Raw genomic sequence first — 72089 nt, forward strand, 5'->3', positions numbered from 1 at the left:
AATGTGTCAACATTTTTTAAACCCATTTTCCTGTTACACACTACCCAAAATAAAAACTTCCTTCCCAGAACAAGTACATGCAAAATCTGTTTTAAATTTTATTAATATATTATACCACCCAGCAGTCAGAAAGGATACATTCATTCATTAAAACAGTATTTTTCATCAAAGATTACTGGAAATTTTTCAATTTTATATTCTCATTAACAATGATTTAAAACCAACAGTTTCATCATAGGGCCATTTTGCAGCAGAGTCCCTAAGTGCTTTTTCAAAACTATTTTTTTTTTCAGTATTTAGTGCTCATGTAAGTTATATAAAGTGTAATAATAAAGAAAAACCTAACCAAACAGACATGAATGCAATTATCCCTAGGAGACAATTCTGAGTCTAATGAAAAGGCACAAGAGTTAAAGAAGAAAGAGCTCTCTACCATTTCACCTAAAAATCTGATCTGACAAACAATGCAGTAATGGTAACCCACATAAAAGGCAGTACTGTGAGTCACAGGATGAATTTGAAATCCAGTCAAAGCTCCATTTTAAATAACATCTGCGGCTCTTTGTAATCAATAATAGTAAAATGATTCTCTTTAGTTTGTGTTCTTATGTAGACGTTTAGGGGAAAACAGTCCTCAGAGTAACAGGATGGCAGGGACACCCTCACCCTTCATGTTATTCCCCCAAATACCAGCCAATCATTACAGAATCAAACAGCCAAATGAAAACTGGACAGAATAAGAGACCAAGGGCAAGAGAAAAACAGATGCTTTGGCGAGAAGGCAGACTATAAATGTTGGTTTCCCAGGATTCTGATAGCAGGAGTGTTTATCTTATTGAAAGCAGAGTCTAATTGAATAAAAGAGTTTTTAAAATACTGAGCCATTAATTAGGCGGCATGGGGTAAAGCACAGATTCAGTAATGTATGAGGCTTCTGGGAGGCTTCAGGCTGCACTCATCGATTCTGTCAGGGTGCCAGAGAAACAAGAGAGCCGAATGTTTTGCCTCCTCTGGAAACCTACCTGATCCATTTGGAAGTGGCTTCCCCATGCATTGCCTCTGCTCAAATCATCCCATAATTACTCTGGCACTGTACACTGCGAACTTGGCGGGCTCTGAGAGATATCAGATGTTTTTCTCATGCTTGCTGAACCTCTCTTAGACAAATTTTGCATTGTTTTTTGTGTCAGTTTTATCGTGAAACATTGTGTTGCCATCTGGGAAGAAAAACAACATGGTAGAGGAGCAGCTGGTGAATGGCAATGGCCAAATAAACATTGGCAGGCACCCGCCATTAGGTGAGATAAGAGGGATGGGCGGCTGCCAACACCGACAATCCCTCACCGCTGGAGCATCTTTCACACTCCCCTTCTCTCTTATCTTCACTCAAATTCATGGCAGTTTTTCATTCAGAGACTCCAGCTCTCCAAGTGTCAGGTGTTGGGCTTTCCCTGCTCTGTCCTGGAGGAACTAGATAGATCTATAAGGTGCCCCACCAATTGAATTTCTCTCCTGGGCAGGACAACAGACTTCTTGAAGCAATGGGTAAGTTTCTGATACCTTAATAGGAAGCCTCCCCTGAGAGGATACCAAGACCCTTACCAAGCTTTTCAACCAGTTTGATGGCCCTTATTTTGGCCATCACTCAAACAACGTCAGAATTTGTGGCTCTCAAACCCTTAAATAATTTAAAGGCTGTATGTATGATAGTTCAGTTCAGTGGCTCAGTCGTGTCCAACTCTTTGCGATAGACTGCAGCATGCCAGGCTTCCCTGTCTGTCACCAACTCTCGGAGCTTACTCAAATTCATGTCCATTGAGTTGGTGACGCCATCCAACCATTTCATCCTCTGTTGTCCCCTTCTCCTTCCACCTTCAATCTTTCCCAGCATCAGGGTCTTTTCCAATGAGTCAGTTCTTTGCATCAGGTTGCCAAAGTATTGGAGTTTCAGCTTTATGTATGATAAACCATCTAAATAATACCATCATGCCTTTGGAAGCAGGGAAGTGAGGGGAAGTAAGTTACACCTGATTTAAAAGGTTATACCCTACACTTTCTTGTTTATAAGATAAAAAATTTTCTATTACAACACTTCTAAAACTGAGATTCATAGAATAGATTCTAAAAAAGTATCTGACAATCTCCAGGCAACAGAATAAATTGTGAAGTGCCAATAGTCATCATTGCCTGCACATGTGCAAACTGGTGAATATTTGAAAGTAAACATTTATCCAATAACCTCAACATGGCTGAATTTTTAACTTAAATTTGGACTCTGAGTTTTGGCTTAAAATATCCTCAAACTATTACATTGTAGTGTAGCACTTTTTTATTGGTTCAGTTTGCAAAAATTTGTTTCACAGAGACAGTGTGATCAGAGGCAATAGATATTGCTGAACCACTCAAAATAACTCAAAAAAATTAAAGCTAATAGAGGTTGGAATGATTAGCACATGTGTCATGGAGATTGACATTCAAGCTGGTACATCTACCTGGCAAAACCCTCCAACTTTCAATATATAGTTCAATTATATATAGTCATTAAATATTATACTCACTAAATTATATATTCAATATATTAAATTCAATATACATTATAATCAATATATGTTCAATACATGTTACAGTAAATATATATTCAATATATTTTACACTCAACATACAATTCAATGTATGTATTGAAATGTATGTATTGAAATATAATTGACATACATATAAAATTTCCCTTAATTGAATTATACATTTAATATAATATAGACTCTTGAGAGTCCCTTGGACTGCAAGGAGATCCAACCAGTCCATTCTGAAGGAGATCAGCCCTGGGATTTCTTTGGAAGGAATGATGCTAAAGCTGAAACTCCAGTACTTTGGCCACCTCATGCGAAGAGTTGACTCATTGGAAAAGACTCTGATGCGGGGAGGGATTGGGGGCAGGAGGAAAAGGGGACGACAGAGGATGAGATGGCTGGATGGCATCACTGACTCGATGGACGTGAGTCTGAGCGAACTCCGGGAGTTGGTGATGGACAGGGAGGCCTGGAGTGCTGCAATTCATGGGGTCGCAAAGAGTCGGACACGACTGAGCGACTGAACTGAACTGAACTGATATTGAATATATATTACATATAATTTTTAATATGTATGAATTTAATCAAAAATGAAATGGAAATACAAACTAAACCCTGGAACTCTTGACAAGATTTTGCTCTAGTCTCTAAATGGATGAGGTTACAAGAAAAAAGCAGTGCACCATGCCATGCTATTTACAAAGGCCGATGGCTAACTCCAAACTTTGAATGCTGGAGTATAAGAGGCTTAAATACAGATTTCACTTGTGAAAGTTATGAAAATGGCCTGAAATTGTATGCATCATTGATTATTAAAAAATCCAACACAAAACTTATGCACAGTTAATATATTGATAAATTTAATTTAAAAAAAAATTAACATGATATAGGAAATATGCTAACTTTCAGAATCACCTAATTCATCCCTTTGTTTTAAAAAATAAAATCCTAAGGTCCCACAGCTCACTTGCAACAGAATTCAAAATAAAATTGTGAACTAAGCAGGCAGATGTGAAAGGGAGAATGGAAGAGCATGAAACAACAGGCTTTGACCTAAAGGACAGGTCAAATTAGGACCTGCCAGGAATTCTCCTTAAACAACATTAGAACAAGTTCTCTGGAAAAATTCCTGCTCTTAGATCAATGGTCACTTATACAACTATGACTGAACAGAATCAACAAGATTGCAGGGAAAATCTAAGAGAAACTAAAGCATAAGGAAAACTTCCTAAATGTCTATTTAGATTCATTTCAATATTATTCATGAAAAAAGTCAGTCACTCTGAATGTTTCAATAAATAATTTATGTGTAGCCATATTCTTTTGTCAATGTGCTATTCATTCTTTTGATACCTGTCAGGTAAGTATGTAACAAATGCTATTACCCTCATTTGAGCTCCAGTGAAATTAACTGAATGAGTCTCTCATTATACTGTTAATTCAGAAGTTTTGAAGCTGTAATTCATTAGTCCACAATCCTTAATCCATAAACTCAATAAAATTTTGCCTACAGACCACTCAATCAACATTTATAAGAAACTTGATCCTAAAACAGCAAGGAAATACTTTTTAAAATAAACCCATCATTGGAAAAAAAGAAACTGCAAATACTTTCTCCTCCTTTCTCAAGCATCTACTTTGAAACACTAGATGGACCCTGTAGCGATGTCAAGAAAGGTCATTCTTGGCCCCATTTTACAGATGAAGAAACTGAAGGCGACAAATGGTAAATAACTTAAACAACTTGCCCAAGTTAAAACAGCTTGAAAATCCAGAAAATCTGTCTCTAAGACCTATAACCTTGACTGCTATGCTATGATGCAAGGTGTTCAATAATTAAATACTAAACTAGTAGTGTGTAACTCATAGTGTGACTTTGAAGTAAGTTAAAGTAGTTCAGATGGCTGCAAAATAAATAGGGTCTTGAAGGATAAATAAGCTTGATAAAAGTAGGTTTTGTCAGAATCAGCAAATAAACAAAACTACTGGACAACAAGAAAGGGAAACTCCGAAGGGAACAGTTGGAATCTTGTAGAAGGCCTGCAGGGGAAGAAGTTGAAATTAGAATTACACGTTGGCCAAGGCAGTGCACATCAATTTGTAAACGATGGATGTCCCTTTGGAAGGCTTCCAGGGAGACACGGCAGTATGGACAGGAAGTAGCCCCCTCTTGATGAGTAAGTCAGTGCCTTCCTGAGAAGGGTAATAGCCTCACCTTTCAGAGGGGCCCAGATGACAGAATGCAAGAAGACGACAGAGCTAATATGATCATTGCATTATAAATTAAAGCATTTAACCACATGGGTATTTTTCACCCCAGAAGACAGGATCTTGTCACTTAACAGGATCAATGAAGAAAGAAGCATATTCCTGGCCACAGAGACGCACCCACAGCTGCTGCATCTCTGTCTTGTTGAGAGTAAGATGGTTTGGCACAGCTACAAGCTCATCTTCTGACCTACCAGAAGATCTTTGTTAACAAGAAAATTTCTTCTAGAAATAGAAAAAAATGTAATCATTAAGTAAACCAACCTCTGAAAACGCAACAATAGGGGGATGTAAGTTAAAGCTCAGGGTTTGAAGAGCACAAATTTGTGACATCCAGGGTAGAAAAATCTTGTAACACCAACATTAGCAAAAGGGGCACACAGAGTTTTAAAAACTAAATAAAGTATACTGTCACAAACAGAAAGCAAAAAATAAAACTCTCTAACATTGCACACTTTGCAATATTAGACAAAACAAAGCCAGGCATGGGGTGAGGGATGAGGTAAGTATTGGGAGGAGAGGTGGAAGTCCTTTCCACAAGTGGGCATAGGTAATCCTAAAACCTACAGAATCTGTTTAAATATGGAAGGCAATTTATTCTGACCTCTAAATGGACCACTTGGAACAATGTCAAGTACTTCAGGTTCTCAGAGTGGGAGCCTGAACTTTGGGGAAGTGAATGCCAAGAACTCAGAACTATTGGACCTGACACTGAACTCCTTAAAGAAGGGGATATTATTTTATTTACATTAGAATTTCCAGTACAAAGCCCAATGCCTAGAAACTACTAAGAGTCTAACAAACATTTGATGGCTAAACAGAGGTGTGATGTCCCTTCTAAGAGTCTGTGAACTGTAGATGATACAGAATAAGCCTCACCCTGGGATAAAATGGACATCACTTAGATGATGTTATCTGAGAAGAGCAGAGGGCCCCTTCTTTCACTGCACATCTCCAACAGCCTTCATGGCAGGCTCAAATGTGACCATTAGAGGGGCAATTCTCAGTGTTAGGCATTGCCCTCTCCCCTAGAAGAATGACCCTGGGAGCAGCAAGCTCATGAAGAACAGTACTAACATCTAACTGATCTTGCTCTCTGATGAACAGGCAGTATCAATAGCCTTACTGGGAGATACCAAAAGCATGTCAAAAAACAGCTTTAGAATGTGTGGGAAAGAGAATTTTCCTTCACTGGGGTGACTGAAAGGGCTGAAGCTCTGCATGGTCACTTTATCACCAAGAGAAAACCAATCTGAATTAAGTCAACCCAGAGGAAATCTGAGCTGAGAGATGCAGAGGTTCTGAGTCTGGATGATGCTATTAAGTCCCTGGACTCAGCTCTACCCAAAGGAAGTTCTCTGGAGCCTTCAGTGAGCCAGTACATTCCCATTTTTGCTAGGCTAATTTGAAGTGGCTTTCTGTCTCTGGATTAAAGCAGTATATCAAGTGGAAATTTTCAATTTCCCCAGTATTACACTAAGATCAAAGCTGAAAACTAAGGTATGCTAAGATCCTCATACTCTAATATATAGGAATTTACTAACGGTCTTCCTTGGTGGCTCAGATGATAAAGAATCTGCCTGTAATTCAGGAGATGGTTCGGTTCAATCCCTGGGTCAGGAAGATCCCCTGGAGGAGGCCATGGCAACCCACTCCAGTATTCTTGCCTGGAGAATTCCATGGACAGAGGAGCCTGATGAGCTACAGTCCATGGGGTCACAGAGTTGGACATGACTGAGAGAATTTCAGGCATCAGTTTAGAACAAGCCTTACTACCAATCATTACCATCTCTCCCTGGGCAATATAATAACTTAGAGGGCAGTGAGGAAGGGAGCTGTTTTAAGTGACATTATTCCATGAAGGAGAAAGAAAATGGGTTATCTTGTTACCAAGGGAAGAGGGTTCAAAGGGAATTCATGTTGAGAACATGGAGTGATTACATGAAAGGAATATGGGCAGTTCATTTTCCAATTTTGGCAATCTGGCCAACACACCTCAGTTACCTAAGCCAAGGAACAGAGAATTAAAGAACAAGATGAGGCTGGGCAAAGAGGTAGCCAAGAAGCTATCTACCCCATTATTTGACATGTCATGGGTGGATGAATTGCCTGAGGGTTAATAAATGAGGAGACAATTTTCTGAATTCTGTCTTCCCAGACTTCACCAAGAGGACTGATCACTAGGAAAAGAGATCTCAATTTTGGGGTGGGCACCTTTTGGAGGGACTAAGCAAGTGGAAAATGTAAAGTCAGGAAATATGTATTAGGAAGGGAAGGACTTTGGGGATACTCAACAGAACTCACAGGTGAGAGGACCAGCAACTACATCCCTGCAACACAGAAGATATTAATGATTACCTTGAGCCAAACCAATGAGAACAGCTAGCCAAACAGATTGGAGAAGGAAATGGCAACCCACTCCAGTGTCCTTGCCTGGAGAATCCCAGGGACGGCAAAGCCTGGTCGGCTGCCGTCTATGGGGTCGCACAGAGTCGGACATTACTGAAGCAACTTAGCAGCAGCAGCCAAACAGAGAACTCAACCTCCCCACGGGCAGTTAAATAAGGTGTTTGCTCCATCCCTCTTCTTCCATGTTGCATGAACATGATAAAAGATAGAGGACGGAGGAGGGAGTCAGTTTTTTGTAGAATGAAGAGAGGAAAAGAACTTGAGTTTAATTTAAAACTTAACAACACAAGACTATTCTAATAATTAAAAGTGACTGGAACATTCTGAAATCTAGCCAACACATTATTAAGGTACCTGTTATTAACTGACTGCCTACAATGAGGTAGTGTGGTACTTAACTGTACCATCAGTTCAGTTCAGTTCAGTCACTCAGTCGTGTCCGACTCTTTGTGACCCCATGAACTGCAGCACGCCAGGCCTCCCTGTCCATCACCAACTCCCGGAGTTCACTCAAACTCATGTCCATCGAGTCAGTGATGCCATCCAGCCATCTCATCCTCTGTCATCCCCTTCTCCTGCCCCCAATCCCTCCCAGCATCAGGGTCTTTTGCAATGAGTCAACTCTTCACATGAGGCGGCATAGTCCAAAAAAAAAAAAAAAAGCAGTAATTGGGAGTGTAAACTCAAGGGAAATGAAACTCTTCAAAAAATGTATTTAGTTATATCGTCCCATGCTTTCATCCTCCTTTAGAAAGAGGACAGCAGACTGCCATTTGCCGTTCTCTCCGTTTTGCTCTCTTGTCAGGATTACATTCTGGTTGGACATTTAGGATACTCATGCCTTTTGGTATCTCTTGTGTGTGTGCTCAATTGTGCCCATGTCTCTGCGACCCCATGGACTGTAGCCCACCAGGCTTCTCTGTCTATGGTTTTCCCAGGCAAGAATACCAGAGTGGGTTGCCATTTCCTTCTCCATTTGATATCTCTTACAAAGCGCAACAACAATGACTCAAAAAAAAATCTAAAATGAGAGTTCTCAAAGGGTCTCTATTCTACTGGTTCAATGCAAAAGTTCAAATATGCCAGTGGGCTTATTTGTGGACTATGCCGGATGATTACAGAGCCTTTGTCGATGAGAAATGACCACATGGGGTGAAGATGGTCACATAAACCTTCTCCAAAAGGGCCTTGGCATTCCATGGCTGTGTGAAATATGGAGGGAATTCATGTCAATAGGAGATTCAAGATGCCTATTTCTATAGAAGACCAGTGGTTAGTTTTCCAGGTCACCACAAGCAACATTATTTGTACTATCTCCCAACCCCGTTCCCATAATAACTCACACCAAATTCCACTAGAAGAGGTGATGAAGTCAAAGGGGTGGAGAGGGGAATTAGTAAAGTAAAATGAGTTATAATCAACAAGCACACAAAGGAAATTAAACGCAAAATCAGATCATTGTATAAAAATTACATAGTTGGCATCATCAGAGTACCACAGTCCAATAGGGTAACATTAATTTCAAGAGTTGTGCCACCATAAGGCCATGACAAATCCTGTGACCTGCATGAAAGTTCACTCACCTCACCAGGAATGCCAGCCTAAAGAAGAGAGCTAGAAGGAAAGAGAGCACAGATTGGCATCAAAAACATTTTTAATAAATAGTTACTAAAAGGAGAATAAATGATGAAATACAAGGACTTTTAGGAAGCCTAGAGAATATGAACTACTTTGAAGATTCTGCCAATAAAAGGGATTTCACAGATTATACTGATAAGGATTTGAAAAAAAAAAAAAAGAGTACTTTCATAATACTTCCCTTTAATCCCTATTAATCTTAATATTTTGCTTATATTGAATCCCCAGGCTAATTGTGATCTGGAAAATTTAATAACCTAAAATGAAGATAAGTATCAATGGTTAAAAACTTAGCATTTGTATTTTAAGTGGGCTTTTCAATATCTTAGACCAAACTCATATATAACATGGAAATGTCAGGTACCACTACAGGGAGAAGAGGAGCCTTTTGAGAATAGACTTCGAATTTATAAAATTCCTAACAATATTGGCAGCCTGTAACTATACCTTGATGTGCCATTCTACAAAGCTGATGTTTCTGACCAATGTTATCAGGGAAATGTTTTGGCATTTTTCCTGCTTTTTATAGTAACTGGTGATGAACTTGAGCTGATCTAATACATGGATCAAACTTCCTTGTGACCACTGAGTCAAGGAAACTGTATCCTCATGATGCTGATATTGTTCTGCTTTTGTGTGTGTGTGTATTACATGAAATTTCCTACAGCCAATGAATAAAACAAATTGGCAAGTGCTGTTTCTGACTAGAGCAGCTGAATATTTCATATCCAACTATTTGTTATGAAGCCCTGAAGTGATCATGGAAACCTAAAGTGATTACTTCTCCACTCTGAATGCTTTGCTTGGGAAAAAAATGAAAGTGAATCTGCTGCTACAGGAGTAATATGAAGTTGAAACTTGCAGCATTCAAAACTCAGCATTACTTATTAGTTAAGAATTCAAAATATCTCTGAGTCATGGTATTTTTGGAAATTGAAGAAGCAATTGGACAAGGATGCCATATCTAGCTTGACTAGAAACAGCACAACTGCAAAGCAAATAATGTGCACTTTCACCCCCAGTGACCTGGAAATAAGCACAAACAAAATATCCAAGAGCTTAAATTTTAGCTGTGGGAAATTTACTGCAGCTAAATAGAGAAGAAAATAGCTGATCCCAGGGGAAGCAAGTAGATGGCAATGTAGGAGGCGATTAAAAGCAGTGGCAAAGTCATTCACCATTACTATGTGCTTAATCCAGTCACTCTGGTAAAGGGAGCTGCAATGAGGAGCTGTACTCTCTACTCAGTATCTGGGGACTCTAGAGGTTTCCAGCACAAAGACCCATCAGTTGAAGGGCGATGTGACAGAGGATTCAGGGAGATTGGTTGGCTAATGGACAGGGGAATAAATTTTCCCAGAACGCTCCCTGTTCAAACCATTGGAAATGGAGTCACCCTTCAGATCATCTGTATGCCTGTTTCTTTTTTCCATTTTCAATTTATAATAACAATAACGACCTAGACATAGGACATTTCCTGGGCTTTAATGACTGTCTGAGGTTAATGGCCCTCAACTACACCTCAGGCCATCAACCCCTCCCAGCTGGTCATTAATCTCCAGGAAATATCCTGTTCCAGGGTCATTATTGTTTCAATATCAACTATACCTTAAAAGCTTTATGGATTCTGCAAATATACATCACTTGCCAATAGAGGTTATAAAACCTGTTTAGAATTCTGAAATTATCTGGAGTTTGACCTCTCAGAGATGTTTTGTTCAAAACTAAAATTGGCTTAAGAAAACATTCAACTTCAGACTGTGTTTCTAGTCTAAGACAGAAAGAACACAAAGTTAGAAGAATTAAGAAGGGATTATAAAACTACTCTTGCCTGAAAAATTCCATGGACAGAGGAGCCTGGCGGGCTGTCCATGGGGCCTCAAAGAGTCAGACATGACTGAGCAACTGAACATATGCACACACGTAAAACTACATCAGGGAATTCTCCAGCGGTCCAATGGTTCCCTGGACTCTGTGCTCCCGCTTCAAGGAGCACGCGTTTGATCCCTGTTTGGGGAACTAAATCTGCCAAGATGTGTAGCATGACCAAAAAAACAAAACAAAAAAACTACACCAAATTTCAGTGTAAATTTTTTATGAAAGTTTGAGTGCTAGTTACCCTTTTTAGGAATCCTCCACTTAATGATCACTTTCTAATTGTAAACTTTTAATTAAAGTTAGAGAAGCAAATTTAAAATAAAATGCAGGGTGATCAGAGACCAAGCATTGGTTACCTTAAAAGAAACGACTTCACTGAAAACAAAAATGATGCCACTAAGATGTGGGTTACACTGCATCAATACTCCATAATACCAGTTCCATATTATAGCTGAGGAAATATTCTCTTCCTACTGTCCTTTCCCAGGCTCACTGCGGAATGAACCAGAAAATGTTGAGGGATATGGGCTCAGATATAGGAGTTTTTTTTAATCTTTTAATCCCAGCAAGATGTTTAATCCCTCTTGTCCTTGTCTTCTTATCTGTAGAACATAAAGCAGTTGACTCATATGCTAACAAATAGGAATTCAAAAATGGTGAAAAATAGAAGTATATATTCTTAATATTTTGCTTAGACCTGAAAAATATAATAACTACACAAGTGTTCTTTGAATTGCTTTTTTATTGAAGGTGAGAAACAATAAATGTTTCATAAATTTGGTCACAGGTAAACATTTATTGAGTATCTTATACAAATTGTGTTCCCCCAAAACTCATATGTGGAAACCCTAATTCCTAGTATCTGAGAATGTAGCTTTGTTTATAGATAGGACCTTTAAAGAAGTAATTCATTTAAAATGAGGTCATTAGGGTGGGCTGCAGTCCTCTATGAATTCTGTCCTTATAAGAGGCAGTTGGGACACCAGCACACAGAAGAATGACCATGTGAGGACACAGACAACACAGCCTTCTGTAGGCCTCAGGAGGAATCAACTCCACCAACCCTGATCAGGACACAGCCTCCAGAATTGTGAGAAAATAAATTTATCTTGTTTAAGCCACCCAATCTGTACTACTTTGTTATATGGAAACCCTAGAAAATACAGAGGAAATACAGGCATTCTCCTGGCCCTCCAGAGGAGACAAATAAATAAACAGTTTGGTGAAAAGGGTATGGTGAAGTAAATTTTGCATATTATCAACTCAGCAGAATTTTACGCAGTGATTAAAATGACAATTATAGAGAGTATGTAACAACCTAGGAAAACGTCTATAAAAAATATTAACTGAAAAGGCAAAACACTGCAATACAGCTACTCTGATTACTATAAGAGATGGTTTAATAGACCAAAAAATAGAAGAAAACTTGGAAAACCAGAGTTTTTGCTGATGTGAATCCTTGATGAACTTTTCATTTTTTATTTCTTTATAGCTGTTATAATAGCAATGATGCAATAGATTTTTAAACATTTAATTTTAATGGTACATTCTCCCTCTTTTTTTTTTTCTTTGCCTTCATATTTGAGTTCAAGTTTCCACTTTTGAGAAAGTTACTCTGAAAGAAAATTCAAAAATATTTTAGGAACCTAAAGATTATACAGAACACAGAGATGTATATATCTTTTTGAATTCGTATTTTTGTTTCCTTCAGATAAATATCCAGAAGTGGAATTACTAGATCATATGATAGTTCTATTAAGTTTCTGAGGAACCTCCATGCCATTTTCCATAGTGGCTGCACCAATTTACATTCTCACCAACAGTGCACTGCTGCTGCTAAGTCACTCCAGTCATGTACGACTCTGTGCAACCCCATAGATGGCAGCCCACCAGGCTCCCCCATCCCTGGGATTCTCCAAGCAAGAACACTGGAGTGAGTTGCCATTTCCTTCTCCAGTGCATGAAAGTGAAAAGTGAAAGTGAAGACGCTCAGTCATGTCCGACTCCTAGCGACCCCATAGACTGTAACTCCCCAGGCTCCTCCATCCATGGGATTTTCCAGGCAAGAGTACTGGAGTCGGGTGCCATTGCCTTCTCCAAACAGTACACTAGGGTTCCCTTTTCTCCACATCCTCACCGACACTTGTTACTTCTTGTCTTTTTGTTAATAGCCATCCTGACAGGTGTGAGATGGTATCTCATTATGGTTTTGACTTGCATTTCCCTGATGATTAATGATGTTGAGCATCTTTTCACGAGACTGCTGGGCATCTTTGTGCCTCCTTCTTCTGCCTATTTTTCAATTGGATTGTTTGGGAAGGGGGTTGATACCGAGTTGTATAAGTTCTTTGTATATTTCGGATATTAGCACTGTTAGTGGAAATAGCCATTAAAAGTAAGTAAGGACTTAAGGAAAATAGCATACTTGATTCTGTATTAAAAAAATAATGAATGATCTAAAATGGGATTCTAGAGCCTTGCCTGGATATGAGCTTCAAAACCAAGCTCATTTATAAGACATATCCAAATATTTTGCCATAGTAAAAGTGAGGACAAGTGAGGTGAACAGAAGGAAAAGCTATCCATCCCTGTGAAGCAGCAGGAAGGGCCAGGGAGAGTCCGGGCAGCTCCATTCAGGACTTTCAGGCAGCTGGTCAGACTCCCTGTGGCAGAAGGGTGAGACCCAGCACACAGAGCCTGAGTGCCCAGAATGGAAAAGAGCACGTGTTTTCACAACAGACTTCCACACAAAGGCCACTGCATTTCTAACAGCAATGCAGCAAACCTCACATGTCTCTCAGCAGCTCTTCTGCATGGGGCAGGGCACAGCACAGAAACGTTAGCAAGGTGATAACTGCTGCCCTAAAGCTGCACGAGGCGTTAATCAAGCCACCTCCTAAAGAGCAAGAATTATACCAAGGACCTTAATTTGCCCCCAAGGCTCTGTTTTTACCTTAATTTAGCAGTTCTCCCTATAGCAATCTGTTGTCCTCATCCCACACGGGCCCCAAGCTTGGGGTTCTGTTGCTTCTACAGGCTTGCCTTTGGTAACCCCTCAAGGAGAAAAGCTCCCCAGGAAGGAGATAGAGCTTTATTTTTATCTCAGTCAAAGTCCCTATCCAATCCATTAATAGTTACAATAACCTTGGTCCAGGGCATTTCCTGGAGAAGCCATAACTAGCTGGGGTTAATGAACTCTCTCTACCATTAATCCCTGGGAGAGGCCATTGGCCTGAATTGTTACTTAATTACTCTTCTGTGTACAGCTTCATAAAGCAACGAAATGCCTTCTTTCAGGAAGAAGGGAGATGGTAATGGGGGTCATCAGAGGCCATTAATTTTACAAATAGTTTATTAGAAACTACAGTATGTTAAGAAGTCACTCTGGCCCACAAATCAACTCAATGTGGTCCTTATTAAGTCGAGATCCAAAACTTCCTATGTTTCCATGATTCACACACACACAGTTACAAATGGTGCAGAATCTGGTCAAAATGTACATACCCAGGTGTGCAGAGTTATATTCTTTATATTCTGCAAATGATCTTATCTTCCCCTTTAGCTCTGACTCCTTAAGTTGGCAGAAAAGACTCAATGGGACCAATTCAAGATACCATAGACTTTTCCTGGTTAAAAATCTCTTTCAGGTAATTTCTCAGTCTAGGGAGATTCTTCTGTAGAGCTCTCTTCTTTCCCTGGAGACTGGCAGGTGCAGGGGAAAGCTGTGTATCCTTGAGGTGGATTGAAGGGGGAGCTTTGGGTCTTCATACCTCTGCTTGTTGCTCTTGGGTCTGCTGGTCTTTCAGGATGCATGCTGGCCCATGCTCCTAATGACCATGACCTTTGCTATTGCCCATGTCGGGTCTCTGGGTTCTGTGTCCACTCCAGCACAACCTAAGGTCTCCCATTCACTAGCCCTCTTAATGCAGCTGCATCCACACTTCCAGGTCTAGGGGTGCTCAGCTGCTCCACCCTATTTACAACTGCAACCGCTTTCCTCCCACACACATAAACACACTACAATCCTTCATCCCCTTCACCCAGTTATGTTTCCTTCCAGCACTCTTCTCTTTTGTCATACCAAATAAAATTCCTTGACTCATTTATTTTGTTTGTGTTATTTGTTGTTTGTGTGTGTTATTACCCCCCCAACACCTGTCCTAGAACAGCAGTCCCCAAAACTTCTGATACCAGGAACCAGTTCATAGAAGACAATTTTTCTACGGACAAGGGTGGGGCAAATGGTTTCAGGATGATTCAAGGCATTACATTTATTGTGCACTTTATTCCTATTATTATTACATCAGCTCTACCTCAGATCGTCAGGCATTACATCCCAGAGGTTGGGGACCCCTGCCCTAGAATGTAAACTCCATGAGGGCAAGTGTCTTGACTGTTTAGTGTACTCTGTCTCTCTAATGCTTAGAACAGTGCCTGGAATACAAAGGGGCTCCTTCAACAGCTTCAGTGTTTGTCAAATGAATGAGTAGTTAGCTGGCTACATGATGGGATTAGACCGCTGGCCTTAGGACTCAGACTTTCTATATTAGTTACACTTGGGCAGTGAGAGAGCACAATCTACCAGAGAAGTAAAAAACAGGGGCTACCCCATTCATATGGCCGAGAAATCAGATCCATTCAACTATTGCTGCCAAAGGGAAGACATGGCCATGAAACACACACACCCAGCTAGGTTCTTAAGTCTCCATAGATGGTGAGAAACCGTTGCCACCCAAACCACTGTGACATGCTGCTCCGCCCTCCCCGTGTCAACAGCAGAGTCATGAAGGTTCTGAGAATCTATTGCACAGTTCCACTGGGGAAAGATTTGACGCTTCAGCAGCTAACTGCCTAGGGCAGAAGCAGGAAGACCATACACATCAGAAGGGAGGTGGAGTTTACGGAAGAAATGGAGATAAAGGGGAAACCAAGGAGGCACAGCAAGCCAAATTATTTACTTCTGCTTGGTTTTACTGAGACCTATTTAATACTAAGATCTTAATATCTGGAGACTCTTACAGACACCAGGCTAGAGAGCGCAGAGATTACTTTTCAGAGAAGTTATACACCTACACCCATGTCCATGAGCTCTTTAAGAAAGCTACTGGGCCTGGAGCAGAAAGGGACTTAAGAACAATTGATAACTATTGATTCTTATTGCAGCATATAAATTCCAAAGGATTTTGTGTAGGTGAACTATCTCTGAATATATCTGTAGCAGGATATATGCTGAAATATCAAGTACATACTGTATCCTCACTGCCTCCTTACTGAGGCATAATCAGATCATGAGCAGAAAACTAAAAGGCTGAATTTTGTCACGGCCAAAACATGAAGTTGGTGGGAAGAAACCAGTTAATTTTGTTTCTGTATTTGGGGGCTCTAAGCTAGTTACTCTATTTCATAAATGGACCCATTTCCCCAGTTCATTAGATACATCTCTGTGATATTTCAGAAAAATCTACAATGGAAGAACAAAAGGAAGATCAACTAGATTATGAGTAAGTAATCATAATTATACAAAGCCACATGCAAGGACCAAGGTATGAAGAAGGCCCGCTGTTGATGTCTTCCTTCATGTCCTAGTCTTCTCTCTCTCCATCTACTATCTAATCATCCCCCACTGCATTCCACCCCAAGCACTTTGTGCCCTCCTGAAGGGTAGCGTTTATAAATGTTCCCTTCTAAGCGATAGTTATTGTAAAGTCCTTCCAAGGTAGGACTATCTTTTCCAAAATCATCCCTCATTCTTACTCAAAAATCTCTCTGCCTCACTAACTTGTTTGTGGCTAATTATTTAAAAAGCAAACTACTTAACTGATATAAGAAAAAGAAAAGTTTACTGAGAGCTTCCCATGTGCCAGGTACCCTTTCTAGACCACTCTAGTGTTAACCTTTATTTTATTCAAATTTACTTCAAAAAGATGTTTGCATTCTTGAAAGCGTATGCATGGATCACATCTGTTAACTTAATGGAGTGATTGTCATGGTACATTTTCAAGCTTTGTAGCAGGCACTGGGGCAGAAGTTTTGAGATAAGGAGGAAGGGAAAGACTAAAGCCCTCCCTGCCAGTGGAAATCACTTGTGCCTCTGCATGAGGCCGGGCCCAATCATTAGGAATGTGCCAGCTACCTGGATAAAAGTACTCAATAAAAGTGGATTGCATGAGCAGATTCTGTGAACAATTTGTCTGAGAAACCAGTGCAGAGGGCTGTTTAAGGAAGCAAGACTTCTCCTGGAACCAAAGTAGAGGTGCACTAGTATATCAAACACTTTGGCTGAGAAAGCCAAGAAAAACCTCCCTAACCGAATTGAGACTTACTGAAACAAATTGTAGAGCATGATTAAGAAATATAATTTCCTAAGAATGAAAATGGAAAACTATGTTCCCAGAAACAGCCAGGTTAATGAATTTAATGCCTTTTAGATATGCCCTTTAGTCCAAAGATTACTGACCTTAAAATAACTGGCCCTTGTTCATTTTGGGGACTGAGTCTATAGGTCAGAGAAAGTGGAAATCTTAAGATTGGCCCAGTCAAAGAAGAACATTAACAGTTTGAATATGGACCTTGAAAGGGATATGCAGAGAATAGATGAAGCAAATCAGGACCTTCTTGTCAAAATCCACAAGAAAGAAGATGAGATTCAGAGGTGAGTGTTGGGGTTCCATGTGGAAAGTACTCAGTCCAGAGGATGGGATGGGAAAAAAGAGACAAAATTGAATTTTCCAGTTTGTTCTAGATATCTAAATCTTGTACAGCAAAGTTTCTCCTTCATTCTTCGGCATTTCTCTACAGCTCAAACCTGAACTACGGCAAGTTTCAAGGAGATTCCTAAAAAATTGGGTGATATTTACCTGAGTTGAAAGAACATTGAGGTATTTGACTTGGGAATTAGAGGAATCTTACTTTTCCTGCTTTGAAAGTAATTCTGAGTCTAAGAATCCAGGAAAGAAGGGCTTCCAACTTGAGATTCATATTTATGGTCACTGAGGTACCCTTGAAACTGATATACGTGTTTTATCAGTTTTGAAACTGAGTTCCTTACTGTGTGCTTGTGTCATCCAGGTTGGAAAATGAGATCACTCAGACCAGAGACCTGGCAGAGGATGAGGAGTTGGAGAAGGAGAACAGCACCACGATGGAAAGGGAAAGAGCCTTGCAGGAGATGGAAGAAGAAACTGCCAGACTGGTGAGCAAGAAACTGGGAAGTGCTATTCAACAGGTTATATTCATCATCCTGTCTCTCATCAACCGTCAGATAAGTTGCTGTTGTTGTCGAGTTGCTCAGTCATGTCTGATTCTTTTTGACTCCATGAACTGCAGCACTCCAGGCTTCCCTGTCCTTCACTATCTCCAGGAGTTTGCCCAGACTCATGTCCATTGAGTTGGTGATTCCATGCAACCATCCCATCCTCTGTTGCCCCCTACTCCCCTTGCCCTTAATCTTTCCCAGCATCAACGTCTTTTCCAATGAGTCATCTCTTAACATCAGGGGGCCACAGTATTGGAGCTTCAGTTTTACTGTCAGTCCTTCCAAAGAATGAGACAGTCTCTCCTTTTTACATACACTGTGTAGTCAACTCAAAAGTCGTGGCAGGATGTGACCATGCTTGGAAAGGAATGTGTGGAGGTTAGGGTTTCTTAGGTAATATTTAGTACAAGAAAGCCATGTGTGTGGGCATCTCTGTCCCTGGTAAGTTGGCACGTATATATTGAGATCAAACCACAGATTCCTAACCTGACATTATGCAGTAAGATAGAGTTCTTGCAGGAAAAATCACTGGAGTGAAATGGAGAACAATCAACTGGAAAAAAAAGAAAACAGATGATGATGTGCACATGCCCACTTACACTCTGCTTCTTTCTCTCAACAGGAAAGGAAGAATGAGACCCTGGTCCACAGCATAGCAGAACTTGAAAGACAGGTGGGATAGGGCTCTTGTGTTCCCCAGTGTTCCCGCTGCACGCACAGTCATCAGAGAGGCAAGGGAGCAAAAGTGATCATAGGGGATTCCACATGTCAGACCAGCCTGTGCTGGGGTGGGAACGACTCTCCTGAGACTTAGCCCGATAACATAAATAAATTCCACAGATCTTCCCTACAAGTATCAGATGAAAGAAATGGGTGGGGTATTCAGGATATTCAGCGATATGATGGGTTCTTCATTGCATTATAAGGAAAAGGATTCCAGTAGACATTTTGGAAGTGATTGGCTGGCAACTTTGTAGTGAGAATTAATTTTACTTTCAACAGAGACTTTTAAAAATATTTAATTCTTAAGGATTCCCTTTTTTTCATCTAGACATTCCCTTTATCTTAACTCCTGCTCAGAATACAGTGGGCTTCCTATGTTTATTGTGCTTTCTGACCCAGGTCTGCAGCCCTGAGTAACCCAGCATGGATTAGGAGTTTGGAAAAGTACCCCTGTCTTGAGCAGATCTAGCTTTGATGACCAAGACTAGTGGGAAGAAATTGGAAGCAGAATAAAAATGTTTTCAAGGGTACCGAGTATCCACCAAAGGACCATCTCCTGACAGCTTTTATCAAGGCCAAATTACCAGCCCACACACACCAGAGAATATCTTTGTCTTTTTGGGGGGGAGGATGTATTTTTTGTTTGTAATTGAATTTTTTAATTTGAAACTGTAGCTTACAAGGAAATCTCAAAAAGCAACAAAGTGTGAACAAGACAATCTAAAGGGAACCCCAGAAGAGTCAAAGGTAAATGGAAAAGCAATCTTGAATGGGTTTGGACTATGTGAACAGGAAACAAGCCTTCAAGTTGAAACAACTGTCAAAGTTGAGATAAATTCTTTGTAGTTTTACCCATGTCAGGCATAAGCCTGGGCCATTGAGTGCTGAATTTTCCTCTGCTCTTAGTCAGGAATTTTGCTCTGAAGCCATATATTTTGTTCTTTCTTCCATGAGGAAGAGCATAAACACAAATACATATTTAACACTGGAGGCAGCTGAAGTCCCTAATTTAAATCCTGGCCCCAGTACTTCGTGTGGTATATGAAGGGCAATTTAATCAGTCCCTCCCAACCTCAGTTTGAAAATTGAGTGAAATTGTGTATATAAACTATTCTTTCCCTTTTCTGGACTGCTAAAACCTGAAATCACATAATTTTAAAGTGACTATTTGAGTCTGGCTAAGCAATGGCACCCCACTCCAGTACTCTTGCCTGGAAAATCCATGGATGGAAGGGCCTGATAGGCTGCAGTCCATGGGGTCACTAAGAGTCGGACACAACTGAGCGACTTCACTTTCACTTTTCACTTTCATGCATTGGAGAAGGAAATGGCAACCCACTCCAGTGTTCTTGCCTGGAGAATCCCAGGGACGGGGGTGGGCTGCCATCTACGGGGTCGCACAGAATCGGACACGACTGAAGCGACGCAGCAGCAGCAGCAGCAAGATATGTGTATGAATTCATAGAGACAGAGCTGCTGATACTGCTGCTGCTAAGTCACTTCAGTCATGTCCAACTCTGTGCAACCCCAGAGACAGCAGCCACTAGGCTCTTCTGTCCCTGGGATTCTCCAGGCAAGAATACTGGAGTGGGTTTCCATTTCCTTCTCCAATGCGTGAAAGTGAAGTCATTCAGTTGTGCCCGACTCTTAGTGACCCCATGGACTGCAGCCCACCAGGCTCCTCTGTCCATGGGATTTTCCAGGAAGAGTACTGGAGTGGGTTGTCATTGCCTTCTCCGAGAGACAGAGCTAGGATCTGTAAATCTACTGTATGCTGGGAAATTTACATATCCTGTCATGGGATCCAGTCTAGGAAAAGAATAGTGAGTTTTACCTGCTAAGTAAGGTGATTACATGCGTGCTAAGTCGCTTCAGTTGTGTCTGACTCTTTGCGACCGTATGGACAGCCACATAACTTCCTCATCCACACCAAAGTTCACAGTCTTGGCCCTTGTTGTAACCTCTGCATGGAACATATTTCCTCCAGATCTCCATTTGGCTAATATTTATCATTTAGACTTCAACTCAAGTATCATCAAAGAGGCCTTCACAAACCACCTATAATAGCTCTTACTCCATCACTCACTCTCAGCACATTTCTGTGCTTTTATTTCTTTCACAGCACTTATCATTATCAGGTTGACTTATTTGTTATGTCCCCCACCTAGAATGTCAACTCTGTGAGGCAGAGAGCCTATCAATCCTGCTCATCACTGTATCCTCAGTACTCCCCTTGCCCTTTCCCTGTCATTCCAGTAGAGTGGCCGATACAAAATGGCTTTCATCAAATATTCAAGGAAGGAAAAGAGGAATACAGGGAGGAAAAAAGGAGTAATGAATATATAAATGCAAAGGGAATAGTGACGTTTTCAAGAGTGATTTTTTCTAAGAGAAATAGCTAAGGAAGAAGGAAGCTAAGAATTGAAGTTTAAGGGCAAAGGGAGCACTGATGAATGCTCAGTGGATTCACCAGGCAGCTGACAGGATGGTTTGACTGCTCTCCAACAAAGAGATATCTGAAATGTGCCTGACGCACTTCAACCACCTGTGAGATAAACTTTGTGATAGCATTTCAGAATGAAATTCTGTTTTTGCCTTGCTGAGTTACCAGCCTCCTTTCCTGTCTATAGGTTAAGTTACAACAACTGGAATCCTCCTGTGCAGACCAAGAGAAGGAGCTGGCCAAGGTAACCACAAACTTCAATGTTTCTTCTCCCAAAGGAAGGGAAATGTGATTCTTGGTCCAACAATCTAACACATTCTTCAGATGATTGAGTTTTAATAATGTTCTACTTCTAAAACTACATGGGATCAGGAGGAGAAGAAGGAAAGGAGGATGAATACAGTATTCTAGGTTACCTACTATTTAACATTTCTACAGGATACATTCCATAATGTCTATTTCCCACAAATTAGTATCTATTCTTCTCCCAACTGTCCCCAAATAATCCCCATGGGACTATAAAACATATCCTCAGAAAATGAGTTTATATGTACAAAAAACATATTTAGAAAAACTAGAAGCCTACATTTAGGGTCTTGTACACAGGAGGAAACAAGTATACTATTGTTCTTGTAGAAATTCCCTGAGAAAATTTAAGACTAATAAATTTTGCTTCCCAGGTAATAGAAGACTATGCATTCGTGGCCCAGCTCTGTGAAGATCAAGCTCTCTGCATAAAGGTACAGCCTCTCAGTAAATAGCTAGCAAAGGGTTTGTTCAGGTACACAGTGAAATGGAAATAGGTTTTTCAGCAAAGACCACCTGGAATAATTTTAACTCTTCAAGGTGTCACTCCAAAGGGACTTTAAAGTCTTTGACACTCCACCACCAATATCATTCTTTTACTTGCCTCGTCTCCCAGCCCCTAGTGCCTTTAACTTAATGATGAGCACTTGTACTATTTATAACCCCAATTATTCCCAGGGGCCTGTCCAATGGTGAAACGTAGTGAGAGATCAGTACTGATGGAGTGAAGGCTAGGAAGGAGGAAAAGTGGCAGTGGGAACATCAAACATTTATGTTATGATGTAATAATGTGTGTTTATTATGATTAGGAAAAGCACAGGGCTTTAATTAGTAACTGTGCTTTCCTTTATTTCTCTTTGAAGAAGTACCAGGAAACTTTGAAGAAAATACAAGAAGAACTAGAAACTCGGTTCCTTGAGAGAGAAGTGTGAGCTTTAGCAAACAAAGGAACATCCTGGTTTTAGTGGTAACTCCATCTCAGCCTGGGTCAGAGCAAACATCTCTCTGACTAATTCCAATTTGGAATTGCATAAGCCCTGACACCACATATCTTTCCCCTCCATAGTGATCAGGTCAACTCCCCCTACACTACACCAACTTTATTTTTTTTTAAGGCAAGATAAATGAATTCTTATACTGTTATTATATAAATACACAATTTTTTTTAACAGCACCATTTTCAAGTGTATACACAATATGATTATAATAAACCAAATCTAAAATGCAGGTCCTTTTCCCAGCTTTCTTAAAAGACTCTAGAAATGCATTTCCCTTCCTAACTTTATCATATTACCAATTATTTGGGTTTATATTAAGGCCAGAAACATGTGCCTTAAAAAGGACTAGAGGTCAGGCACCTTGATAAGCAGAGCATGCCTTATATTTCACAGAAAAGGCCTTATAATAATACCATCTTCACTTACCCCAAATATAAAGAAATTAAACCATATGGGATAGGCATGACATTAACCTCCAAACACCTGCAAAGACTATCATATTATGAAACTCAAACTGTATACTATTCTACTATATTAAACATAAATAAAAGAAAAGCCTCCCCCACCCCAAAAAAAAGATGCCTTGAGTTTGTCAGAAGAGTTCAACTCTTTTGCAGTGGTCGTTTAGTCGCTAAGTTGTGTCCGACTCTTCTGAGATTCTATAGACTGTAGCCCTCCAGGTCCCTCTGTTCATGGGATTTCCCAGGCAAGAATACTGAAGTGGATTTCCATTTCCTCCTCCAGGGTATCTTCCCAGCCCAGGGATCAAACCTATGTCTCCTGCATTGGCAGGTAGATTCTTAACCACTGAGCTACCTGGGAGACACTTAAATTCTTTAGTTTAAATCAAAAACTTCAATTTTTTGACCCTCTTTAGAAGTTAAATCTTAATTCAATCAAGAAGTATCTCTATTTATTAAATATTTTGGAATCTTAGGATGAAGAGAAAGAGACCCAAACTGCATAAAGCCTCTAACTAAGCAGGCACACATGGTGGCCTGGTGTCCAAGGCACCGGGACCTGGAGGCTCTCACCCTTAAAGGACACCTTCAAGTCTCCCAAAATCCTTCCTGAGTACTAGGTATGGCTTGACTGCTAAGCTAAGTTTCTAAACCAAGACTATTCAACAAAAATTTTTATGCTATCTGTTAAGTATCCACTAAGCCATTTACTGAGTACTTGAAAAACAAGTAATATGACTGAGGAAATTATTTTTTAATTAATTTAAATAGCTGCATGTAGCAAATGGCTACAATAGTGGACAACATAGCGTTAGACCATAAAACTATTTTAAAATAACCACCATATAGTATGAATCTCCGTGTGTAATTTATCCAACCTCTGTCTTGGTTCTTTTATCCCTAGGTCAAAAGTTATGTGCATGAACTCCACAAGCAGAGAGTATAACAGCCAAAATAACAAGGTAAGTACCCACTCCATCTTTAGCTTCTTCAGCATCATTGCTTTTCAAAGGAGTTTCCAAAATCGCTATAAGCCACCAAACATCTAACAATCTTCCCAGGTGCATTTTCCAAGAACAGTACTAGATGTAATTTCAAAGCATTTCAACCTTAAACCAAGAGGACACTAGGAACAACTGTTTTCCCTCCTACAGTCATGCAAATGATGTGCTCTCAAAGAAACCAGTCCAAGAGCAGAGAGAGTTTAGAATGGAAGCAAGAAGGAACAGTAGCTGAGGATGCACTCTATGGACAAAAGGCCAATATATATACCACTGCTCTGCACCAATCACAGCACTCTTTCCTGATGATCCCAGCATGGTCCTGAATCTTTCACTGCACAGAATGCCAAGGGCATCTATCACCGTCTAGCTAGAGTTGGCCTATGAGTGAAAACATAGGAAGCAATTGTTTCTTTATGACACAGCTTCCATGTTTGTATGTCTTTAACATCATGATGTTACCAGCACATATGCAAAGGTCTGAAGGAAACCGATGTGGACATAGAGCACCAAACCTCTGGGCCTGTTTGGTGTCTTATGGCAGCAAGTACATAGATAAATCTTACTGGACTTGAGTTGTAATTTATATTTCCTTTAGAACCAAGGCTGACATTAATCCAGAATTTTATATTGTTGAGATATACAGTCTTTATAATCATAGAAAGGAGAAGTCATCTCTTCTTTAAAAGCACATATCAACAATTGACTATTATCCCTAAAGTCCTCCAGATGTTTGAATATTTATTAGACTGTATGACTGTAGTTCTCACTGTTCTGAACAGGTTATTCTGGTCCCAAGTTTATATATTCCATTCAGCAAGCAAAACTCCTGAAATAAATGAAATCCACCTCTCTAGAACCAAGCTTGGCATGCTCCCCAATGTGTCCCATCATCTAATCCCAGTGGCTCATTAAATTATTCCTTGTGGCCACCTATCAGAGAAACAACAGGGTGTATTCATCAAGATTATGAGAGTACCATGAGATGGTTCAATTACCTATGAGGTTTGAGCAATCCCTGTGGAGAGGCTACCTGAGCAGGTGACCAGCTAGCATGCCACTTCATCTCACTCAAGCTATAGAATCAAATGTGTAACCCAGAAAGCTACTTTCTAATTCCAGTTCTGCAAGCCTCATTTCCACAGTTTTAAAATGTGATCATAATTTCTCTTCCTTTTTATCTCACAAGGAAGTTAAAAGGAAAATAACTGAGAAAACATTTGGAAGAGAAATGTCATAGAAATCCAGAGTATATCCTCATCTTTACATTTTTATATCTTTCAAGTTTTATCTCTAGAATATGTCTGTGTGGTTTGTATAGCCTACAAACTTCTCAAAGAGTCACTGGCTAATCTCAACTATACCCTTATAGTTGAGAGAGCCCAGAAAGTAGACTCAGAGGATCTGGGATCCAGGCCTGGTCCTGCCACTTACTAGCTGTATGACCTTCCCTTTCTATGTCTTCTTTCTTATCAGAATATTAAAAGGTGATGCAGTTACATATATATGTGTACCGTGTATATATTTATATGGGTTTCCCAGGTGGCTCAGTGGTAAAGAATCCACCTGCCAATGCAGGAGACACAAATTCAATCCCTGGGTCAGGAAGATCCCCTGGAGGAGGAAATGGCAACCCACTCCTGTATCCTTGCCTGAAAAATCCCATGCACAGAGAGACTGGCGGGCTGCAGTCCACGGGGTCACAAAGAGTCAGACATGACTGAAGGACTGGGTGCATATACACACATCCATAGATACACATATATATCTGGCTTTGAAAATTTCATCTCCTTATGCATATGAAAAAAATCTGTAAAATTTTATCTAAAATAACATTTAATTAACAGCTCAATGAATATTATTTGGCAGTGATAATAGCCTCCAGATATTGTTTATTTATCACTGTCCTTTCTTCTCCTAGGATAACTCTCTCCAAAAGAAGAAAGCAGGGTTCTGTAAAAGGTAAGTAAATATCGTTGAGTAAACTTCCCAGAAAATTAGGAGTTCTACTTAGCTACTCTGGCAGAGAGCAAAGTCTAGCCACACAACCACACACACACACAGAGTCAAGTCAACAATGACTGCGTTTCTCAGTCAATGTTATGACTTCCTTCTCTGAAGGTGATTACCAATCTCAACTTTCCAGTATTAGAAGTCAGTGGCCTAGCAGTAATTAGAAACAGGAATCTTATTACCTAGAAGAGATGTGGTAAGTCTCTTCTTACTCCTTTTTCCCTTTAACACTTTCAACTAGTTTGATGTGTCTGGCTTTCCAGTAACATCAGTAGATTAGAAATGGCGAGATCCTTCTGTGGTTCATAAGCATGATAATTGGGTTTTTATACTATTGCGTGAGATATGCCTCCCTCAAACTTTGCTACATCAGCATACTACCTCTTAATGTGAAAAATAAAAATAGGGAGAGAATTTATAAATGCAAGGATACCACTGCCTAACAACAGATAAAAGGGAGAGAAAATGATTGTGAAAAAGAGATAGCACCTAACAGTATCCAGCACACAATAGCTGCTCAAAAATCTTAATACAAATAAGAAATCAAAATTCAAACAACTGAGTCAATATTAGCCCTTAGGGAATCAATGTCATTGCAAAGTAAAATTAGTATCGAAGCCCTTTCATTTTTAAGAAAAGGTCAAATTACGTTCAATATGTTTAAGAAGGCATCAGTTCGGTTCAGTTCAGTCACTCAGTCGTGTCTGACTCTTTGCGACCCCATGAATCGCAGCACGCCAGGCCTCCCTGTCCATCACAAACTCCCGGAGTTCACTCAGACTCACGTCCATCGAGTCAGTGATGCCATCCAGCCATCTCATCCTCTGTTGTCCCCTTCTCCTCCTGCCCCCAATCCCTCCCAGCATCAGAGTCTTTTCCAATGAGTCAACTCTTCGCATGAGGTGGCCAAAATACTGGAGTCTCAGCTTTAGCATCATTCCTTCCAAAGAAATCCCAGGGCTGATCTCCTTCAGAATGGACTGGTTGGATCTCCTTGCAGTCCAAGGGACTCTCAAGAGTCTTCTCCAACACCACAGTTCAAAAGCATCAATTCTTTGGTGCTCAGCCTTCTTCACAGTCCAACTCTCACATCCATACATGACCACATAGAGAAAGATAAAGTTAAAGTGGTATGACATGTGATTTAGAAAGAGTCCCATCAAAATGGTTAACATAAAATTATTGGTGCTTAAAGTCCAGCTCCAATTGTCTGGAAAATTTGCTTAAGAGGGATACTCCTTCATACCAGATAAGTGAAGTATTACATATTCCAATATCCCTAAATGCATGTTCCCAGAACAACCAGAAGAATTTTCCCTAGAACTCCTAGGCCACCTTCACCAATAATTCAGAAACCAGTGTCCAGCATGGAATTGCCCACGTGAACTCCTAGGATAAAAATTGTCTGCCTTAAAGAGAGTTAGTAGCCTAAAGAAAAGTTAGTAGCCTAAAGTCCAGCCTAAAGTCTTTCCTCTTGTCCTGATCCACATCCTTGGGACACTGGTATATGTGTGCTAATAAGAAAGCAAGGTTGTTCCTGAGATTGTCCCTAGGCATGTCCTTCCAGAGATGTCACCCCAGACCCTTCTCATGAATATGGTATCCAACATTGAGGAGAGTGGTGGGAAGAGGATGGTAAACAGCTTTTGATTCTCATTTTGACCAAGATCCTGTACTAGAATGGATCTTGTCACCAAGATTAACTCTACAGGAAAACTTCAGAAAACTGGAGGGGAAGGGCTGTTTTGACTGGTGACTGGAGTTGAACAGTGAACTTGTCGTGGGGCAGAATGTAGCCTGCCACACCTTGATGAGGGTAATATAGCAAAGGAAACAGGGGAGGCTTGCTCATGTCAATCATATTAAAACCACAAGTGCAAAACAATTAATCAGTTAAAAAAGAAATCAAGAGTACCATAAGGAAATTTACAGCAATGTATTAGGAAATATTAAAGGTAACATGAATGAAAGAAGAAAATACTAAGATCATGGATAGCAGGCCTTAATATCATAAATATATCAATGGTCTCCAAATAATGAATAAAATCAATTTAATTCCAAACTCCCCAAAAGATTTTTCATGAAATTGAATAAAATGATAATAAAATATAGCATATATGGGAGAGTAAAGGGTCAAATAATGACCTGGGCAATTTTAAAGGAGAGTTAAGGAGTGAGAAACATGTCCTTTGAGATATCAAGACTTACTAGGAAGCTACAGTAATTATGATGGTGTGGTGTTATGACAGGAATAGAAAAGTCAACCAATGGAATAGAACAAAGAGCTCAGAAACAGTGTATGTACAGAAACTTGATATATGGCAGGGATTATATGTCAGAGGGGAAAGAAAGGATTGATTGTTCAATAAATATGGTGGGGAAAAAATGGTTATCTAAATGAGAAAAAATAAGATTGAATCACTACTATATAGTATAACAAAAATCAAGCCCAGATAATTAAAGATGTAAATGTCAATTTTTAAAAGCTTATAAAACTCAGTATTAGTCATCTATTGCTACATAACAAATTGACCCCAAATTCAGTGACTGCAAACAGCAAACATTTTATCAACTCACATTTTCTGTGCGTCAGAAATCTGTGAGCTACTCAGCTGGGTGGTTCTAGTTCAGGGTCTGTTATGAGGATGCAGTTAAGATGTTGGCTGAAATTACAGTCATTAGAAGGCCTGGCTGAAGCCAGGGGATCTATTTCCAAAGGAGCTTACTCACACAGCTGGTTGTTGGCAGGAGGTCTCAGTTCCTCATAACAAGGACCTCTCCAGCAGACTGCCTGTGTGTCCTCGCAAACTCACAGCTGGCTTCCTCCTGAAAGTAAGGAGGAAGCTTCAGTGCTTTTAGTACATAGCCTAGGAAATCACATGCTGTCACTTCCATGATATGCTGTTCTGTAGAAGCAAGTCATTCAAGTCTATTCCATACTCCAATGGAAAGGAAGCTCTCAAAAGGAGGAGTAACAAAGAATTTGTGGACGTATTTTTAAACTACCATAAAGATTTAATAGAAAATAGTATCTTTTAGGCCTAGGGGTAGAGAATGACTTTTCAAACAAGATACAAAAAGCATTCATTCTAATTAAAGGAAAGGTTGATAAATTAGACTTTATTAAAAATAAATTTTGAAAAAAAAAACTTTTGTTCTTAAAGCAGGTGAAAGTTATAAACTAGAGGGGAAATATTCCAAATATACACAACGGCAAATGACTGATACCAAGAATATACAAAGTTTTCCTACAAATTAATAAGAAAGGCCCAAACAGCATAATAGATAAATAGGCAAGAGGAATCACATAAGACCAATAAACATATGGACAAATGTTCAGCTCCATCATTCATCAGGGAAATGCAAGCTAAGACCATAGTGATATATTACTTTATACACATTTGATGGGCAAAAGCTTTAAAATCTGACAATACCAGATGTTGAAGAAGCTGTGGAGCTGCAGAAACACACCCTGCTAATAGAACATAAATTGGAGCAAAAACAATTTTCCAAAATAAAAACAAACAAAACAAGATACCTTTAAATAGTGATAATGCTGAAAGATAATTAAACATGGTGATGAGAGACAGAGTAGCTGGCAGACCAGCAGAGGGGAAGAGGTTGCCTTTAAAAGGGGTTGTTAGGAGTAGAGACATTTGAATATCAAAGAATCAGACATGCATTTAGGTATGACTGTTTCGTTCCAGGTTTTCTAACCTCTAGTTAACAGTTTCTCGGCTTTCTCTTTCCAGGATTTTTCAATATTTCTTTTTCACTACCCTGTTTCTCATCAGACTGCTGGGCTACTTGTTGTTCCATATAAGCTTCATAAATCCAGATCTCTTTGTCAACATATTGCCCAAGATACTGAGCAGGAACGTCTTGTGGAAGCTAAGATGTTTCCTCTTTCCATCTCTCACGCTTGAGACAGAGGACATGTTGCCCCACTGATCCCCAAGAAATATCCTTGAGCAAAAGAAGACAAGTAGCATCTGAGCCATAGACTAGGAGACGCAGAACTTGTGGAGGGAAGAGGTTTTCTTCAGTTTTTCCCTTGAGGTTTGCCTACTTCATTACCATCCCACCTTGCACTGTCTTTCCAAGATTAACCTTGTCCAGTAAAGAGCTCTGTCAATGGATTTCTGTGGCTATGTGCATAAGCTAAATAGAACCAGAGAGTAAATAGAGTAGACAATTCTTAGAATAATATCATAGATGCTGAACAAAATTAGAGTTGATCACTTCTTCTGGTGAATCTTAAAAATTTAAGACACTGGATCCCTGCAAAGCAGAAGATTGTTCATTATTTATATTAGAACTCTTTGGTTAAAAATTGCCTTAGTTTAAGTTAATGTATAAATTGATAGCACACAAAAAAGTATTGCCTCATGGAACTAAAAATCTGGGACTCCAGGCATGGCTGGATCCAGAAGTTGAAAGCAATGTCAGTGGAGCTTCACCTCTCTCTCTTGTCATTGAATGGGCATTTTCCATTTAGCAAGAAGATGGTACCAACAGCCTAAGCCTCATATTACAAGAGTTGCATCCTTAGCAGAATGAAACCATCTTTTCTAATAGCTCCAGCAGAAAAGTTCAGATAAACTGACTTAGTTGGGATCAACTGTCTACCCCTGTCACACAATCAGTATAGCCAAATGGATGGGAATACTCTAATTAGTCAAGCACAAATCCATGAACCATATGTCCAACCTCTTGAAAGGAACAAGGTAGGCAAGGGGACAAGAAAGAGATAAGGAATCAGCCCCATGTAAGCTATATGGAATGTGTTTCCCAAAGGAAACAGGGCACTGAATTTCAGAGAAGGGGAAAAGGATACTGGAGGCAAAAGCAGACGTTGACTTATTCACTAGTTTTAGCCTTACACATAAACACACAACTTTGGCAATTAAACTCAAAGCTGTAGCTCACTTCATGTGTCTTCCTAACAGTAAAAACTATTGCTTTTCAAGATCATAATTTGAGATAAACTATTGCAAAGAGCTCAATATAAATATGTGAAAACCCAGATCTCCAAAGCTGAAGTAAGCAAGGATGCTATAAAGTAAATAGTGCATGGCATATTAACTGCTTCACAAACTTGGGATAACCTAAATATGGTCAAGTCGTGCTCAGTAGCTTCAGTCATGTCTGACTCTTTGCAACCCTATGGACTGTAGCCCACCGGACTCCTCTGTTCATGGGATTTTTCTAGGCAAGAATACTGGAGTGGGTTGCCATTTCCTCCTCCAGGGGATCTTCCCAACCCCGGAATCAAACTCGTATCTCCTGCATTGCAGGCAGATTCTTTACCATGGAGCCACCACTTCCAATTAATTGTTGAACCATGTACATGCCTTACTGACAGGATATACTTAAGCTTCCTCTTGAACTTCCCCACCCTCCTAAATGATCAGGAGCCTTGACAGTTCTGAAGTCCAAGAGCACAAAGGGGTCACTGACTTCCACACCAGCAGGGAATGAACTTTAACTCTTTGGTTCACTGTCATTGCTTCTTAAGGCCACACGATGTCACTGTTGGAAATGTGTCCTACACAGGTTGACTAAGTAATTAATCATCTCAATGGAGACATATCTGATAATAGGAAAGGATACTCTTAAGAATTATGTCAGGACAAGAGAAATCAGACAGGACTGTCTCAGCAAACCAGGTTGTATGGTTGTGTGCTTAGTCACTCAGTCGTGTCCAACTCTTGTAACCTGCTAGATTCCTTTGTCCATGGGATTCTCCAGGCAAGAATACTGGAGTGGGTTGCCATTTCCTTCTCCAGGGGATCTTCCTGACCCAGGAATTGAACCCAGGTCTCCTGCATTGCAGGCAGATTCTTTACCAACTAAGCTACAAGGGAAGCCTAGGATGCATGGTTATATATATATAATCTAAAATCTTGTTGACATGGTATATTTTGCTAACAGTTACATCTCATTTTTCAGTGTCAAGGGTGACCATGCTTAGGATCTGGTGCCAGAGCTCAAGCTGCACCTCTTGTACCTTTCATACTTTGTACCTTTCTTGTTCCTTTCAAGTATCCAGACATACTTCCAAGGTTAAGTTCCTAGAGGATTAAGATTGATTCCAGTTTCTGCTACCATCAGCCTTACTTCCATCCCTGCAGTCTGGGAAGTGAGCCTACTCTTAGGAAATCCACCTATCTGGAGGTCAGGAGGTTGTTCTGAAGACTCAACCCTCAAAACACAAGGGCTCAGTGACACACTCCAAAGAAGGCTTCAAGGTGCATAACTTCCCTTCCAAGCACTTTCCAGACTTTGCAACTTCTGCCCCTTGAGAAGAGAAACATTCTACCACAAGCCTTAAGATGTCTCAGCAGACCCAGAAAGAGTTTGTCATGACATTTACTCAGTCCCTTTATAACAGACATGATGTTCATGATCATGAATTCCTTATTAAGCACTTATTATGTACAAGGCCCCTTACTAAGTATTTCATGAACATCACTGTATTAAATACAACCTACCTAGTTTACAAATAGCCAGTTTTGAGAGCAAACAGAAAAACCAGAGTTTTGAGTTGAAAGAAACAGAATTTGCGCCTGTGTCTGGACCCAAAGTTTGGCCTCTAATATATTCTGTTGTTTCTAACAGCAGACATTGACCTGACAGCTGGCCGATGAAAGGCTAAGGCATAGTCCAGCATGGTGGGATGTTCACCCACCTGTGAAGTGGGAAATCCCAGCCATGGCTACATTTATGGAAGAATTTGGGAGACTCTCAGACAAATTACGGATTTACAAAATTGGCAAGGAATTTAGGAATTAGTCATTCCGGCTCCGTGAGGCACTTTACCCAAAATCACATAACTAGTTAGTGACAGAATCAGGATAAAACTAGATCTCTTGAGCATTTTTCAGTGCCCCTTCTGGGAAACTAGCATTTCCCAACTCTTTACAGTCAGGAAATAATATAATGAAGATGCTGCTGCAATTGTTGTTTAAAATCAAAATCAACTGTACCCTCCAGTCTTGTAAGGTAAAAGCATAATTCTTAGCCCTGGTGAAATTAACTGCCATATTTCTCTCCCTGCTCCTATCAGGGAAAGTGGAAAGAAGAAAGGGTGACACTTGGTATGCATGAACCTTTTTTTAGCAGGGCACATTAATAAACCCTGAGTTATGCAAAGTGTGAATTGTGAGGGAGTGATAAGTGCTAAAACTGAAATGCTTTTCATAATAATACACGAATTTTTTGTCACATCTGAGAGAAGAAGAAGCAAGGAGAGAAAGCTGAACAAAATGATGAGACACTGAAATCCAACCAAGCTGGTGGAAATGGACCAAGGGACTATCAGAAGAGAAGAAAAGTTGATATTCAATTTTAGAGCATTTTCTAATAAGTGGTGCTGCAATATTAGCTCTTACATGCTTACTTCACTGCCCAGTAAACTCTACCAGATATGGTTATAGATATTTGCCTGTACAAGTTGCCTTTAGTTAACCCTTACAAGTGAATTTTGGCAGAAAAGAAGCTGTTATCTCTTCAGTTTGAGTCAATGCTGAGTCAGAAACAAAGAAGCAGCCGTAAATTATAGAATAAACAAGTAAGTAGGAGAAAACATTTGCAGAAATCCTCAGAAAAATAACTAAAACATAGAACATGAAACGTGGAGGATGGTAGGAAAAGCAATCTAAGCCAGCATCAAAGATAGCGGTGGCTCCTGGTGACATCTAGATTGTAGAAGAAATTTCTACCTCTCTTCTTTCCTCATGGTTCTCTCCAAAGAGATTAATATCAAGGAGATTTCTTCATATGTTTTCTTCTTAGAGTTTTATAATTTCATGTTTTCTTCTATGAATTCAATAGTTTTATGTTTAGGTCTTTGATCCATTTTGATTTAATTTTGCTTATGGTGCTAGGTAAGGGTCCACCTTCATTCTTTTCCATGTGGATAAGTAGTTTTCACAGTACCATTTGTTGAAAAGACTGAACTTCCCCACTGAATGGTTTTAACATCCATGTTGAAGATCATTTGAGTATATAAGGAAGGGTTTATTTCAGGAATCTCTATTCTGGTGCATTGGTATATACGCATGTCTCCATGCCAGAACCACACCGTTTTGAATACCATAACTTTGTGTAAGTCTTGACATCAGGAGGTGCGAGTCCTTCAACTACGTTCTTCTTTTTTCAAGATTGTTCTGGCTATTCACTGTACCTTGAAATTCCACATGAATTTCAGGATGAGTCTTTGAATATTTTTACTCCTAAAAGAAAATCACTCACTAGGGTTTTGCTAGGGGTTTCAATGAAGTTATGAATGGCATTTTCTTATATTGCCTTTGTCTGGCTTTTTGATATCAGGGGAAAGCTGGCCTCATAGAATGAGTTAGGACTTTTCCCTCCTCCTCAATTTTTGGAAAAGTTTGAGAAGGATTAGCATTCATTCTTCTTCAAGTATTTGTTAAAATTCAACAGTGAAGCCATCAGGTCCAGGCCTCTTCCTTTTTGGGAGATTTTTGATTACAGATTCAGTCTCCTTACTTGTTAAAGATCTATTCTAAGAACAGGTTTTTTATTTCTTCATGATTCAGTCTTGATAGGTTTTATGTTTCTAGAATGTGTCCATTTCATCCAGACTATCCAATTTGTTGGCATACAATTGTTAATAGTATCCTCTTATAATACTTTTTATTTCTGTATAGCCTCAGTGGTAATATCAGCAATTATCTGTTCCCTTTTTTTTTTTTTTTCAGTCATCTAACTAAAAGTTTGTCAATTTTGTTGACCTTTCTAAAGAACTAACTTTTTATTTCATTGATTTTTCTATTTTTCTATTCTCTAATTAATTTATCTCTGTTCTAATCTTAATGTGAACCTAAATCTGCACTTTACATATCAGCTAGCCCACCCAGCTTCCTGGTCATACTTAAGTTTGAAAAATGGCTTTCTACAGAGGAAAGTTCCATAACATGTCCCTTGAAAGCCCCCACCAGACTGGCATTAATCCATACTCAGCCACAAGAAGCTGTTTCAATCTGAAATCCCAGATATATTAATGTTTACAGCTGTAGGAGCCAGGTCAGTTATGGAAAAGAGTAAAAGAGAGATACGGGTTTCCCAGGTGGCTCAGTGGTAAAGAATCCACCTGCCAATGCAGGAGATGCAAGAAGCTCAGGTTCGATCCTTGGGATGCAAAGATCCTCTGGAGTAGGAAATGGCAACCCACTCCAGTATTCTTGTCTGAGAAATCCTATGCACAGAGGAGTCTGGTGGGCTATAGTCCAGGGGGTGGCAAAGAGTTGGACACAACTGTACAACTGAGTATACACCAAAGGGGATATATAAAGGCAATAGTGAGTGGTGGGTGGCAAGGACAGTTCTATACATTTCCTATCACTTTAATAGTTCATCGAAGAGAGGAATGTTAGCATATCCTGATTGTTTTTCTTGACTCCCTGAAATTTCTACAATCACAACTCCCCATTTTAAGTGTTAGTAAAATTTTTCTCTTTGGAGTTGGGAAACTAAACAAAGAAAAAGACTGGAAGGGTGATCTATTAGGAGTTAAATGGGGCTAGTTCTTTATAAGCAACTGCTTTCCCTACCTTTATCTGTTAGACCCCAATCCCAAAACACACATACAAGTCAATTTGGAAATGAAGAAACAACCCCTCAGGGAGCAGCAGGCTTGCCCTTCTCCAGGGACCTTGGTGCCAGCACACAGGAAAGGCCGCTATGGAGGTATACATCTTTCTCCTCTCTTTGCCAGCCACTCCCACCCTGCTTGCAGGACTTAAAGCCACAGTCAGTAGAACTGCTCTGTATTCTTCTCTCCTCTTCATTCTACCATAAGAGTCAGGAGAGGAGCTGCACCTCATGTTCTCAACCAAGAGGCAAACCACTGTGGTTTGGTAAAATTCTTTTGTATCCCACCACCAAATTTTATGTCTTCTCCTTTCCTCTGATTCAGTCTGCCCCTCTTGGGTAATAAATGTCAGAAAGTTGCCTCAGAACAGACCCTGGTGTTTCTTACAGAGTCCAAATTGGCACCATCCACTTTAGAGTCCAGTGGCTAATCCCAAACTAGGGGTCTAATTTACACTCTGCCTGATACAAATCTGCTCTATGAATCTTTTCTGTCATCTTCCTGCAAGTTCAGTCACTTTGTGGAAGCACAGAATCCTGAGAGTCCAGCACTGTATAACACTGCTGCAAAAAATATCCCTATCACTATGCTGTTCTGTGATGACTCAGAAGAGATGGAATAGGAGAGAAGATACCAGACCATGTTGCCAGAGGCACAGTGCTGGCCTGTTACGCAAGCCAAAGATGTCTGCATCCCCTTTATCCACACGGTGGTGCTAGCCTCAAAAGAATTACCCGAAAGGAAATGAAACAGTTCCCACTTCCCTCTCATTAGTGATAGAGCTGTACACAGTGCTCAAAACATTACTCGTGGAAGGAGACTATATATTAATGCTGCAAATAAGCATGTAAAATAAACGAGTTTGTCCTCATCCTTATCCTCAACCTACTTCCCAGGGGGAATAAAAGAAATCAAATCACTGTTCTGTTTTTTTTTTTTCCTCAACTCACTGATTCAATCTTAACCGACCCTGGGGCAAAAGAATGACTCACGCTGGGCTGTTGGATGTGTACAATCCTGGCAAAAAACCTTATTATTCCTGAGAGGGAGCTGGGGTAGAGAGCTGGTCAACTAGCCATCTGAGGCGCTCGCTCATTGGATTCTTGTTAAGTGCTGCTGGCAGTCTAAGAAGATGGGAACAGCAGACATTTCACTGGTTTCACTGAATAAAACTTGGTGGGTTTAATGTGGGTGCCTTCTAGGCCAATGGGCAGAGAAGAACAGAAAGTCTGGTTTGGGCTTCTAAACCTCAAAATATCCCCTCCACCTGTCATATGACCAAGTCTCACCAGCTGCCTCTTCTATTTGTGCAATCTAAATCTTCCACTTAAATGTTTTAAAAGCTCAGGGGGATCTTATTAAGCATGCTGCTGCTGCTGCTGCTAAGTCACTTCAGTCGTGTCTGACTCTGTGCGACCCCTGAGACAGCAGCCCACCAGGCTCCCCCATCCCTGGGATTCTCCAGGCAAGATCACTGGAGTGGGTTGCCATTTCCTTCTCCAATGCATGAAAGTGAAAAGTGAAAGTGAAGTCGCTCAGTCGTGTCCGACTCCTAGGGACCCCATGAACTGCAGCCCACCAGGTTCCTCCGTCCATGGGATTTTCCAGGCAAGAGTACTGGAGTGGGGTGCCATTGCCTTCTCCGATTACTAGGTGCATACACAAACAACCTTCAAAAACACAGTGCCTATCAACAGCAGAAGCACCCTTAACTTTAAGGGAGAACTGACAAAAGTTGGTTAACGGTCCTCTGTAAGTCAGCCCATACCTGATGCTGATACTGATAAAAGGCAACCACAGGCACAATGATGCAAGTCCAGATTATTTTCAGACCTGGCCCTGGACACTGACAGCTTGCTAATACCTGTGATTAGGGAGGTAACACAAAGTACCACTTACCATTGTGCCTATATATCCCCCTCTGGCTGACTATGGACTTCTGACCCTTTTACATGTTTAAAATCCTCAATTATAGAAAAGAGCTACAAGAATATTATCCCTATAATTTCATTCATAAAACATACATCTTAATGGAGAAGGAAGGAAGGATCCTAGCAAAAGTGCCTGTTAGAATGAATGAGGTCATTAGATTGCCTGATTTACCCTTGAAATAGCAAGGAGCTGGATCCTAGGATCTCATGGCATATGAGACAAGTGTTGACAAAAGCTAAGAGTTCAGCAGTCATAGGTTCCGGGTCCAGTGACTTAGTTGAAGCAAGAATGAGTCTGGAATGAGTCTGGAAGGATTTTCCCATTTATCACAGATCAAACATAGCAAAGTGATGGCTCACAGGCCCATTCAAATTGAGTTGCATTTGACTCAAACTTTTTTTTTTTTCCCTCTCATTTTCACGTGTTGTAAATTCTAGAGATGCCATCTAAAATTCTAGATTTGGGACTTCTCTTTGAAAAGTTTTGTCACCACTGGACAGAATTCTCATGTGACAGTAATTGCTCAAAGGTGAGAAATAAGAGCTGAGTCCATGGCATGTGGCCATTTGTTCACCGTAGTCCCCATCACCCCGATTGTGTCATACCTGGTCTAGTTTACTCATCTGTGCCACCAGGACACCCCTATAAGTCCTAACTGACCTTGATTTCTGAGGGCGACACAGGAGAGAGAATCCCTGAAAGAAAGATGACAACACCAACAGTAATAGGAGCTACCAAAAGACAAACAACTTTCTGGAAAAAACAGAATCAATCATACCTGACATAACTAAAGTACGCACTTAAAAAATATATATAGCACAGCTCATACCAGGCTAAGTAGGAAAGCCTAGTGTTTCCAGGACTCAGAGCAGTGTAAGGAGGAAAGACGAATGCAAAACCATATAATGTGATGAGAAAGTGTTTCTTAATCTAAGCTTTTGATTTATGAGGCAGCAAACCACAGACTTACCAATAAGTCATATGAACTTTAGAAATAGCCAAAGGCTCCCTGTGTGGCAAGGATGCAGCCTATGTGCTCACTTTCCTACAGCTCATGGATGAGGAGCAATGGAACTGAGCTGCAATAAAGAAAGACTGGCTTAGGCTGCATATCAGGAACAAATCATGTTCTAGAATTATATATACATTAAACTCTGAGATAACCACACAGAATTATACGTTATTTGTGCTTAAGCAATTTGTGCACAAGTCTTAATTTATAAAGGTGATTGAGTAATGATACAGAAAGGTCCATGTCACTGAAAAAGAGTTTCTCGTTACAATTCCCCAGAAATGAGAGGCACATGGGGAAACACCAGCGGGTACAAGCAGGAAGGAGAGGAAAACGTGGCCTAGAGCCTTGATTGTGTTTTCTATGGGAAAGGCAAGGCAGGGAAGGGGGAAATGGTCTAAAATTGGCTAGTTTTCATAATATTGGTGCCCTCTGCTCTATAGGGGTGGTCTCTAGTTGCCTGGTGCCTGGCCTTAGGCAATATGGCAGGAGAATTCTTGGATTTGTGTGAGATTTAGATAAAGGAAGTAGCTGGGGAATGGACTCGAGATTCACTGGAAAGTTTATAATATGATTTTCACACACCTGTGAAAGCTGTGTCGTAGGGGAGATGTCACAACTGTGACCGTGAGTCTAGCACAGCGATTAATGGATCCGGAATAGACAAACTAAGAGAAAATAGATTATTAGGGGATTTAAGAACTCTTCGGTCTAGTCCCTTCATTTCATAAATGAGGAAATGGATGTTTAAATATGTGTTGTCATTTGTCCAAAATCCAACAAGGCTTGTTAAGAACACCGCACAGAACAGGATTCTCACCCACAACTCACAACTCTGACCTCTCCACTACGTTCTATTAATTTATGCCTGTGTGCACGCTGACATCTGCAATTCTCTTCATCATGTCCTGAGAAGCTAAAACAGGAACTGGAAAATTTTTTCTGCAGAGAATCAGATAGTAAATATCTCAGGCTTGTGGGTTAGACCATCTGTGTCACAACTACTCACCTCTGCCATTGCAGCAGTAAAACAGCTGTTGGTTTAGTGACATAAACCAAAGGATGTGCCTATATTCCAATAAAACTTTATAGATATTGAAGTTAGAATTTTATATTAATTTTCATTATCATGAAATAGTATTTTCAAAAATTTTTCAACCACTTAAAAATGTTAATAGCGGTTCTTAGCCTGTAGGCTGTACAAAAACAGGCTGCAGGCTGAGTTGTGCCCATAAGCTAGTTTACTAAACTTTGGGCTAGATAATTTGCACATGTCCTATGAAATTGCAGATGACTGAGCCAAATGACAGCCCATCACCCTCGGTCTTAGTTTCTCTATTGATAAAATGAGTTAAATAGACTCTAAGGTCCCTTGTAGACCTGTGACCTTGAGGCTTCTGCCAAGGGGACTCAAGACAAAAATGAACTGTAAAAAGGAACCTGTGGGCTCCTTCAAGGGCCACTATTAAGCAATACCTCTCTGAGATATCTCCAGCAGCCAAATTCAGGAATGATATTGCAAAAAAATTAGATACACAGAATTTTAGAGTTTAAAAAAATGTGGAATGGAATGGCAAGTTTAGGGAACAGGACTAAATAAATTTCTCTACTCAAAAACCTCTCAAACTGGATATGCATAGACTATCCAGAGGTGCAGTCTTCCAAAAGCAGACTCTCAGATAAGGACTTGAGTGTAGGTAGTTTGTGTCAGAGACAGAAATAGGAAACACAAATGAGACAGGGAAAAATGAAATAGGGAAATGGGAAACACCATGCAGCTTATGTTAGTAGGTCACTGCTCTGAGCATTTGCTCTGTTTAGAGCTCAGTTCTGCTGGAAACTCTCTAAGAAACTATGATGTGGCTTCAGAATTATTCTGCAGAGGGTGGGTTGGTTTGGGGCATTTATCAAGTCCAACTTCCCAAAGATGGAGGGCTGAGGACCTGAACACTCCCATGGCTTCTGAGTATCACCTGCAAGGAACCCAGGGAAGCTCCCAGAGTGCTGAAAATTACTTCAGGCCAAGAGGAGAGCTGACTTAAGGGGAGAACCTATCAGCACGCCAGAAACACCCACTAGGGCTATATTCAGGGAGGTGCAGAAAAGAAGGTGTAGTTAACAACACGCTGGCTACAGAGGTGATGGGGGGAGGAAAGGAATCAACATTTTCTAACTGCATTTGCCCTTTCTTCCATAATTTGACTCGGGAACTCCTTTTTTTCATGAAGCATCTGTCCTTGGAGAGAAAACCAGATGAAGGTTAATAGAAGAGTGCCGGTGACTAGGTAATCTCGGTAAAACTAGAAGATCTCTTCAGGTTCTATTCTAAAAATCAATATGAAAGAGGACACAGTAAATACTAATAGGCCTCTATCATCTCTGGAGCAGAATCTAGGCCAATACATTTCACACAGTGCCAGGTATGAGGTCAACTCGAACACACACACACACACACACAAACAGCAAAGAACAATTCACCTCCAAATGAGGTTACCACCTGAAGTGATGCATGTCAGAGGAGGGACAGAATGTTCAAAGTGTAGTTGGAACCATGACAAGGCACCACCATCTGCCACCTGAGTCCCATCCCCCTAGTCCTTTAACCATCTGCACACCTGCTCAAGCATGTCACACAGGGGAAGGGATGGCCCTGCCATCATTAGTGTAGTGGCAATAAAAACAAAAGCTCAAGAAATAGCTTCAAAGCCTCTGACAGCATTACTTCCTTAAATGTGGAATCTCCTTCCAAGAAGAGCTCTGTAGAAAAGAGAGTCACAGCCTAAACTTTAAATCTACACAGAGCTGAAGTACCTGTGTGATTTGAATTTTTAGACTAACAGGAAATACACACAAAAAAAAATCAGTAAATTGTTAAAGGCATAGCATAGTAAATGCTAAGCAGAACCTAATTTGGTATACATTACACATTCTCATTCTGAACTTTGATCAACACAAGAATCACTTCTCTCTATATTCATTTAAATTTTGTCTCTAGATGCACTTTTCCAAAGAAAGCTAAAATAAATCCATCCAAAACTGGTTATGAAGAAGTGCCTCTAATCACTCAAAGCAATCAGTTCTCCTAGAGCGGGGCACATAGGATGGTTGTTGTTGTTTGGTCAATAAGTTGTGTCTGGCTGGAGAACCCATGGACTGTAGCCTGGCAGGCCCCTCTGTCCATGGGATTCTCCAGGCAAGAATACTGTAGTGGGTTGCCATTTCCTTCTCCAGGGGATCTTCCTGACCCAGAATAGAACTCGTGTCTCCTGAGTAGGCAGGCAGAGTCTTTACCACTGAGCCACCAGGGAATTCCCTGGCACACAGGGTACAGTTTGGCTATTCCAGCTCTTCAGAGCCCCCACATCAGAGACTGGGTTTATGTAAATGTGGCATACCAAAGAGGAATAGACCCCGTCTGGGATCCATTCTCTAAGGAAGGCTATTTATTTGGTCTATATTCTCTAGGCAAAAGATCTCGATTCGAAATGTTAGATAAGGTCCTCCCAGTTTAACTGTCTTTCCTTAAAAATAACTGAAAATTCCAAAATAACTAAAATTCTTTTAACTTGAGAATTAAAATGATATCACAAAACACACCATTAATAAGAACTCACTGAACATATTATATGCCATGAAATGAATATACCCTTTCCTAATTATTCAGGTTAAAGAAATGGCAACCCGCTCCAGTATCCTTGCCTGGGAAATCCCATGGACACAGTCTGAGTGTGGTGGGCTACTGTCCACAGAGTCGCAAAGAGTCAGACATGATGGCAACTGAGCACACAGAAATACATATGAAACTATGGAGAGGTAATACAACATACCATTAGATAGATGAGCTCCGATCTCAGACTGCACGGTTCACTCTGGCTTCATCACTTGCTGGCTGTATGACCTGAGACAAGTCATCTAAACTCTCTGAGACTCAGTTTCTTTGTATATAAAAAGAGTAGTGATAATTTGTATAGATGAAAATACATGTAAAGTGTTTACCATAGTTATCTAGAGCAAAATAAGTGTTTTAAAATGTTAGCTATTTGTGGCAGGCTGAAAAATGTTCCCCCAAGCAGGAAAGGGTGAGACAAATTGAGAAAGTAGCATTGAAATATGTACATTATCATATGTAAAATATTAATAGATAGTAATGGGAAGTTGGTGTATAATGCAGGGAGTTCAACCTGGTGTTCTATGACAAACTAGAGGGGTGGGATGGAGTGGGAGGTGAGAAGGAGTTTTAAGAGGGAGGGGACATATGTATACCTATGGTTGATCCATGTTGATGCATGGCAGAAACCAACACAACATTGTAAAGCAATCACCCTTCAATTTAAAATAAATAAATTTTTAAACAGTATTCCCTTGAAAGATATCCACATCTGAAAACCTGGAACCTGTAAACATTATCCTTCTGTGGTAAATCTTGAGATGGGGAGTTCATCTAGATTATCTAAATGCAGGCAAAGGTATCCTTATAAGAAGGAGGCAGAGAGAAATTTCACACACACACATACACACTTACAGAGTGGGAACGAGGAGAAGCCAATATGAAGATGGAGCAGAGAGACTTACAGGTGCTGGCCTTGAAGACTGGAGTGATGTGGTCATAAGGCAAAGAATGTCAGCAGCTGTCAGAAGCCGGAAGAGGCAGGAGAGGATTCTCCTGTAGAGCCTCCAGAGAGAGTGCAGCCCTACTAACACCTTGAGTTCAGCCCAGGGACTAAGACTTTGACTCTGGACCTCCAGAATTTTGAGAGAACAAATTTCAGTTGTTTTAAGCCACCAAGTTGGTGGTAACTTGTTAGCGCAGCCATAGGAATGTAACACTTCTTATCTATTTATGTTGATTCCCCACTGCTATGTAACAAAACTATTACATAATAGTTTGGGGGGCTTATTTATTTATTAAACAATATCTACTAAATAATATATTAATAACAAATTAATAATGAATTAAATACCATTTAATAAACGTTATTAGTTCACAGTTTCTGTGAGTGTGGAACATGGGAACAGCTTAACTAGGTATCTGCCGCAGTCTATGCTTCAAGGCTATGCTCAAGGTATGGGCTATGGTCTCATCTTAAGACTTGAAGGAAGCATCCAAGGGGGATTCAGTCCTTGGTGAGGTACTAAATTGAGGGCCTTAGATTCTCACTGAATGATGAGAGGCTGCCCTCAGTTCTTTTCACATGTGCCTCTCCGTAACGCAGCTCACAACACGCAGCTGACGTCATCAGAGTAAGCAAGAGACAGCTGGAGAAGGAGGGAGCTGAAGTTGACATCCTTGTTAACCCAATCTCAGAAGTGATATCCCATCACTTTTGCTGCATCATTTTTCTTAAAACTGATTCAGCTAGGTCTAAGACCTTTCACTACCCAGAATGGTTACTGCACATGGTAAATACATGCCTGTGCCAGGAAGGTGACACATGTCAATGCATGGGAACAGAAGCTCCTGTGCTGAGGATCCTTCCAGACCTTGCTCTGGGTACCTCTTTATCTGGCTGTTCATTACTATGTGTTAGAATGTCCCCTGTAATAAATAATAGTGGTAGTAAAGTGCTTTCTTGAGCTCTGTGAGCCATTCCATCAAATTATTGAACCTGGCAAGGGGGTCACAAGAATCCACAATTTATAGTCAGCTTGTCTGAAGTACTGGTAGCTCAGACTTGAGACTGGTGTCTGGAGTTGGAGTAGTCTTGTTGGTGTGAACCCTTACCCCGTGGGGTATGTACTAACTCCGGGTAGTGTCAGAACTGAACTAAACTGTAAAGAAATGCAAAAAAGCAAAATGGCTCTCTGAGGAGGCTTTACAAATAGCTGTGAAAAGAAGAGAAGTGAAAAGCAAAGGAGAAAAGGAAAGATATTCCCATTTGAATGCAGAGTTCTAAAGAATACCAAGGAGAGATAAGAAAGCCTTCCTCAGCAATCAATGAAAAGAAACAGAGGAAACAACAGAATGGGAAAGACTAGAGATCTCTTCAAGAAAATTAGAGATACCAAGTGAAGATTTCATGCAAAGATAGGCTCAATAAAGGACAGAAATGGTATGGACTTAACAGATGCAGAAGATATTAAGAAGAGATGGCAATAATATACAGAGAACTGCACAAAAAAGATCTTCACGACCCAGATAATCACGATGGTGTGATCACTGACCTAGAGCCAGACATCCTGGAATGTGAAGTCAAGTGAGCCTTAGAAAGCATCAGTACGAACAAAGCTAGTGGAGGTGATGGAATTCCAGTGGAGCTATTTCAAATCCTGAAAGATGATGCTGTGAAAGTGCTGCACTCAAAATGCCAGCAGATTTGGAAAACTCAGCAGTGGCCACAGGACTGGAAAAGGTCAGTTTTCATTCCAATCCCAAAGAAAGGTAATGCCAAAGAATGCTCAAACTACCGCACAATTGCACTCATCTCACATGCTAGTAAAGTAATGCTCAAAATTCTCCAAGCCAGGCTTCAGCAATACGTGAACCGTGAACTTCCAGATGTTCAAGCTGGTTTTAGAAAAGGCAAAGGAACCAGAGATCAAATTTCCAACATCCGCTGGATCATGGAAAAAGCAAGAGAGTTCCAGAAAAACATCTATTTCTGCTTTATTGACTATGCCAAAGCCTTTGACTGTGTGGATCACAATAAACTGTGGAAAATTCTGAAAGAGATGGGAATCCCAGACCACCTGATCTGCCTCTTGAGAAATTTGTATGCAGGTCAGGAAGCAACAGTTAGAAGTGGACATGGAACAATAGACTGGTTCCAAATAGGAAAAGGAGTACGTCAAGGCTGTATATTGTCACCCTGCTTATTTAACTTCTATGCAGAGTACATCATGAGAAACGCTGGGCTGGAAGGAGCACAGCTGGAATCAAGACTGTCAGGAGAAATATCAATATCCTCAGATATGCAGATGACACCACCCTTATGGCAGAAAATGAAGAGGAACTAAAAAGCCTCTTATTGAAAGTAAAAGAGGAGAGTGAAAAAGTTGGCTTAAAGCTCAACATTCAGAAAATGAAGATCATGGCATCTGGTCCCATCACTTCATGGCAAATAGATGGGGAAACAGTGGAAACAGTGTCAGACTATATTTTGGGGTTCCAATATCACTGCAGATGGTGACTGCAGCCATGAAATTAAAAGACGCTTACTCCTTGGAAGGAAAGTTATGACCAACCTAGATAGCATATTCAAAAGCAGAGATATTATTTTGCCGACAAAGGTTCGTCTAGTCAAGGCTATGGTTTTCCAGTGGTCATGTATGGACTGTGAAGAAAGCTGAGCACCGAAGAATTGATGCTTTTGAACTGTGGTGTTGGAGAAGACTCTTGAGAGCCCCTTGGACTGCAAGGAGATCCAACCAGTCCATCCTAAAGGAGACCAGTCCTGGGTGATCATTGGAAGGACTAATGCTGAGGCTGAAACTCCAATACTTCGGCCACCTCATTCGAAGAACTGATTCATTGGAAAAGACCCTGAAAAGACCCTGTCCCCAATCCTGGGAGGGATTGGGGGCAGGAGGAGAAGGGGACGACAGAGGATGAGTGGCTGGATGGCATCACCGACTCGATGGACATGAGTTTGGGTGAACTCCGGGAGTTGGTGATGGACAGGGAGGCCTGGTGTGCTGCGATTCATGGGGTCACAAAGAGTCAGACACAACTGAGCGACTGAACTGAACTGAACTGTGGGACACTCAGTTGGTGTCCACAGAAAATTGGAGAATTGCTTGGCTTAGAAAACCCACACGTTTGGTGACAGAAATGTTGTGGGTAAAAACCGCCCATTACTGGCTGTAACAAATTACCACAAACTTAGTGGTTTAAAATAATATAAATTTATTCACTTACAGTTCTGCTGGCCAAAAGTCTAAAAGGAATCTTCTAGGCTGCATTCATTCTCTGTGCTCTGTGGGAGAATCCATTCTTTTTTCTAGCTTCTAGAGGTAAGCTGTATTCCTTGGCTGCTGACCCCTTCCTCTACCTTCAAAGCCAGCAGTGTTATTTTCTCCCTGACCTTGCTCTTGTCCTTACATCTTCTGTCTGATATGTCCTACCTGCCTCCCTTTACAAGGACCCTGTGATAACATTGGACCCACAAGGATAGTCTAGGCTATCTCGCTACCTGGATATCCTTGATTTAATCACATCCACAAAATCTCTTGCCATGAAAAATAATATATTCACAAGTTCTAGAGATTAAAGTAGGTATCTATGGAAGGCCATTATTTTTTCTATCATACAATCCTTCCTAAAATTAAAGTCTCTTGACTATTACCTGGTTTTTGCTTCATGTGTATTTTCTTATACAAAAGGATCTCAAAACCTACCTAACCAGTTTCCAAGATGTCCAAATGAGCCACCAGATTACCCTTGGGTTTTTCTTAAGTCTCATAGTTTTAATTCATTTTCACCCTTAAATAATAAAATAGACAATAATTCTGCTTCTTAGTACATGGCAGTAGAGAAAGTAGAATACATAATTAATTCTAGGGCATTTAAAGATTCTCAAGGCAAAGATAGCTTTCAACTAGAACGCAGAGTATCAAAATGGAATTAGGGAACAACAGTGAGATATCTCTACACAGCTATTAGAATGGTCAAAATCTAAAACACTGGCATGCTGAATGCTGATGAGGATGTGAAACAACAGGTGCTCCAGTTCACTGTTGGTGGAAATGCAAAATGGTACAGTCATTTCAGAAGACAGTTTGGGAGTTTGTTACCAGATTAAACAAATGACTATCAAATTGTAGAATTATCAACGCAGAAAACCCAAAGCACTAATTAGGGTAGGTTAAGCTGCTGTACGGAGAAAGCAATGGCACCCCACTCCAGTACTTTTGCCTGGAGAATCCCATGGACGGAGGAGCCTGGTGGGCTGCTAAGGGTCGGACACGACTGAGCGACTTCACTTTCATGCATTGGAGAAGGAAATGGCAACCCACTCCAGTGTTCTTGCCTGGAGAATCCCAGGGACGGGAGCCTGGTGGGCTGCTGTCTATGGGGTCGCACAGAGTTGGACACGACTGAAGTGACTTAGCAGCAGCAGCCACCCTTAGACCCATGCAAAATGGGTTCCCACCAGCATTGTACCTGTCATTTAGATGGCCCCTCTCTGACCATCTTTGGGGCTGCGCCTCTTTTAAAGGGCAAGAAGTTCACAGGGACATGACAGTCTGGTGCCCATGCCCTCTCATTAGACTACAGTCTAGGTACCCAGAACCTTTGAATTCCCTGAGAATAGCCATGGGCTCATTCCAGGGCCTGCCTGGACTGCTCAGGACAGATCTCCTGAGCAAGAACTGGGCCAACAGTTTCCTACCCACTGGGCCAGAATAGCAGCCAAAGGCAGCTGTCAGGATTTAATGGACAAGGATGAGATGTGTGGACTGGGGATTCCCCAGGACACTGCCTGGTGCAGAGCAAAACCAGGACGGAGAGGACAAGGGGGAAAACACAAGCTGGGGGCCTCAATTCATCTTTTTGCTTCAGGTTTCACAAAGGTCAAGAGTGGCCAGCCTGAACTTAACCATATCAACTTTCTCTACCAAAGCCCAAGTCTTTCAGACACTGGAAATTTTTTCCAATCGTGTGTTGGCCTAACCGCACTTCCCATCCTTTGGACTGGACTTCTCTGAAGCAGAAACCAATTGCTTTCTGAAGGCTACAGTCCACTGACCAGAACACAAACAACAAATGTCATTCTGTCTCAGACACCACCAGGGCCTAATGGTTCTGCCAGTCTAATAGATGTTTGACAATAGAAATCCAGTCAGCATCTTGAGGCCAGTTACTTCACCCATGCCTGTCACCGACCGTCATCCTTCACCACTACACAACATGCAAACCCCTCTGATCACATGTCCTTTCTTCTATGCTCACCTCCGTTCAACTGTTCAGTTCCTCAGTGCTTGCCCCCAATATCCACCTACTATCCTTCCATTACTGACATGTCCATCAGCCCTTCTCACGTCACTATCTGGGATTCTCATTCTTTGTACCTATCATCCCCCCATTACTGACATATCAATCAGCCCTTCTCAAGTTACTCTCTGGATTCCCACTCTATAAACTATCCTTGATTATATCTACCTTTCTCCCAACACTCCATCTGCTTGTTTGTCCCCACCTCCCAGTCCTAGGTTGCTCACTGTCTCACCACTCACATAAAGAGAGAAGGGACACACATCATATGTTTCTTGCTTTACACTGCCACCTTCAGATAACTATCCCTCCTCCTTTATATAAATATACTTCCACTGAGGGTTATATCATCTGCTATAACCCCCACTCTTTCCCTTGCTGTTGACTTTCTAGGTGCTATTCACATTTATTACAGAACAGAGCATCTGGATCACACTTATCACCTTCCACTCTTCTCTAGTGCTGTCACCATTCTAGGTCCCAGGTGAATCTAATGTTCATGTGCACAATGTATCTGACATCACAGTTCCTCAATGTTCCACTCTATTGCAGCAATTTACTCTTCTTCCAAATCCAGTTCTTTGCCATTTACTAATATCATTCCACTTCTTGGACTAAAATCTTGATCAGTTCAGATCAGTTCAATTGCTCTGTCATTTCGGACTCTTTGCGACCCCATGAATCGCAGCACACCAGGCCTCCCTGTCCATCACCAACTCCCAGAGTTCACCAAACTCACGTCCATCGAGTCAGTGATGCCATCCAGCCATCTCATCCTCTGTCATCCCCTTCTCCTCCTGCCCCCAATCCCTCCCAGCATCAGAGTCTTTCCCAATGAGTCAACTCTTTGCATGAGGTGGCCAAAGTACTGGAGTTTCAGCCTCAGCATCAGTCCTTCCAATGAACACCCAGGACTGATCTCCTTTAGGATGGACTGGTTGGATCTCCTTGCAGTCCAAGGGACTCTCCAGAGTCTTCTCCAACACCACAGTTCAAAAGCATCAATTCTTTGGTGCTCAGCTTTCTTCACAGTCCAAGTCTCACATCCATACATGACCACTGGAAAAACCATAGCCTTGACTAGACGGACCTTTGTTGGCAAAGTAATGTCTCTGCTTTTGAAAATGCTATCTAGGTTGGTCATAACTTTCCTTCCAAGGAGTAAGCATCTTTTAATTTCATGGCTGCAATCACCATCTGCAGTGATTTTGGAGCCCCAAAAATGAAGTCTGACACTGTTTCCACTGTTTCCCCATCTATTTGCCATGAAGTGATGGGACCAGATGCCATGATCTTCGTTTTCTGAATGTTGAACTTTAAGCCAACTTTTTCACTCTCCACTTTCACTTTCATCAAGAGATTTTGTAGTTCCTCTTCACTTTCTGCCATAAGGGTGATGTCATCTGCATATCTGAGGATATTGATATTTCTCCCAGCAATCTTGATTCCAGCTTGTGCTTCTTCCAGCCCAGCATTTCTCATGATGTACTCTGCATAGAAGTTAAATAAGCAGGGTGACAATATACAGCCTTGACATACTCCTTTTCCTATTTGGAACCAGTCTGTTGTTCCATGCCCAGTTCTAACTGTTGCCTCCTGACCTGCATATAGGTTTCTCAAGAGGCAGGTCAGGTCATCTGGTATTCCCATCTCTTTCAGAATTTTCCACAGTTTATTGCGATCCACACAGTCAAAGGCTTTGGCATAGTCAATAAAGCAGAAATAATAGATGTTTTCTGGAACTCTCTTGCTTTTTCCATGATCCAGAGGATGTTGGCAATTTGATCTCTGGTTCCTCTGCCTTTTCTAATACCAGCTTGAACATCTGGAAGTTCACGGTTCATGTATTGCTGAAGCCTGGTTTGCAGAATTTTGAGCATTACTTTTCTAGCATGTGAGATGAGTGCAATTGTGTGGTAGTTTGAGCATTCTTTGGCATTACCTTTCTTTGGGATTGGAATGAAAACTGACCTTTTCCAGTCCTGTGGCCACTACTGAGTTTTCCAAATCTGCTGGCATATTAGGTGCAGCACTTTCGCAGCATCATCTTTCAGGATTTGAAATAGCTCCACTGGAATTCCATCACCTCCACTAGCTTTGTTCGTACTGATGCTTTCTAAGGCTCACTTGACTTCACATTCCAGGATGTCTGGCTCTAGGTCAGTGATCATAGGTCAGATAATCAATCGTGATTATCTGGTTCGTGAAGATCTTTTTTTTGTACAGTTCTTTCGTGTATTCTTGCCACCTCTTTTATAGCTACCCCCAAATCGCATCTTCCCACCTTTTCTTAATTTTCATCTTCAGTATCCCTATTCTTACACCTCATCAGTATCTCTAAAATTTTAACTCCACATTTCTCCCAGCCTGCTTTCCACTTTCTATTGATCCAACTTCCTGTAAGCCAGTGATCCCTAACCTTCAAGATCTAATTCCTGATGATCTGAGGTGAAGCTGATGTAATAATAGTAATAGAAATTAAAGTGCACAATAAGTGTATGCACTTGAATCATCCTGAAACCATCCCCCACACTCTAGTTTGTGGAAAAACTGTCTTCCACGAAACTGATCCCTGGTGCCAAAATGGTTGGAAACTACTGCTTAATCCTCCAGTCATCACTGTAAACAAAATCCTGACTGTGCTGTCCTACTTAAAATTCTTCAAAGATTCTTTTTAAGTTTCAGAAATTTCAGATTCCTTAAATGATGTCTTTTATAATTTGGCCTTGACTGATCACTCCAGCCTTATTCACCACCCAACATGCATCCTGCACTCCAGTTTTATTTGGCTGAGTTTCAGTTCCATTTGTTCATCTACCTAGAATGCCCTTCTCTACTATTGCCTCTCAACTAACTCAACCTTAAAAACAGTTTAATTTTTAAACTTTTTACTTTAAGATAATATAGATTCACATGCAGTTGTAAGACATAATACAGAGATAACCCATGTACCTGTTACCCAGTTTCCCCCAATGCTAACATCTTGAATAACTATTGTATAATATCAGAACCAAGACACTAATGTTGCTACAATCAAGACAGTAAATAGAGAACAGTTCCATCACCACAAAGATCCCTCACATAGCCCCATAATAATCACATTAACTTTCCTCTCATCGCTTTGCCTTTCTTAACCCCTTACAATCACTAAGCTACTCTCCCTTTCTATAATTTTGTCACTTCAAGAATACACCATAATGATATTAATATTATACAGTTTGTAACCTTTTGAGATTGGCTTATTTCACTCACTGTATTTTTTGGAGACTCATCCACAGTGTTGCATATATCAGTGTGTGTGTGTGTGTGTGTGTGTGCACGCGCACGGGTGCGCCCTCATGTGTGCTTAGTTGCTCAGCTGTGTCCAATTCTTTGTGACCCCATGGGCTGTAGCCCGCCAGGATCCTCTGTCCATGGGGATTCTCCAAGCAAGAATACTGGAGTGGGTAGCCATTTCCTTCTCCACGGGATCTTCCCGACCCAGGGATTGAACCCAGGTCATCCTCATTGCAGGCAGATTCTTTACAGTCTGAGCCACCAGGGAAGCCCTTATGGATCAGTGGTCATTCCTAATTATTGTTGAATAGTATTACATGGAGTGGATGCACCTGTTTATCCATCAATCCATTTAAACCACCTGGGTTGTTTAAAGTTTTTTTTTTTTTCCTATTACAAATAAAACTGCTAAAAAATATTTATGGAAAGGTTTTTGTGTAAGTTTTCATTTCTTTGGGATAAATACCCAGGAGTGTAATTGCTGGATCATAGGTCATTATATGTTTTGTTTTTGTTTTTTAAGAAACTGCCAAAATGTTTTCCAGAGAGGCTATGACATTTCACATTCCAGCAATTTATGAGTTATCCAGCTTCTCTACATCCTCACCGGCATTTAGTGGTATTATTTTTTTTTTTAATTTTAGTCATTCTGATAGATGTAAGTGATACCTCTTTGTGATTATAACTTGCATTTCCCTATGGCTAATGATGCTGAGCATCTTTTCATGAGTTTACTTACCTAAATATTCTCTTTAGTAAAATGCCTCTTCATGGATTTTTCCAATTGTTTTTTTTTTTAAACTGTTGAGTTTTAAACTTAAACCTCTTAATTCTATATATATTCTAGACATGTGGTTTGTAACTGTTTTCTCCCAGCCTCAAACTTGGCTATTCATTGTATTAACTGAATCTTCCATGGAGAAAAGGTTTCAATTTTGATTAATTCCAATTTTCAAACTTTCCTTTTATGGATTGCACATTTAAAATCAAGTCTAAGAACTTTTTATCTCATCTTAAATCCAAAAGATGTTTCTCTTAAAGCTTTTTTTTCTTAAAGTTCTATAGTTTTACATTTTCTATTTAACTTCATGATCCATTTTGAGGAGATTTTTGTATAACGTAAGTTTCCTCCATTGAATTGATTTTTCACCATAGTCAAAAATAAGCTGGACACATTTGTGAATATTTATTTCTGGGTTCTCAATTCTGTTCCATTGATTTTGTGCTTATTCCTCCATCAATACTGCACAATCTTGATTACTGTAGCTAAACAATGTCTTGAAATCAAGAATACTGATTTCTCCAACTTATTTTGCCTTTATCAAAATCATTTTATCTATTCTGGTCCTTCTGCCTTTCTGTGAAAATTTTAGAATAATCTTTTCTATATCTACAAAAACATCTTGCTAGGATTTTGATAGGGAGTACATTAAATCTGCATATCAACTTATAGAGAATGACATTTTTATTTTTGTTGAGTCTGCTAATCCATAAAGATAGTATGTCACTCCATATAGTCAATTTCTCTGATTACTTCCATCAGCATTTTATAAGTTTTAGAAAACAAGTACTACATAAGTTTTGTTAGATTTGTACCTTCAGTTTTTATTTTTTGAGTGATTATAAATAGCACAGTATTTTTAATTTAGTGTTCACATGTTCATGGCTAGTATATAGAAATACAATTGATTTTTATATGTTGATCTTGTACCTACTACCAAGATGAATTCACTTATTAGTTCTAGCAAATATTTTTTCATAGATTCCTTGAAATTTCCTACATAGAAAATCACGTCATCTGCAAATAGGTACAATTTTATTTCTTCCTTTTTGATCTGTATACCTTCTTTTTTCTTGCCCCACTGCACTGGTTAAAACTTCAGTTACTATGTTGAATAAGAGAAGTGACAGCAGATATCTTCATCTTATTCCTGATCTTTGAAAGACAGCATTCAGCCTTCCACCATTAAGTATAATGTGAGCTATAAGTTTCTTTACAGATGTTCTTTAACAAGTTGAGGAAATTACCCCCAGTCCTATTTTTCTGAGAATTTTTATCCTTAGTGAGTGTTGAATTTTGTCAAATGACTTTTCTGCATTTGTTGATATAAGATTTTTCTCCTTCATCTTGTTGACATGATGGATACTGCTTGATTTTTTAAAATACTGAACACAATTTTGCATGCCTAGAATAGACAGAACCTGGAAATGGTATGTAATTCTTTTCTACTTGGGCTTAAAAATGACTGCTGGTGGTGACTTCCGCCAGAAAATTAAAAGATGCTTGCTCCTTGGAAGAAAAGCTATGATAAACCTAGACAGTGTATTAAAAAGCAGAGACATCACTTTGCCAACAAAGGTCCATATAGTCAAAGCTATCTATGGTTTTTCCAGTAGTAGTGTACAGATATGAGTGTTGGACCATAAAGAAGGGTGACCACTGAAGAACTGATGCCTTTGAACTGTGGTGCTGGAGAAGACTCTTGAGAGCCCCTTGAACAAGAAGGAGATCAAACCAGTCAATCCTAAAAGAAGGCAACCCTGAATACTCATTGGAAGGACTGATGCTGAAGCTCCAATCCTTTAGCTACTTGATGCAAAGAGCCAATTTACTGGAAAAGATCCTGATGCTGGGAAAGATTGAGGACAGGAGGAGAAGGGGATGACAGAGGATGAGACAGTTGGATGGCATCATCGACCCAATGGACACGAGTTTGAGCAGACTCCCAGAGATAGTGAAGGATAGGGAAGCCTGGTGTGCTGCAGTCCATGGGGTCACAAAGAGTTGGGCACAACTGAGTGAGTGAACAACAACTTGTCAATATACTGTTAAGAATTTTTGCATCTATATTCTTTCTGTATTCTTAAGGGACATTCACTGTAGCTGTCTTCTTTTTTCACCATCTTTGTCCAGTTTTAGAATCAGGGTAATTCTAGCTTCCTAAAATGAATTAAGAAACACTCCTTCCCCTACTTTTTTTTTTCCAAACTTCAAACTTTTTATTTTGTATTAGGATATAACCAGTTAATAATATTGTGGTAGTTTCAGGTGAACAGAGAAGGAATTCAGCCATACTCCTCTTCTGTTTTTTGGAAAAAATAATGTAGAATATATTATCTTTAGATATCTATAGAATATAATCTATAATATTATAATACAATTATATTATTTATAATATCTATAGAATATAGAATATTATCTATAGAATATGATGCTAATTCTTCTTTAAAAGTAAAATTCTCCACTGAAAACAGCTGGGCCTGGAAATTTTTGTATGGAGAGTCTTTTCATTAAACATTCTATTTCCTTAATAGTTATTTGGCCTTGGAATACAAAATGAAGAAGGGCAAAGGCTAATAGAGTACTGCCAAGAGAACGCACTGGTCATAGCAAACACCCTTTTCCAACAACACAAGAGAAGACTCTACACATGGACATCACCAGATGGTCAACACTGAAATCAGATTGATTATATTCTTTACAGCCAAAGGTGGAGAAGCTCTATACAGCCAGCAAAAACAAGACCAGGAGCTGACTGTGGCTCAGATCATGAACTCCTTATTACCAAAATCAGATTTAAATTGAAGAAAGTAGGGAAAGTATGTCAAGGCTGTATACTGTCACCCTGCTTATTTAACTTATATGCAGAGTACATCATGAGAAACACTGGGCTGGAGGAAGCACAAGCTGGAATCAAGATTGTCGGGAGAAATATCAATAACAATCAAGATTGTCGGGAATCAAGATTGTCGGGAGAAAATCAGATATGCAGATGACACCACCCTTATGGCAGAAAGCGGAGAGGGCAATGGCACCCCACTCCAGTACTCTTGCCTGGAAAATCCCATGGACAGAGGAGCCTGGTGGGCTGCAGTCCATGGGGTCGCTAAGAGTCGGACACGACTGAGTGACTTCACTTTCACTTTTCACTTTCATGCATTGGAGAAGGAAATGGCAACCCACTCCAGTGTTCTTGCCTGGAGAATCCCAGGGACAGGGGGAGCCTGGTGGGCTGCCGTTTCTGGGGTCAGAGAGAGTCAGACACGACTCAAGCGACTTAGCAGTAGCAGTAGCAGTATGGCAGAAAGTGAAGAGGAACTCAAAAGCCTCTTATTGAAAGTAAAAGAGGAGAGTGAAAAAGTTGGCTTAAAACTCAACATTCAGAAAACTAAGATCATGGCATCTGGTCCCATCACTTCATGGCAAATAGATGGGGAAACAGTGGAAACAGTGTCAGACTTCATTTTTTGGGCTCCAAAATCACTGCAGATGGTGACTGCAGCCATGAAATTAAAAGACGCTTACTCCTTGGAAGGAAAGTTATGACCAACCTAGATAGCATTTTCAAAAGCAGAGACATTACTTTACCAACAAAAGTTCATCTAGTCAAGGCTATGGTTTTTCCAGTGGTCATGTATGGATGTGAGACTTGGACTGTGAAGAAAGCTGAGCACCAAAGAATTGATGCTTTTGAACTGTGGTGTTGGAGAAGACTCTTGAGAGTCCCTTGGACTGCAAGGAGATCCAACCAGTCCATCCTAAAGGAGATCAGTCCTGGGTGTTCATTGGAAGGACTGATGCTGAGGCTGAAACTCCAGTACTTTAGCCACCTCATGCGAAGAGCTGACTCATTGGAAAAGACCCTGATGCTGGGAGGGATTGAGGGCAGGAGGAGAAGGGGAGGACAGAGGATGAGATGGCTGGATGGCATCACGGACTTGATGCACATGAGTTTGGGTGAACTCTAGGAGTTGGTGATGGACAGGGAGGCCTGGCATGCTGCGATTCATGGGGTCGCAGAGTCGGACACAACTGAGCGACTGAACTGAACTGAATAGTTAGCTAATGTAATTAACTATTCCATATTGGATGGAATTTGTTTTTTGAGGAATTGTTCCATTTTGTATAAGTTTTCCGTTTATATTTGTTCAGTTTTATTATCCTTTTGATATTTGCAGGATCTGTAGTGATATTGCCTGTCTCATTTCTGATGTTGGTAATTTATTCTTCTCTCATTATTTCTTAAACAGTTTTAATGGAAATTTGTCAATTTTATGGATCTTTTCAAAGAACTAGCCCATATTAAAATGGTTTTCTCCATTGTTTTATGCTTTCAGTTTCATTGAACTCATTTCTGCTCTTATTTTTATTATTTTCTTTGTTTTGCTTGTTTTGGGTTCATTTTGTTCTTTTTCTCCAGTTCTTCAGCTGGAATCTTGACTAATTTCCTTAAGACCTATCTTCCTTTTCTAATAAGCATTTAATGATATAAATTTCCCTCGGCACTGCTTTGGCTGTACTTCATAAATTTTTATTTTATTAATATTTCCATTTTCATTTAGTTCTATATTTACTTTTATTCAGCTCAATTTTTTCTGTTTTTCCCTTATTATCTGTCATTTAATTGATGCATTTGAATTTGCATTTGGTGTAATTATTGATATTGTTGTTGTTGTTTAGTTGCTAAGTTGTGTCTGACTCTTTGCAGCCCCATGGACTGTAGCCCGCCAGGTTCCTCTGTCCATGGGATTTCCCAGGCAAGAATACTGGAGTGGGTTGCCATTTCCCTCTCCAGGGGATCTTCCTGACCCAGGGATCAAACCTGCATCTCCTGCATTGGCAGGCAGGTTATTTATCACTAAGCCAAGAGGGAAGCCCTGTTATTGATGTATTAGGGCTTAAATCTGTTAACATCATGCATTTTTTGTTTTCTGTTTGTTCTGTTTTTCCATTTCTGTTTTCTTTTTCTCACATTCCTATGGATTGTTTGAACATTTTTTTTAAGAATTCCATTCTGATTTTTCTATAATATTTTTGAGTATATATCTCTTCATACAGATTTTTTATTTTTTGCTCTATGTATTATTACATTATATATATATATATATATATATATATATATATATAATGTGTCATAGTCTACTTAGTCCTTTTACCTGTTTAAGTAAGGTGTATAGTCCTTTCCACATTTACATTCTTTTACCTCCTTTGTTTATAATTACCTTAAATAACTCCTCTATGTACACTGAGAACAATACCATCAGTGTTACAATTTTTGCTTCAACCATCAAATCTAACTTAGGAAACTCCAGAGGAAGAGGGAAGGCTATTGTACTTACCTATATTTTTGCTTACTGTGTTCTTTTTTCCTTCCTGATATTCAAAGATTCCTTATTATTTCTGTGACAGGAAGAAAGAAAAGATGGCTAAAACATCAAATTCCCTTAGCTTTTCTTAATCCCCAAACATCTTGATTTCCCCTTCATTCGTGAAGGACATGAAGGATATTTTGCTGGTTAGAGGATTCTGGGCTGACAGTTCTTTCCATTCAGCACGACAAAAAACTGTTATGTCAATTCCTTCTGTCTACACGATTTCTGATAAATAATTGCTATCATTCAAATCATTTTTCCCCATAGGTCAGGTGTAATTTCCCTTTCACTGCTTTCGAGTTTTCTCTGTCTTTAGTTTTCATATTTGATAATGATGTATCTTAGCATGTTTTTTGGTTTAGGGTTAGCTCAGCTTCTTGGATCTATAACTTTATTATTTTTTTTTACCATATTTAGGAATTTCTCAGCCCTTTTTTCTTCAGGTAATTTTTATACATGTCCCTCTTTCTCCTTCCCTTCCAGGACCCTGATGACACATATTTTACAGTCTCACATGTTCCTGAGGCCCTGTTAATTTTTTTCAGTCTATATTTTCTCTGTTGTTCAGATTAGGTAACTTTTATTGTTCTATTTTCTAGTTCCCTGATTGTTTTCTCTGTCTTCCCTCCCCTTCATATATTGAGTCCATTACCTGAGCTTTTCATTTCAATGACTATACTTTTTAGTTGTATAATTTTCATTTAGTTCCTCTTTATATCTTCTATTTCTCTGTCCTGAGAGGCTTTTTTTTTTTTTTAATTTCATGCACGCTCATAATTGCTCATTGAAGGATTTTTATGATGATTCTTTTAAAGCTTTTACTGGATCATTCTAATATTTGTGCCATCTCATTGTTTATCTTTTTCCTCTTCAAGATGTTAGTTCACAATATCTATTGTCTTTTTTCATTCAGTAAGAGATCTTCCTGGTTGTTGATATGACAGGTGATTTTTCAATTAAAATCTGAATATCTGAAGTATAGTGTTGAGACTCTGAATCTCAAACTTTCTGTTTTACCTGATTTATTCTGACAACACTCCAACAGAAGAGGCTGGAGAGGGTAGGAGTAGGTATCACCAGCTCATTACTGCTAGGTGTACAACTTCTCTGTTGTCTTGGCAATAGTTTGATGATAAAATATGTATTATTTTTTCAATCAGAGAAAGTAAAATATACATTTTGAAAGACTTAGTTCTTTCTTCCAGAAACTTAGCATCAATCTCAGGTTAGGGTGCTCCCTCTATCTGTTCCCAGGTCCATGTACACTTGTCTCATTATAGAATTGCCATACTATTTTGTAGATGCCTGTCTACTTGTCTGTCTCCATTAAGCTGCAAGCTTAGTAATGGCACAGATACTGTCTTCTCTGATATTTAATCCCTGCACTAAAATAGTGTCTGATACATAATTGTCACTCAATAAGTATATTTTGGGAAGCTATCATTTTGCTGTCCAAAATCTTCCAAACCTTATTAGTAACTTTAAAAGGAAAGTTCACACTCAGTTGGTTATTGAAGACTTTGCAGTCAGGCTCTACTTACTTTTAGAAAGGAAGCTCTCACCATGACCCTAAGTAAGTTCTTTCTTTGACCAAAATGCTTACCTGTCTCTAGAACCCTCCTACCAGCCTCATTTCTACCTATCAGTCTGGAAGATAGTATAGTTGAAGGATCTTATCTGATGTCTTATCACCTTTTTCTTTTGCTAACCACACTGACACATTTTCATACTATTTGTGCATTGGAAGTATCTTTGACATATTCTGACTCATTTTATTTCTTTCCAAGTATATCATTATTCCCAGGAACTTCACATTACAAGGTCCACGCAAGTAAGATCTTGTCTTTTAACTGTAACATATGGTATAGAATCTTTCATCTCTTGAAAATAAGTACTCAATAAATTTTTTTGCTGAAGAAAAAGAAAAATTAAAATTTACAGTACTTTAAGAAGATCCAATATTAAGCCACAATTTAAGAAAATTGGCTTCTCCATCTAACTCAGTTCCTTACTCAGTGTAGCATAGTTCCTAGGTCCAGTCACTTAACCCCCTATTCATTTTCTTTATCAGTAAAATGGGAATAAAACTTGATAAGATATAGACACTTTGATTTTTATTTTTTGATATAGACACTTTGAAAGATATTTGAAGTTTGAGACCAAGTCAGTTAGTTCAGTCGCTCAGTCGTGTCCGACTCTTTTCGACCCCATGAATTGCAGCACACCAGGCCTCCCTGTCCATCACCACCTTCCAGAGTTCACTCAAACTCACGTCCATCGAGTTGGTGATGCCATCCAGCCATCTCATCCTCTGTTGTCTCCTTTTCCTCCTGCCCCCAATCCCTCCCAGCATCAGAGTCTTTTCCAATGAGTCAACTCTTCGCATGAGGTGGCCAAAGTACTGGAGTTTCAGCTTTAGCATCATTCCTTCCAAAGATTTGAAGTTTGAGACCAAGTAGTGTTCAACAGAATTGTTTTGTCTGTGTATTTGTTAAAGATAGCTCCAATAATCAGTTTTATAGGTAACAGGCTGAGCAAGTGAGTTCAAGAGTTCAGAAGTGAATTGCTAGCTCCACATTAATTCAGCCTGTTTCAAGCCTCATTATGTGACAGCTGCAGCATGGGATAAGCCTCTGACTTGAGTGACTGGCTCAGGCAGTGCTGATGTTCCATTCAATATTCTCAGAAAATGCCATCTTCCTGTGCAAACACACTTTTGCTCACAGGTTAACTTCTCTATGAATTGTCTCAAACACAAATATTTTGCAAGAGGGTACAGCACAGGATCTGTTTGCAGAATCACTTTTGGGGGAAAAATACTCAAGATAATTGTGGTTATATAAATGGTTTCTTCCAAAGGGACAGAAAATCAAGCATTAACAATCAGTGAGGGATGGAGTGTACAGAACAGCAATGAAAGGTGAGAGGCAAGGGACAAGGCAGTAAATATCTTGAGAAAACTGCTTATGCTGCTTGGAAAGGGTCTTGAGCTCATCTGGTACAAAATGATAAGCCCTAGTGGACTCCAAAATTTCTTCCACAAGCTCACAGAGTGGACCACAAAGGAATTCTTCAACACGAACAGAAAGTAAAACAAGAAAGTCAGAAAAATCACCCAAAATGGAGATTTATCTTTGAGCCTATACTCCCTGGAACTTAAAAGTAGAACCTAGGATTCTAGAGAAAGACTGTTATACTGTTCAATAGGAAATAATTTTAGCAGTCTCTGTAGGAGGAAAGGAGGAAAGAGAAGCAGATGAATCAGACTAGCTTGGGTATATAAAAGGACCAGTGGGAGTAGTAATGATCTGGAATAAAGTGGAGAGAAGAGGGAGCCAAATGGAGAGTTATTTGGCTCTTCGTGTTTGACATAATTTTAACTCTTGACCCCCAATGCCAAATAGGTCTCATTTAGGACTGCTGTTTTATATATATATTATCTACATATACACACACAGAGTGGTTCTCGATGATTGTTCACTATTCCAAGAAGTGTAATTCAGGAAGTTGGTATGGTAAAGCAGATTTCATCACTAATTCAATTCTCTCAGAACTGAGAAGCTTAAAGAAAAAAGTACTGAATAACTGACGTGTACTTATAAACAAGAGGCTTTTATACCGGTTGGGGGCAGGGGGAATGTAGTTTCCTACCGGAGGCAAATTTGCTGTTACAGAACATTTTGGCTTAAAATATCTCAGGTAAGAATTGACTTTTCCTTTGCCACCATATAAAACCTCCTGGAATTCACTCCATTGTCTTCTGGAGCACGTAAGAACTCATTACTGGTTTGCCCTTGAGTTAGAGGGAATCTTTATAAATCTTAGAACTTACTTCCTGTTCATCAACCTCCACAGTAAAAAGGAGCTATGCTACATTTCCAGACTCCCCTCTCCCCAGGGTCTGTGACTTAATTATCAGAAGATTTAGAACAAAGTCGACCTTAAAAAAAGAGTGTACTTCTACCCCTATAGTGGAATCCCAGTAACTGGATCAGGGAGACCCAACCCAGAACTTTTACCTCATTTCTGGTCATCACATCCCTTCCTGCCTTCTTTTGTGCCTGTCAGTAACAGATGATCAAGTCATAATCTTGGGCATCACTCTAAATTCCTCTTCCTTACCTTCTAACTAATAATTATCAGATTCTATTAGTAGCATCTTTAGCTCTTAAATATCTCTTGAGTTCAATTCTCACTGACCACAGTTTGTGCTGCCATCAAATTGTACCTGTATTATTATTGTGGCCTCTCAATTTCTTTCTCAGCTTCCACATTTGCTGATATCAAATTATTTCCCAAGTGCAGCCAGAGTAATCATTCGTAAGTGTGCATTCTCTCCTTAGAGCCCTTGAGTAACTTCCTCTTGCTCCCGAAGTAAAGGTCAAACTTCTTAACAAGAAAAAGGGGCTCATCCTGATACTGGACTGACTTTGTGTTGCTCACCCCTCCACCCACATCCACCTCCAAGCTAGACTCCAGACACACTGAATTACTTTCAGTTCCCCAAACACACCATTCTCTTCATCATTTCCCAGCCTATGTTCATGTTTGAATCATTACCCTTTGTCTACTCATTCTTTAGGTCCCTGCTTAGATGGCAAGTCCTCCAGAAGTCCTGTCCTGACTCTCCCAGATGAGTTATGTGTCCTCCTAATGTTCTCATAGAAACCTCTACTTTGCCCTATTGTAGAAGGCAATGGCACCCCACTCCAGTACTCTTGCCTGGAAAATCCCATGGACGGAGGAGCCTGGTAGGCTGCAGTCCATGGGGTCGCTAAGAGTTGGACATGACTGAACGACTTCACTTTCACTTTTCACTTTCATGCATTGGAGAAGGAAATGGCAACCCACTCCAGTGTTCTTGCCTGGAGAATCCCAGGGACAGGGGAGCCTGGTGGGCTGCCGTCTATGGGGTCGCACAGAGTCGGACACAACTGAAGTGATACAGCAGCAGCAGACAGTATTATGCTAGAGTGTAACTGCCCACTTACTCATTTCTATGTCCCCTTGAACTGTAAGCTGCAGGAGGTTAGACTATAGTAGGTCTTCTTACCTTTGCATTCTCCCATCTGGTACATATCGTAGTACATCCAAGCTTCCTGGTAAAAAAATGGCTGAATGAACTAATGCACACCCAGGCCCTAGGAATGAGGTCATGCCTCCAGTAGTCTTGTGGTCCAACTGCCTGAAACCTTTCCAAGTCTTCTTATTGTTCCTAGAATAAAGTCTAAAACCCTTGATATGGGCTGAAAACTCTATTCTATCTAGCCTTGAGGTAAGCAACTTCCAAGATGGCCCCAGTGACCCCAGCCTCCTGGTATTCACACTCTTGTGTAGTCTACCCCACACTGTATCAGTATTGGTTTGTGTGAACAACAGCATACAGTAGATGCGATGAATACAACTTCTTAGGCTAGATCATAAAAGTCGTTGCATCTTCTGCCTCTCTCTCTTTCTCCTGTGAATTGCTTACTCTGGAGAGAGTTGCTGCCATGTTGTGAGAAATCCTATGGAGAGACCCACATGGTGAAGAACCAAGGTCTCTGGTCTAAAGCTAGGGAAGAATTAAAGACTCCACCCAATAGCCAAATATTAGAGTCTCTTGGAAGCAAAGGCGCCAACTCCAGTCAGTCCTTCAGATAACTATACTTCCAACCCATATTTTGATTACAACTCCATGACAGAGACTGAGCCAAAACCACTGTCTAAGCCACTTCCCAATACCTGACCCACAGAAACTATGAGATCATTAGATTTGTTGTTTTGAGGCCCTAAGTTTGTTATACAGAGTCACTTGTTATACAGCAACAGACAACTAGCATAACACTTGCCCCACCACTGCCCTCTGCCGCATGCTAGACTTCCACCACTTCCAGAACCATGACAGGCTCCCTCCTGCCTGTAGGTCTGCTCACATGCTGTTCCTTTGCCTTCTGTCACCATGACAATTCTTTTTTATATCGACCTAAATAGCATTTCCCCTGGAGCTTTCCCTGTCCCCTAGACCAGGTTAGGTCATCTTACATGATTTCAGGAGAGCAAGGGTCAGCCCTTTAGCCCTTTAAACATATATCATTCAGTAACTATTTGGGAATCACCAACTATTTGCCAAATGCTGTACTATGTAAGAAACAAAACAAGCATTACCCTGCCCTCATAAAGTTCATAATCTAGAATTCTTCACTTAATTATTCATGTAATTGTGTATCTAATTATATAAATTTGGTATTTACAATTACTTGTTAATTTCTGCCTTTTCTACTGGCATACAATCCCATGGGGGATTATGCTTTGCTCTTTTCCAAGAGTGCCCCAGCATCTAGCCATGCTTTCATTCATTCAGATCCTGATCAGAGCACTGCACAGCAAACCAAGAGTAGAACTGTTAGGAAATCACATCAAAAAACTCACTCTCCCTTACTTTTCTAATAGATTTCTTTGTCACACTTTCATGTGCTTATTGAACCCACATCTCCTGTGTCTCCTGCATTGGCAGGCAAGTTCTCTACCACCAGTGCCACCTGGGAAGCCCTTTCATCTACATACATATATTCTATCAGCCTATCATGTAACTATTCTGTTTTAGGACTTCCACTGCCCCCCACTGCTATAAAACAAGTCAGGTGCAACATCTATCTCTCTCCCCAAGGTTCCCCATGCCCAGCTCATCTCCCAGAGCCCATCTCTCTCTTTCTCTCTCTCTCTACCCCTAACACCCCCCAGGGACCGCTCTCTCTCTCACACACAGACACACACACACACACAGCCTACATTCCAATCACTCTCCATCTTTGGAAGTCTTTCCAGGTCAGGAATATATTCTTAGTTCCCAGCACAGTGGTTGGCACAAAACAAAGTGATATGATTGTTAGATGAGTGCAAGAATGAGTGGCTCTGAGTAAAACAAGAACAACTGGGGCATGCACTACCTTGGTACTTGCTTCTAAGTAGAAACTAGAAACTACACGCTTCTAGTTTAAAAGACACTTGAGCAGAGACACTTAAGAGGGGAATTCAGAAGGAAAAGAGTGCTAAACAGAATCTAACGCCTGTAGAGGCTTGAGAGTTGAAGGAGACTGAAAACCAGCTAAGTCATTGGTATTTTTTATGGAAGCAGCAAGGAGGTGTTAATGTGGTATTTAACATGAACAACAAGTAATAACAAAGAATGAATGGGAGTAGGCAGGGCTAACGCTGTGAAAATTACCTAGCAAAGTTTCTACTTAGGAGGAAGAGAAAAACAAATGTTCAGAATCAGCTCTGTCTCATATTAATCCTCATGTATGCCCTTTACACATTTATTTAGAACCCTGTTTTTCAATTTGTAATTGCAATGTAAAATTAGCTAATTTCTGTTTGGGTCCAAGTTAACAAGTATATGCCTTAGTTAAACGGATCTGTGAAACACTGCTAAGTCGCTTCAGTCGTGTCCAACTCTGTGAGACCCCATAGACAGCAGCCCACCAGGCTCCCCCGTCCCTGGGATTCTCCAGGCAAGAACACTGGAGTGGGTTGCCATTTCCTTCTCCAATGCATGAAAGTAAAAAGTGAAAGTGAAATTGCTCAGTCGTGTCCAACTCCTAGCGACCCCATGGACTGCAGCCTACCAGGCTCCTCCATCCACGGGATTTTCCAGGCAAGAGTACTGAAGTGGGGTGCCATTGCCTTCTCCATTAGGAATTACAATTGCAGAGCCTGGGGGTTGACAGCATGATATACCCAACTTAAGAGGGCCAAGGATTCAGACACTAGAAAAGGCAACCGAGATAGTACTTGTCATCCAGAAAATTTCCACCCGCCACCAAAAGGAGTAAGAGCAGAACAGCAAGTAGAGACTCAAGGACTTCTATTGTGCAGTTGGAGAGACGAGCAATGGAATGGGGAACTAGGGCAACATGACATTGTAAGGCCCCAGAAAATTGTCCAAAGTCAATGGAATCAGCTATGTAAACATAAACATCATTCCTATTGTTCTGCAAGCACTTTTTAAAAATCAATATAGAAAATGAAAACAAGAAAAGTGGTGAGAACCTATTCATGGAAGGAGTTACCCACCCCCCCATCCTGTCCAAGTAATCTTGTTTCCTAGAAAACTTGTTCTATGATGTACATCACCTAAAAAATGATTCCATCCATCCTATCTCTACTACCTATGACCGCAATATGGATGGCACTATTGTGAACAGATTTCCCTGGTGGCTCATACGGTAAAGCATCTGTCTACAATGTGGGAGGCCCGGGTTCGAGCCCTGGGTTGGGAAGATCCCCTGGAGAAGGAAATGGCAATCCACTCCAATGGAAAATCCCATGGACAGAGGAGCCTGGTAGGCTACAGTCTATGGGGTCGCAAAGAGTCGGACACGAGTGAGTGACTTCACTTTCACTGTGAACATAAGGAGAAACACAGTTGATTCCACTCCTAGCAAAATAATGTATTACTTTTTGTTTTTTAATGTGACAATTGGTATGAGACATGGAGAGATAGAAATGCTGATAACTCTGCTGAGTTATCAGACATTCATTTTCCATTAGTTTCAACAGCTCTTTTCCCCTAACTAGGAAACTTCCAAGTCATCTGAGGTAAGTCAGTGTAGTTATAAGCTGTGTGACTTTCAATTCAGTTACTGCACATTGAGTCATCTAGATAGTGCTTGAAATTAAAATTGGATCACAATGGAAGTAAAAAAGGTATTCCACATGGGTCTCTGGTGCTACAGGATAAAATCCAGATCACTCTCCTCACTTACGTCCATCAAGAATTAAATATAACAAAACAAAATGGTATGACAAAGACAGTCAAAAGATTCACATCATCAGCTGTCCCCTTCTATTTGAGGGTAGGTATGAAAGAACACAGGCTTTCACTGAAGAGTAAGGGATTTATGTGAGCTATAAGTTAAAATTTCTGAGTGTAAGAGTTGTTAAATATAGAAATGGACGACTAAGAAAGATGGAATAGTTCTAGGTGCTTTCTAAAATTAGAAGTGCTGTTCACCATGCTGAGACAGACTGGTTATTAAGTGGCTAATGAAGTGCAAGGGGAAAGCTAGTATCAAGTTCAAGCTTATGTCTGCAAAGAGGACCAGGCAAATTAGAACTATTCCATGGCTCTGTTAGGGCACAGCATCAAGTTCATGCCTACTCTCTCATCCCTATGATCCCTAATAAATACTAGTACTCATCATATAAAGTAATATTACTCTGATTATTGTTTCTTCCTGGAACAGAGTTTGTAGAGATGCATGTGTTCCCCATAAGTCAAGCAGGCAGAGTGCTTGACTTCTTACTTCAGCCATTCTTTTCCCCATACTAGAAATTATAGCCCAGGTATGAATTGCTTCATAGTCACCAAGCACATAACTGAAATTATATGACAGTTTAACCATTATGATAATCACACTGATAAAGAGGACATTTGCCTTGACAAGTTAACTCAGTGGTACCCAGCTCAGATTATACAATGGAACCAAATTCTAGACTTCTGAATTAATGTTCTAATGCTGCCTACAAATTATGACACACTTAGCTGCATGGAACACTACATATATATGATCTTGGTTTCCATGTATCAGGCCCATCTTAGCTGGATCCTCTGCTCAGCATTTCACAGGCTGCCATCAGGGTATTAGTTGAGCGGCGTTCTCGTCAAAGGCTTAACTGGGGAAGAATTTACTTCCAAGTTCATTCAACTTGTTGGCAGAATTCATATCCTTGCAGATGAATTCATTTCATTTTGGTAACTGTGGTTCTCAGGTCCTAGGGCCACCAATATTTCCTTAATACATGGGTTTCTCAAACCTTGTTGTTTACTTCATCAAGCCCTCATGGAGAGTCTCCAGTCTGCTAAAATGAACTTTTCCGTAATACAACATTTCACCAAAATGACATCTCATCACCACTGTCATATTCTATTGGTTAAAAGCAAGTCACAGGTCCCACCAAACTCAAAGAGAGGAAATTACACAAAGACGTGACTACCAGAAGGCAAGGATAACTAGGGGTCACCTTAGGGTCTGTCTGCCACAACGGTGTCTTGAGGACCTGTTCACGCATGCTCAGTTGTGTCCAACTCTCTGTGACCTCATGGACTGTAGCCCACCAGGCTCCTATGTCCATGGGATTCTCCTGGCAAGAATAATGGAGTGGGTTGGCACTTCCTCCTTCAAGGGATCTTCCTGAACCAGGGGTCAAACCCGTGTCTCTTGTGTCTCCTACACTGGCAGGTGGGTTCTTTACCTCCATGCCACCTGGGACAGGGGCTACATAACCACTGAAGAGCTCACCAGGCTACAGCTTCTGGCATTCTCTAGGAATCATAATCCTACTACCCTCCGAGCAAATGGAGTTACCATATGACCAGCGAGTCCACTGCTAGGTGTATTCCCAAGAGAAATAAAAAAACATGTCCACACAAAACCTTATATGTGAATATTCATAGCAGCGTTTTCATAATATCAAAAAGTGGAAACAACACAAATGTCCTTCAACTGACAAATGCAAAAATAAAATGAGGGACAGCCATACAATGGAATACTACTCAGAAATAAAAAGGAATGAAGTACTGAAACATGCTATAACATGGATGAACCTCAAACACATTGTTTAGAGAAAGAAGCCAGGCACAAAAGACCACATACTGTATAATTCCATGCATATGAAACAGGTAAATCTATAGAGAAAAGAAATAGATCCATGTTTACCAGCAGCTGGAGGGAGGAGAGCATGGTGTATGACTGCTAAAGGATTTCTTTACAGGATGATGTTTTAAAGTAAGGTTGCAATAATGGCTGCACAACTCTGTGAATATACTAAACACTTTTTGTGCATAAGTAATATAGTATGTGAGTCATATCTCAATAAAGCCACTTTTTAAAAAGGCCCAGAAGAGTATTATTTTTTAAAAAATCTAAGATATATTATTTAGATTCTAAAACATAGAATGTTAGCATTTCTCTGGCATCTAAGTGATTTATTGGCATTATAAATATTCAAAATTGGGCCCATCTCAGAAAAATGCTGTAATAAGATCTTTCCACAGTATCAGCATAGAAAGGTAAAAGCAAGGCATATGGATGGTAAGTGGTTTTCCCAACAGCCCTGCAAAAGTAAGTTAGATTTCCAGAGCTTATGCCAGAATTCATTTCCATATTATTTGGTGAAAATCTCCATTCTCCTTTGTTAACTCAAATATTAAATAAACGCTCATATAGTTTAAGAAAAATAATAATTTCCCAAAATATATTTTTCTGTGTTTCAAAATACAGAAATTCAAGTGATATATATCAAAACATCAAGTTTTACAAGAGTGGGGAGAAGGAAGGGGGCTGGGTGAGATAAGATACTGCTGCTAAGTCACTTCAGTCATGTCTGACTCTGTGTGACCCCACAGACGCTCCCCCATCCCCACCAGGCTCCCCCGTCCGTGGGATTCTCCAGGCAAGAACACTGGAGTGGGCTGCCATTTCCTTCTCCAATGCATGAAAGTGAAAAGTGAAAGTGAAGTCACTCAGTCGTGTCCAACTCTTAGCGTAGGGGTTTAAGAGATACAAACTAATAAATAAGCCACAAAGCTATATTGTACAACACAGGGAATAAAGCTAAGATTTTATAACTTTAAATTGAGTATGACTTTTTAAAATTGTGAATCACTATGTTGTACATCCAAAACATACAATACTGTACATCAACTATATCTCAATAAAAAAATAATAATAATTTATAAAAACACATCTTTCAGGCTTGTTGAGAGGGTTAAGTGAGGTTTTAAAAAAAGAAACACAAAAAATCAAGCTTTACAACTTAAATACACACAATTTTTATTTGTCAATAATATACAATAAAAGAAAATTCAAGAGAACAGTCAAGCAATAGTACTAAGGTTATCCCCTCCTCATCTGGAATAACAAAATCTCCAGAGAGTCCCTTTAAGGATAAAGTGTAACTAGTTTTCAAGATGACATTTTCAGCAAGGATACAGAGAACTAACTGCATGCTATTGTTTAGTGGCTAGGTTGTGTCTGACTCTTTTGTGACCCCATGGACTGTAGCCCTCCAGGATCCTCTGTCCATGGGATTTTCCCAGGTAAGAATACTGGAGTGGGTTGCCATTTCTTTCTTCAGAGACTCTTCCTGACCTAGGGATCAAACCCATATCTCCTGCTTGGCAGCAAATTCTTTACCATTGAGCCACCTGGCCTTCAAACGGGTGGAAAGTAAAAGCCTATTCTTTCCAGATTTCATGAAACATTCAATTGGAATTTTGCCAGTCTTCAAGTGTTTTTAAAATTCCTAAAGATAAAACCAAATTTTTATAGGATCCTCTTCATAATCCTTCAGCATAACCTTATTTAATCACACACACATATTCTCCTGGTATAGACCATTAGAAGTGCCTAGATTTGACATGCAAGAGGAAACAGTGAGGAGGAGGGGCGCAGGAGAGGAGCTGGGGCCCAGAGGAGGCATCTACCAGAGCCTAGAAATCAGAATTGCAAAACACAGTTCATCAAAGCCCCCTGAAGGGATCACTGCAACCCCCGAAGCTCTAAAAGCACCCGCATTCCCACTCCTCAGTAGCCGCAAGCTCTGGGAATGATTGCATTACACGGTCTCAGGGAATCTCAGCCCCGACATGCTGTCTCCTGTTCCGCTTTATTGTTCCTCTCAGGCCAGCTGCTTACAAAATTATGTTTGTCCTCCCACTTCCTTTGTCACTACTTCCTCCAGGAGCCAAAACAAACATGCAGCCTTACAGAAGCACACCAACCCCAGCACCAGAAAAAAAGACACAGAAAAAAAAACATCACAGCACACAAGAGACACAGGAACACAAACACTCAGTTTTGGGGCGGAAAGAGACAACAGCTATCCTCTCTATCTGTTTTTCTCCCCTTCTTCCCCACCCTCATCTTCCTTCCCCATACCACATGGATAAACCCAGAGGGTTTCTTCAGCTGGGATCCTGACCAGAGGGTCAAGGACACTAGATGTTCCAGGTTCACAGTCCTTCCGGCCCAGCTCCATCAGTCGCTTATGTTCCCGTGGGGCTGGGCGGTTGGGAGGCGGGCTCAAAGTTGGCCACACCAGAGCCTGTGTATGTCCTGGTGCTGGAAGCACTGCACTGAGGCTTCCAGGAGCCTCACTTGTCCAAGGTTTGATCTTTCCTCACAATGGCTCCACTGACTGGACTTAAGAAATGGTGATATGCTGCTTGCAAAGGAACACTCTGTGCTAGGAAAATGCTCTTCACTGGGAGGGAGTTGACCTCAATTCTGACCAGTATCCTGCATCACTGGTTTGCTCTCCACCCCAGCGTGGGTGAAGTTGGGCCAATCATTTAAGCCAGCAGGCCTTTGTAGAACGGAGAAAACAAATACTGGCCAGACTAAAAGGAAAGCCAGGGCTCCATGACATCTTGAGGTCCTTCTGGCTCCAGCATCAATGACTCCTTCACAGCCTAACCCAGGGATGGGAAATTCAATTGCCAAGGACAGGTGACACAAATAGGTGATACCAGCTGGAGAATGAGCCTGTGTCTAAAGGGGCAGCCACTATTTAACTCCAGCTGAATTTTGGCATTTAAGAATGTAGGCTTGGTTTCACCAGAAATTCTGTATTTTAAGAGGAGGCAGAAATATTTTTTTCCCATGAAATATTCTGATTTAAAAATTTTAACACCTACTTTAAAACTCACAATTCTGTGAAAGCCCAGCAAAACATATGTTCTACACTTTCTACTCTCCACCAGTTTATAAGCACCTATGTAGAAAGTGGGGCTTCCCAGGTGGCTCAGTGGGTAAAGAATTAACTTGCAATGCAGGAAATGTAGGCAGACACAAGTTCAATCCTCAGGTGAGGATGATCCCCTGAAGGAGGGCATGGCAACCCACTCCAGTATTCTTGCCTGGAGAATCCCATGGACAGAGGATCCTGGCAGGCTACAGTCCATTGGGTTGCAAAGAGTCAGACATGACTGAAGCGACTGAGCACGCCCGCACATGTAGAAAGTGATTCTCAATTAGGTATGATCCAGTTGGGGGTGATATGGGGCAGCTTTGTATCAAAATCTCCATGAGGGGCTTTTTCAACTAACCACTCACAATCTATTTTGAGGCTCCTACCCCCTCTCCCCAGTGCTTGCTTTTGCCCTTAAAATTTATTGAATGACATGATGGGAGTATATTATGCATGTGAATGTTGTGGAAAC

At 40.4% G+C, this 72089-nt stretch overlaps 1 protein-coding gene and 1 non-coding gene across 7 annotated transcripts; both read left to right on the forward strand.

Annotated features, from left to right (window-relative positions):
* Positions 1-15542: 15542 nt before the first annotated feature.
* TMCO5A (transmembrane and coiled-coil domains 5A) lies at positions 15543-30099 on the forward strand. Of its 6 annotated transcripts, none has more exons than XM_061430715.1 (12): positions 15543-15648; positions 16217-16261; positions 17263-17412; positions 17829-17952; positions 18638-18688; positions 19414-19485; positions 21369-21425; positions 21862-21921; positions 22351-22415; positions 23851-23908; positions 25869-25909; positions 26069-26160. In XM_061430715.1, exons 2-12 carry the CDS (start codon positions 16227-16229, stop codon positions 26070-26072), a joined length of 717 nt encoding a protein of 238 aa, XP_061286699.1. In that variant the 5' UTR covers positions 15543-15648; positions 16217-16226; the 3' UTR covers positions 26073-26160. The 6 variants fall into 6 exon arrangements, with proteins under 6 accessions (XP_061286699.1, XP_061286695.1, XP_061286696.1 ...); XM_061430711.1 differs by lacking the exon at positions 26069-26160 and adding an exon at positions 29713-30099 and having other exon boundaries at positions 15544-15651; positions 16216-16261; XM_061430712.1 differs by lacking the exon at positions 26069-26160 and adding an exon at positions 29713-30099 and having other exon boundaries at positions 15544-15648; positions 16217-16303.
* Positions 26251-26355, forward strand: LOC133256310 (small nucleolar RNA U13). Its single transcript, XR_009739182.1, has one exon. It is a non-coding gene; the product is annotated as a small nucleolar RNA U13 (small nucleolar RNA).
* Positions 30100-72089: the final 41990 nt, after the last annotated feature.

The sequence above is a fragment of the Bos javanicus genome, chromosome 10, assembly GCF_032452875.1.
Source record: "Bos javanicus breed banteng chromosome 10, ARS-OSU_banteng_1.0, whole genome shotgun sequence".
In the NCBI taxonomy this organism is placed as follows: domain Eukaryota; kingdom Metazoa; phylum Chordata; class Mammalia; order Artiodactyla; family Bovidae; genus Bos; species Bos javanicus.

Coding starts and splice junctions, on each gene's coding strand:
- TMCO5A (XM_061430711.1), top strand. CDS start 16,227: ATGGAAGAACAAAAGGAAGATCAACTAGATTATGA. Junction 17,413..17,828: donor AAAGAAGATGAGATTCAGAG/GTGAGTGTTGGG, acceptor TGTGTCATCCAG/GTTGGAAAATGAGATCACTC. Junction 21,426..21,861: donor AAGAGAAGGAGCTGGCCAAG/GTAACCACAAAC, acceptor TTTGCTTCCCAG/GTAATAGAAGACTATGCATT.